The 67,254-nt window shown below is 52.1% G+C and overlaps 7 protein-coding genes and 1 pseudogene across 11 annotated transcripts in view; all 8 read left to right on the top strand.

Moving 5' to 3' along the window:
- LOC102184711 (sialic acid-binding Ig-like lectin 8) lies at positions 2,638-9,027 on the top strand. Of its 2 annotated transcripts, none has more exons than XM_018062959.1 (6): positions 2,638-3,266; positions 3,445-3,723; positions 3,947-3,994; positions 7,162-7,419; positions 7,993-8,074; positions 8,396-9,027. In XM_018062959.1, exons 1-5 carry the CDS (start codon positions 2,831-2,833, stop codon positions 7,995-7,997), a joined length of 1,026 nt encoding a protein of 341 aa, XP_017918448.1. In that variant the 5' UTR covers positions 2,638-2,830; the 3' UTR covers positions 7,998-8,074; positions 8,396-9,027. The 2 variants fall into 2 exon arrangements, with proteins under 2 accessions (XP_017918448.1, XP_017918449.1); XM_018062960.1 differs by having other exon boundaries at positions 8,391-9,027.
- On the top strand, positions 11,796-14,240 carry LOC108638076 (annotated as a pseudogene).
- SIGLEC10 (sialic acid binding Ig like lectin 10) lies at positions 26,002-33,536 on the top strand. Of its 4 annotated transcripts, none has more exons than XM_018062920.1 (11): positions 26,002-26,088; positions 26,200-26,331; positions 26,427-26,801; positions 26,961-27,245; positions 27,890-28,294; positions 29,566-29,613; positions 29,742-29,999; positions 30,085-30,369; positions 30,885-30,978; positions 31,080-31,221; positions 32,599-33,536. In XM_018062920.1, exons 2-11 carry the CDS (start codon positions 26,295-26,297, stop codon positions 32,857-32,859), a joined length of 2,190 nt encoding a protein of 729 aa, XP_017918409.1. In that variant the 5' UTR covers positions 26,002-26,088; positions 26,200-26,294; the 3' UTR covers positions 32,860-33,536. The 4 variants fall into 4 exon arrangements, with proteins under 4 accessions (XP_017918409.1, XP_017918412.1, XP_017918411.1 ...); XM_018062922.1 differs by having other exon boundaries at positions 26,012-26,088; positions 26,251-26,331; XM_013977021.2 differs by lacking the exon at positions 26,002-26,088 and having other exon boundaries at positions 26,099-26,331; positions 27,890-27,937; positions 28,031-28,294.
- On the top strand, positions 40,432-42,246 carry C18H19orf84 (chromosome 18 C19orf84 homolog). The gene is made up of 2 exons (XM_018063201.1): positions 40,432-40,466; positions 41,144-42,246. Exons 1-2 carry the CDS (start codon positions 40,432-40,434, stop codon positions 41,646-41,648), a joined length of 540 nt encoding a protein of 179 aa, XP_017918690.1. The 3' UTR covers positions 41,649-42,246.
- On the top strand, positions 42,608-49,528 carry LIM2 (lens intrinsic membrane protein 2). The gene is made up of 5 exons (XM_005701641.2): positions 42,608-42,644; positions 43,117-43,297; positions 47,321-47,470; positions 48,810-48,944; positions 49,182-49,528. The coding sequence occupies exons 2-5, from the start codon at positions 43,123-43,125 to the stop codon at positions 49,241-49,243; spliced, it is 522 nt and encodes a 173-aa protein (XP_005701698.1). The 5' UTR covers positions 42,608-42,644; positions 43,117-43,122; the 3' UTR covers positions 49,244-49,528.
- NKG7 (natural killer cell granule protein 7) lies at positions 54,838-56,510 on the top strand. Its single transcript, XM_005701640.3, has 4 exons — positions 54,838-55,220; positions 55,298-55,444; positions 55,546-55,680; positions 55,847-56,510. Exons 1-4 carry the CDS (start codon positions 55,064-55,066, stop codon positions 55,903-55,905), a joined length of 498 nt encoding a protein of 165 aa, XP_005701697.1. The 5' UTR covers positions 54,838-55,063; the 3' UTR covers positions 55,906-56,510.
- Positions 57,749-59,945, top strand: CLDND2 (claudin domain containing 2). The gene is made up of 4 exons (XM_018062967.1): positions 57,749-58,807; positions 59,144-59,281; positions 59,495-59,614; positions 59,827-59,945. Exons 1-4 carry the CDS (start codon positions 58,594-58,596, stop codon positions 59,898-59,900), a joined length of 546 nt encoding a protein of 181 aa, XP_017918456.1. The 5' UTR covers positions 57,749-58,593; the 3' UTR covers positions 59,901-59,945.
- The window catches only part of ETFB (electron transfer flavoprotein beta subunit), a 12,727-nt gene continuing 6,092 nt past the window's right edge, over positions 60,620-67,254 (top strand). Inside the window, exons 1-3 of the mRNA XM_018062964.1 lie at positions 60,620-60,764; positions 66,315-66,473; positions 66,636-66,794. Of these exons, the coding sequence (XP_017918453.1) occupies positions 60,708-60,764; positions 66,315-66,473; positions 66,636-66,794 (375 nt within the window). The 5' untranslated portion in view covers positions 60,620-60,707. The remainder of the gene's footprint in view (positions 60,765-66,314; positions 66,474-66,635; positions 66,795-67,254) is intronic.

The raw sequence follows: 67,254 nt of genomic DNA, 5'->3' as shown, positions 1-67,254 counted from the left end.
GAAATCAGGCAATGATGGCTGCTCTTACAACTTCTATTAAGCAATATATTGTAGGTTCTCTCCAGTGCAATAAATGCAAGAAGCAGAAATAAGAGCTGTCCGATTCATAAAAGAACTAAAACAGTCTTTATTCACAGATGATGTAATAATTGTGTGCCTAGAAATTCTAAAATTATCTGCCAAGAAACTGCTAACACCAAGCATAGAGTTTGTTTTTGTTTAGATGCTTAGTTGTGTCTGACTCGTTTGTGTCCTAATGGACTGTAGCCTGCCAGGCTCCTCTGTCCATGGGATTTCCCAGGCAAGAGTACTGGAGTGGGTTGCCATTTCCTTCTCCAGGGGATCTTACCAACCCAGGGATCAAACCTGCGTCTTCTGCATTGGCAAGCAGATTCTTTGCCACTGAGCCGCCTGGGAAGCCCGGATAGAGTTCAGCCAGGTGTTAAGGTACTTATTCAAATTGCAGAGTTCCTTTGTAATTCTGTGTATTGGCCAAAGGCAATTAGAAATTGAATATTTTTTTAAAGATGCAGTTTACAGTTATATGAAATGTGAAATGAATTGAAATGTATGTAAGTCCTGTATATTGAGCACATTAAAATATTGCTTAAAGAAATGAAAGAAGACCTAAATAAATGGAGCTATGTACCATGTTCATGGATTGGAAGACTCAATATTGTTAGGAGATCAGATGGATAAATTCAATGCAATCTCAAATTCTGAGTGAGAGCTCTGGTAGAACTCGATGAGCTGGATTCTAAAATGCACATGGAATACACTGCATCGTAGGTCATTAGAGCTGGGAAGGAGCTTAACACGATTTTACACAATCCTCTCATTCGTAGGTGTCCTCAGTATTACAAAGTCCCAGGCCCTAGAGAGGGGACCACAGATACTTCGAAGAGGAATGCTTTATGTGTTCTTCATACCAAGCATAGTTTCCTGAGGATTAAATTCTATTTTCACTCTTTGCATTGTATTTAAGAGGAGCAGTTCATGGAGAAAGGAGTACAGTTGGCTTGGGGAGAAGGGAATAGAGAAGGATCTTGGAAAATGGCAGAGGGGATAAAAAGACTCTGTATCTAAGGAAAGGATTGTGCATTATAAACTCAAGAGAAGACAAAGCAACGTGTTTCAGAAAAATAAAGAAAGCAAGCAATGGGACTGTCCTAAGACATTATGGAAACAGACAATAAACCCATTTAATGGGCCTCCTCTCCAGTGCCTGTCCTACTTTCCCACCGCTTCCTCCACACCCACCAGCTACACAAGAGGAACGTTCTTCCCCGTATTCAGGAGCAAGACTCTCGCCCAATAGATTCCGATGGTTCCCAGTGGTGGGTGGTTCCCAGCCTGGCAGTCCTAATTCTATGTGTCCTGAGCACCAAAGCCCCCCAGCAGAGGGGTTTGCATGAGCAAAGCCGGAGAGGCAGGGCAGAGCCTGTCATGTACTGAAACAGTGAGAGGAAGTAACTCTGGGGAAAGGCGGAAGGGCTGTGTGGCAACTAGTCACAGAGGCATGGGGGCAACTGTGGCAACCCGACAACCCCAACCCACAAAAACAATCACAGCCGCCTCCAAGGGCTCACCATATTCTAGACACTCTGCTGGGTTAAGCGCACTATCCCACTTACTTCTCATGACCTCCCTCCCACCCTGAGGCTCCTGGCCACACCCCTCCTGCCAACTCCTAGTTTTCCAGGTTCCTGATGCCCCGCCCAGCTCCCTGCTTGGAGGGTGAGGAGAAAGTCTTGGTGTGTCAAGTTCACCTTGCTCTCTCCTCTCAGGAGCAAGCAGAGTACATCCCTGTGCTTTGGAAGGAACGAAGGACAGGACAAATGAAGGAAATCTGTCTCCCCATATTTACAGGAAACATTACTAGAACTTAAGGATTCAGAAAGTTTGAAACGAGATGTCAGAAGATACATGGTGCAAGTACTAAGCATGAAAAGCTGACGTCGTTATCCTAACATAAGATGGAGAAGGTTTTTTGCTGTTGACATTCGTTCGTTTGTTTTGTTTTAGCCATGCTGTGCAGCTTGCAGGGATCTTAGTTTCCCAACCAGGGATTGAACCCTAGTCCTGGGCAATGATAGTCCTAACCACTGCACCACCAAGGAATTCCTTGGGTGAGTTTTTGATGCCAAAGGCATTAAGAAGAAGCACTTCATAAAGAGCAAAGGTTTAATTCACTCTCCCCCTCAAATATAAAATTTTAAACATGTATGCATCTACAAATGGAGCCTCAAAATCCATAAAACAAATATTCACAGAATTACAATTCCTCTTCACAGGGAGCTCCAAATGCTGGGACACTTACTGGCTCTCCACTGGACGGTGCCTCAAGGGTGTGTGACACTGAGGGAGGATATGCAGCTGACCTCCTCGCCCCCACCTCCCATGTCCTTAGGTCTCACCCTGGCTGGACCGATCATCACAAACACCTACAAGCTGTGACTCAAGGGGTCTGGCCAGAAGGGACTCTGTCGCTTTTCAGAAAATGATCCCCGAGGGGAAGGGCATTGACAGGGAGGCGGGAGGCGGGGCTCTGGCCCAACATGGGGTGTGAATCTGTGCAAGTCTCTCACTTTCCTTGGCCCAGCGTTCCCAGGAGTGGACATGAGGTGGTGGGTGGGTGGCAGATCCCTCAGGGCTCTTCCGCTGCCAGCGTTCTCTGGTGTGAAGTTCCTCCTCTGACAGAGGTTCCTTCTGACCTCACCCTCGTCTTCCTGCTGGTGCCTCCTCTAGATCTTGCAACTTCCATTTCCTGCAAAATGAACCTTAAGAAAGAGGCTTGCCCTGGGGGAATCTGCCACCGCCCACTACAGACATGCTGCTACTGCCGCTGCTAGTGGCCCTGCTCTGGCGGAGGGAGGGAGCCGAGGGCCAGATGGGGCCTGAGGAGAACTACAAGCTGCAGGTGCCGGAGCTGGTGACGGTGGAGGAGGGCCTGTGTGTCCTCGTGCCTTGCTCCTTCTCCTACCCCTGGGATGTCTGGGCCATTTTTACCTCAACTCTGGGCTACTGGTTTCGGGAAGGGGCGGCGACATCCAAGGATGCTCCTGTGGCCACAAACAACCCAGACAGAGAAGTGCAGGAGGAGACCCAGGGACGATTCCATCTCCTCGGGGACACCCGGGCCTACAACTGCTCCTTGGAGATCAAAGACGCCAAGAGGAGGGACAATGGTTCATACTTTTTTCGGATGGAACGAGGAAGTGTGAAAAACAATTTTATGTCTAACCAGCTCTCCTTGCATGTGACAGGTAAGGCGGGCTGTGGGGGGAGGTCCAGGAGAGGTCACAGGGAGGGTCCCAGGGCAGGGCTGGGATCTGGGGTAAAGTGGCAGCCCAGGGGGAGAGACTGGACCGAAGTCTGAGGCTTCTCTGGGGCCACACCCCAAACCCTCCTCCTGATCCCCTGTCTCCCCCCTCCTCTCATCAGCCCTCACCCACACACCTGACATCCTCATTTCGGGGACCTTGGTGTCTGGCCGCCCCGGGAACCTGACCTGCTCTGTGCCCTGGGCCTGTGAGCGGGGCACGCCCCCCATCTTCTCCTGGAAGGGGGCCACCGTCTCTTCCCAGGTTCTCATGACAAGTCTCTCATCGGTGCTCACCCTGACTCCACGACCCCAGGACCACGGCACCAAGCTCACCTGTCAGGTGACCTTGCCTGGAGCTGAAGTGACCACAGCGAGGGTCGTCCGCCTCAACGTGTCCTGTGAGAGCTGGGCCAGGACACCCGGGTCCCTGATGGGGTCGGAGGGCAGAGGGGAAGGGGGCACCAGGGCCTCAGACACCGGGTTCTGGAATCCAGGCTGGGAGGGGGTAGGAGGATGCCCGCCCCCCACCTTTTCCCCATTTCTGCAGCTCCTGGGGACACTGGGCCCAGGTCCACCAAGGCCTCACCAGTGACCTGGATCTGCCATGTCTCTCTGTCCCAGACCCTCCACAGAACCTGACTGTGACTGTCTTCCAAGGAAACAACACAGGTAGGAAGGAGGTCCCCTCCTGGGCTGTCGGGAGCGAGGCTGCTTCTGGCTCAGGGCTGGGCTGGTCTCTGCTGGTCCCTGCCTCACTCTGGACCCACCCCAGTGACCAGAGCCTCCTAGTGGGTGAACCCAGTGGTCCCTGCCCCTCCTCTGCCCCAGTGGCCACTATGCCCAGCTGTCCCCACCTCCCCTCACTCCCCTGGGACTTGTCCACTTCCTCCTCTGCTCCCCAAGAGCAGGGCAACATCCACAGGGCAGAGCCCACCCCTCAAAGCGTCTCACCACCCACGACCTGACTCCTCCAGCTTTGCTCTTTATTTTCTCCCAATAGTTTTACATTTAAACACATTTTCTATTTAAATAGTTTTACATTTAAAATTTTATTTTTGGCTGCACTGGGCTTCGTTGCTGCACAGGCTTTTCTCTAGTTGTGTCAAGCAGGGGCTACTCTCTGCTTTTGGTGCAGGGGTTCTCACTGCGGTGGCTTCTCTTGTTGCAGAGCACGGATTCTAGGTGTTCAGGCTGCAGTAGTTGCAGTGTGTGGGCTCAGTAGTTGCAGCTCCCGGGCTGTAGAACACAGGCTCAGTAGTTGTAGCACATGGGCTTAGTTGCCCTGCAGCATGTGGGATCCTCCTGGACCAGGTATCAAACTCATGTTTCCTGCATTGGCAGGTGGATTCTTTACTGCTGGACCACCAGGGAAGTGCTCTCCCAATAGTTTGTAATTTACATCTATTTTGACAGGTTATGTATTGTTGTTCAGTCACTCAGTCATGTCCAACTCTTTGCAACCCCATGAACTGCAGCACGCCAGGCTTCCCTGTCCTTCACTATCTCCTGGAGTTTTCGCAAACTCATGTCTATTGAGTCAATGATGCCATCCAACCATCTCATCCTGTCGCCCCCTTCTCCTCCTGCCTTCAGTCATTCCCAGGTCTTTTCCATTGAGTCAGCTCTTCGCATCAGGTGGCAAAAGTATTGGAACTTCAGCTTCAGCATCAGTCCTTCCAATGAATACTCAGTGTTGGTTTCCTTTAGGATTGACTGGTTTGATCTCCTTGCAGTCTAAAGGATTCTCAAGAGTCTTCTCTAGCACCACAGTTTGAAAGCATCAATTCTTCAGTGCTCAGCCTTCTTTATGGTCCAACTCTCACATCTGTACATGACTAGTGGAGACACCATAGCTTTGACTATATGGACCTTTGTCAGCAAAGTGATGTCTCTGCTTTTTAATATGCTGTCTAGGCTTGTCATATGTATTTCACAGGATCAAAAATTCAAAATGTTCAGCAGAGTCTGTCCTCAGACGCCCAGTCCCCTTGTGGGAAGTTACCTGTGTCCATGAGCTGCTCTGAGCCTTGGTTTGCTTGCCTAAAGCATCTTAGGCATCCTTTGATAGCAGTAGTTCAGACATCCCTATTCTTCTTCGGGACTGTGGAGTACTCCAGTGCATGGATGAATTCTGAGTCCCTGTGCATCTATCAGTGGGAAATTGTGGTGTTCGTTTTATTTTACTAACTGAAACACTGCACGAGTAATCTTGTAACTATTGTAATATTCTTTTATATTCTTTCCATTATGCTTTATCATGGGATGTTGAATATAGTGGGCTTCTCTGGTGGCTCAGATGGTAAAGAGTCCACCTGCAATGTGGAAGACCTGGGTTCGATCCCTGGGTTAGGAAGATGCCCTGGAGAAGGGAATGCCAATCCACTCCAGTGTTCTTGCCTAGAGAATCTCCATGGACAGAGGAACCTGGCGGACTACAGTCCATGGGGTCGCAAAGAGTCAAACATGGCTGAGCAACTGAGCATACATACACAGTGATTTTAACAGTGCTTAGACGGATAAGCTACCCATTCCAGTATTCTTGGGCTTCTCTGGTGGCTCAGATGGTAAGGAATCTGCCTGGCTCAGATGGTAAGGAATCTGCCTGTGGCTCAGTGGTAAGGAATCATTGACCTGGGTTCAATCCCTGGATTGGGAAGACCCCTGGAGGAAAGTATGGCAACCCACTCCGGTATTCTTGCCTGGAGAATCCCATGGACAGAGGAACCTGGTTGGCTAATCCATAGTCGCAGAGTTGGACACGACTGAAGTGACTTAGCATGTATGCATACCCACAGCTACATTTATCAATCACATTTGCTTCTCCCACTTTGAGTTATAAAAAACAAATGCCACTGTTTGTCCTGTGGCCCCATTTCTGAAGGCCCCCCACACCCACCCCAACCCCTTCCCTCCAGACTTGCAAGTCTGTGTGCTTTTTCCCGATATGCACAGGCCTTGGTCATCTCTGCAAGCTCTGTTCCTCCTTCCCTTAATGCCCTTCCAACCCTTCATCATCATCTTGCCATCCCTGCTTTCCTTTTTACACTTGACTGCAGATGTTGCCTTCTCCAGGATGCCCTCCTGGACCTGACAGTAGCATTCACATTACCATACACAGGGGCTCTTGCCGCCCAGAGTCACTGCCACCATAAGTAATATGTGGTGTTGTGAGCCCCTGTTCCTGGGCCCGAGTTCCTTACCAGACTGTTCCTAAGGGTGAGCATCCTTGTTTAGTTACTATCACTAAGTCATGTCTTAACTCTTTTGTGACCCCATGGACTTTAGCCCACCAGGCTCCACTGTTCATGGCATTCTCCAGGAAAGAATACTTGAGTGGGTTGCCATTTCCTCCTCCAGGAGATCTTCCCGACCCAAGGACTGAACCCGAATCTCCTGCACTGGCAGACGGGTTCTTTACCACTGAGCCACCAGGGAAGCCTGAGCCTCCTTGGAGACAGCTTGTTAAATCAGTAAATTGATGTCAAGTGAAACCGTGAATAAGGGACAAGAGTTTTCAGGGTCCATGTGGGTTCTAAACGAAGGGTATGTGGAATTAACAGCAGGGCTGAGAGCACTTAGGGGTGTCCTGTGTAGGCCAAGAGCCTCCCTGTTTGCTTCATGGGAGCTGGATCCACCAGGCAGAGCCCATCGGCTCGGACTGAGCACAGAGCAGTGCTGAGGGACCACGCTCACTCTCTCTCTGGATCCCTCTCGCAGAGTCTGTGATTCTCCCAGTCAGTGTCTGTGGGCTGCTCCCTCTCAGCCCTCTTCCAAGTATATCTTCCTCTTCCTCCCAGTCTCTGGGTCTCTCTGACCCTCGGTCTCCTTTTCTCTAGCATCCATAGCCCAGGAAAACGGATCCTCTCTTTCAGTCTCGGAGGGCCAGTCCCTGCGCCTCGTCTGCGTCGTCGACAGCAACCCCCCCGCCAGGATCAGCTGGGCCCGGGGGAGCCTGACCCTCCGCGCCTCACCGCCCAGCCACCCGGAGGTGCTGGAGCTGCCGCGGGTGCTCGTGGGAGACGAAGGGGAGTTCACCTGCCGCGCTCGGCACTTCCTGGGCTCCCAGCACGTCTCCCTGAGGCTCTCGCTGCAGAGTGAGTGTCCGGGGGCGGCCCGCCGAGGCCCAGCCCCGCCCGCAGGCCCTGAGTGCCCCCGACGACAACTGTTGGGCGGGCGGGTGGCGGGCACGTGGGGTCCTCCATCCGCTGAGTGAGGGGAGCCTGGAAGGCCAGGGACCGCAGTCCACCTGGGAGCGGGAGGACGAGGCTGAGGACCAGCGGGTCACGCGGCCTCGTCCGCTCTCCCGCAGGGCGGTCAGCGCGCCCGGCAGAGGCGGTCCTGGTAGCCATCTGGGAAGCGGCTGTCAAGACTCTGCTCCTCCTCCTCTGTCTCCTGGGCCTCCTGTGAGCACTGCCCCGGGAGAGGAGGCTGAGGGGAGGGCAGGAGGCTGAAGGGAAGGAGGGTGGGCAGGGGCACCTGAGGCACCTGGGGCACCCGCCCCAGCCCATTGTCAGGGATGGAGGTCCCTGCTGTGCTCCAGGAGGTCTGTGGGGCCAACCGCCCTGTCCCACCCGTCCTGTCCCTGAACCACGGCTGCGGGAGTGGGTGAGTCCAATCCCGGTTGAATCCCAATCTGAAAAGACTCAAGAGCCTGGTCTGCCCTGCAGAGTGAGGCGCTGCACGAGGAAGTCAGCCAGGCCGGCAGGGGGCGTGTCAGAGGCAAAGGAAACCCCGTCTTTAACCCCTCAGGTGAGTGATGGGGCGTCTCACCACCAACATCCCAGGGCACACCTCCGCTGGGATGGCTCCTGGGATTGCTACACTCGGGGCGGCCAAAACTCAGCTGCTATTTTCTTCCTCAAACCCGTTGCTCTACTGGGTTTATTGTCCCGTTGATGACAGCCCCCATCCGAAGGCCAGAAGGCGATGGGGCGCAAGGGGGTTGAGGGGGGCGGAGTGAGGGGCAAGGCGGGGGAGGGTGCTACGCGAAATTGCCCGCCTTTAATCCCTGCCCCCTTCTACGGATCCAACAAATCACTAAAGGCTCCCCGACCTTCCTTCTAAGCACAGCTCATCTTGAAGCCCGTATCCTCCCCGTCGTGACCCTGGTCCTTCCAGCAGCCTCATCTCTTTCCTGAGTCACTGAACCCATGCATCTCCTGCTTCCTCTCGCTGGGAAACACGGCCCTCGGGTCAGAGGACTTGCCAGAGACGGTTCCCGTCCACCTCCCGCACAGTCGGAGCAGCTCTGTTTCCTCCCCACGCAGGGGACGGAGGGGCCCACACCACAGGCTGGATTCAAAGTCCTGGCGGGCTCTCCCCTGCTGACTCTCCACCCAGAGTTTCTGTTTGGGATGATGAAAGCATTCTGGAAACAATGGTGATGGTTGCACTAACATAGTGATGTACTTACTGCCACTCAGGTGTAACATGTTGTTTAGTTGCTGAGTCATGTCCATTTTCTTCAATGCCGTGGACTGTAGCCCTCCAGGCTCCTCTGTCCATGCAGGCTCCTCTGTCCACTGCAGTGAGTTGCCATGCCCTCCTCCAAGGGATCTTCCTGACCCAGAGACCCAACCCAACTCTCCTGCTTGGCAGGCAGATTCTTTACCACTGAGCCACCTGGGATTCCCCAAAGTGTCCCCTATGCAGTCTTAAAAATAATTTTTATTCTATGAATATTTTACGGAAATAAAGGGAATGAGGAGCACTTCTGTCATTATGGTGCTGTCATTATGTGGACCTGAATTTTAAAAATATATTAAAAATAAAATTAGACCACATCAGCTGCTGACATGTTTAGAGGAACATCACACAAGGAAAGGAGCAGAATCCCAATGGCTGTTACAACAGAATCAGCCCTAAAGTGTTAGCCTCTCAGTCATGTCCAGCTCTTTGTGACCCCATGGACTGTAGCCCGCCACGCTCCTCTGTTCATAAGGAATCACCAGGCAAGAATACTGGAGGGGGTTGCCGCTCCCTTCTCCAGGGGATCTTCCCCAACCACGGAGTGAACCCAGGTCTCCTGCATTGCAGGTGGATTCTTTACTTTCAGAACCACCAGGAGACCCCAGAAAGATCCAGGGCAGCAAGATAGAGTTGTGGCAAGAGTGCTGGGCACCCCAGGCAGGAAGTGATGCTGCGATGGCCCAGGGAGGTCATGTAGACAGGGAGTGTATATTTGGATCTATTGTGAAGGTCAAGCTAGTGGAATTTCTTTTCTTTTTAAAAATCTTTACTTATTTATTTGCCCGGCCAGGTCTTAGTTGCAGCTTTTGGGATCTTCAGGGACGGTGTGTGACTCTTAGTTGTAGCCCATGGGATCTAGCTCCCTGACTGGGGTATCAAACCCAGGCTGCTAGTCTAAGGAGCAGGGGGTTTAGCCACTAGACCACCAGGGAAGTACCTGAAATTTTTTAGTGGAGGTGGTAAGTGAGAGAGAAAGAGGAGCTAAGATGATGTTGGAACAAAGATGTTGTTCAAATGTTTCTTCTGAACAATTGGGCAGATGGAGTTGTGTCACGTGGAGGGCTTCAGAGTAGGACTTTGAAATGCCAAGTTTTTCCTGTGAAGCCCTTAGATATGCAACTGTGATGCCAGGGAGAGAGCTGGACAGGAATGTCTGGAGATCAGGAGAGGGGTCCAAGATAAACACCTTCAAACGTATAGTTAGTGTAAGTTGATCACAGCCGTGGTTAAGTCAGGGGGCAGCAGGTCGGTGAGATGGGAAGATAATGGTACTTCCTCAGAAATTAAATATATTATTAGCATGATCAAGCCATTCTGCCTCTGATTATCTCCAAGGAGAATTGAGAGGATGGACTCTTGGAGACATTATTAGCACACTTGTGTTTCTCGTAGTGTGTTCATGACAGCCAGACAATGGAAGCAATCCAAGCACCCCTCAGCCGATGAACGGATCAACAACCATGGAAAATTATTCAGCCTGGAAAATGAAGGAGTTTCTATTCATTTCTGCCTGTGCTGAGTCTTTGTTGCTGCACGTGGGCTTTCTCTGGTTGCAGCCAGCTAGGGTTACAGTCTGGTTGTGGCATGTGGATTTGTCATTGTGGTGGCTTTTGTCCTTGTGCAGCCTGGTTTCCAGGGCAGGCAGGCAGGTAATTGTGTGGCATGGGCTTAGGTGCTCTCCAGCATGTAGGATGCTTCCTGACCGAGGCTCAAACCCGTGTCCCCTGCATCGTCAGGCAGATTCTAAACCACTGAGCCACCAGGGAAATCGAGGAGGGAATCTCTGACACATGCCACCACATGGATGAACTCTAGGGATATTATGGTACCTTCAATAACCCAGTCACAGAAAGCCAAATAGTATATGATTCCACATCTACGAGGTATCAAAGGTGTCAATTTCCTAAAGACTGAAAATTAGAACTGGGGTGACCAGGAGATGGGAAAAAGAGAAATAAGGATTTGTTGTTGAGAGTTTCAAGTTTCTCTATTGGAAAAGAGTTAGTTTTTTATTGGAGTGAGAGAAATCATATTCACTTAAAAAAGACCCAGAATGCTGCCAGGACACATGGCCGTCTCACCAGCGAAAGCTGGTAAGACCCAGCAGTGCTGTGTGGGGGGAAGAAGTGAGGGCCCCGGGGCGGGGGGCATCTGGCCGGCCGGGACCAGGTGAGTTGTATCCCTTCTGGTCTCTAGGTCACCACCCAGAGACATTCACTGCTGGGGGGATGTGTGAATGGGTGGCTGGCTGCTGCCTTCACTCCACCCAGGAGCCCCTTCTTGTCTTCTGCTCCAGATGCTCCCACAGACTGTAAAGAGCACACATCTCGCAGGAATGACCACCCGAGGGTCTCCGTGAGGCTGTGACTCTCCAGGTCAAGAGAGGAGTTGAGCAGCTCCCTGGTGTAGACAGTGGAGCTCGAATGGGAGAACCTTAGGAGGGCACCTGAGTCCCAGCCCTCGGTGTCTTTACAGGTCCAAGCTCTGGTGCTAGAGGGACAAGCCCCAGATGGGGGTCAGGACAGGGGTCCCCTGCTTGTCTGCTCCTCTCTGGGCAGGTCTCCGGGGTCTCTGGGCCCAGGGGTGTCCTGTCCACTGTGTGTGGAGGGGGAGGAGCTCTGGCTCCGAAGTTCCTCTTCTGTGAACAGTCTCTCGCTCCTCCCCAGCTCCCCTCGGGTCTCCCCGCAGCCCTACCTCCCTCTCCCTTCCCTTCTCTTTTCACACACAGGACGCCCAGACACCCTCCTGCTCAGACATGCTGCCGCTGCTGCTGTGGGCGGGTGAGTGGACGGCGGGGCGGGGGTCGGCGGGGCGGGGGCTCGGCTGATCCTCGATTCCTCGCAGGGTCCCTGGTTCAGGATCCAAATTACTGGCTGAAAGCACCGCGGTCTGTGTCGGTGCAGGAGGGCCTGTGTGTCCACGTGCCCTGCTCTGTCTCCTATCCCCAGAAAGGCTGGAACAACTCTGACCCAGAGTTCCAAAAACCGGCTACTGATTCCAAAAACCGGCCTGTGACTATGGAGATCTGGCAGTGGCCACAAACAACCCAGAGCATGCAGTGCTCAGTGAGACCCAGGGCCGATTCCTCCTCCTTGGAGACCCCCGGACCAAGGACTGCTCCCTGGACGCCCAGAGGAGGGACACAGGTGTATACTTCTTTAGGTTGGAGAGAGGGCCTACTGTGAGATATAAATTATAAATGGCATCCGCTCTCCATTCATGTGGCAGGTAAGGATGGAGTCAAGGGGAGGACACACATACAGGGGTCCTGAGGGTCCCCAGGACAGGTTGAGAGGGGAACCCTGTCTTCTCATCCTGGGAGGGACCCAGGGGTACAGGATTCTGGGGAACAGACTGCTCTGAGGGGCACACAGGGATCCCACCTCCAGTCCTGGGTCTGCGTCTCCCCCTCTCCAGCTCTGACAGACACACCTGACATCCACGTCCAGGGGACCCTAGTATCCGGCCGCCCCACCAACCTCACCTGTGTGGTGCGATGGGCCTGTGAGAGGGGGACGCCACCCACCTTCTCCTGGACTGAGGTCACCCTCACCTCCCCGCACCCCGAGAGTCCCCACTCCTCGGTGCTCACCCTCACCCCGAGGCCCCAGGACCACGGCATCAACCTCACGTGTCGTGTGACCTTCCCCGGAGCTGGTGTGAGCAGAGGCGACCATGAGGCTCAATGTGTCCTGTGGGTGGGGAGTCAAGAACCTGAGTCCTGGAGGATGCGGGGAAAGAGATGAAGGGTCCTGGGTGGGACACTCGGGGACTCTTCTTGCAGACAAGCTGGGGTGAAGACACGGAGACTTCTGCCTCACCCCTTACTCCTGACCCCTGCCCCCATCACAATGCAGCAGGATTTTTATTCCTTTCTCTTCCAGATGCCCTGCAGAACCTGGATATTCGGGTCTTCTGGGAAAACAGCACAGGTGTGAGATCCCTGGGCAGCAAGGAGGTCAGATGAGGGGATGCTGTGAAGACTGAACAGAATCAGGCCTCTCATCACTCGTCCCCTCTTAGCTCCTACGTCTCCCCTCCCCAGTCCCCCACTCTGTCCCCTGGCAGGCCTCTCTCTGAGGCCACTGTGGACTCCTAGGTGACTATTCACTGTCATCTCCCCTTGTTCCCTCTCTTCCCACCTCTCCTCACCGCTCTCTTTGCCATGCCATCCTTTCCCTGATTCTCTGTCAGTTTCCTGACTGTGCCATCTCCACCTCCCAGGAGGAGACTGAGTTCCCAAGCTGGTTACCGGGCCGCTGGTCTTCCCTCATGGCTCAGATGGTAAAGAATCCACCTGCAATGCAGGAGACCCAGGTTCGATCTGGAGAAGGAAGTGGCTACCCACTCCAGTATTCTCACCTGGAGACTTCCATGGACAGAGGAGCCTGGCAGGCTACAGTCCATGGAGTTTCAAAGAGTCAGAGATGACTGGGTGACTAACGCTAACTAACACCAGGTTCCTGCCCATTTGTGCAGGAGGGCAAGGTCAAGTTCATTCACCCTGGAGTTTTCTAGCCTCCACACTGAAGACCCTCACAAATCTCTGTCCTGAGTATCCTCCACTTCCCCTTGGTCAGGACCCTCCGACCTGAGTAATCAGAGTCTACGTCTCAGAAATTCGTTTAGACTATGTATCACCCAACCCTCCCCAAGGCTTAGTTTGCAAGCTTGTCTTCCTGAAAATGCCTCATGTCTTCCCCTTCTCCACCTCCATGACCACAGCCTCACAGCTCAGGCCTGCATTCTCTCTCATCTGGACTTGGAGCAGCCTCCCCTCTGGCCTGTCAGCCTCTAGTCATGCCTTGTCCAGCCTGCCATAAGTGGGGCCACAAAGTGCTGTCTGCAGGCCCAGAGCTGACCCTCCTCCTTCCCTCCGTGTCTCCCTTCTCCTTCATCACCTGTGTGCAAGCCTGCATGTGGCCAGACCCACACATGTCCATGTCCAGCACGTGGTCACACATCAGAGGCCACCTCCTTGGATATTATCTCTCAGGTTGAGATAACATCTTCTAACATCCATGCCCCTGTCCTGGGTTCACCGAGTTGCCTCTCCTCCCCTTGTCCCTGACCTCCGGGGCGGGGGCCTTCACCCCTACTTGCCCTTGCCTGTGATGAAATCTCAGGGCCACTGTCCTATATCTGGGAGGACAGAGAGGGGAGAAGGGCCTCTCAGCCCTGCACTTCCTGCTCTCTCTTCCCAGTCCCCAAGATCCTGGGCAATGCCACCTCCCTGAGAGTCTGGGAGGGCCAGTCCCTGCGCCTGGTCTGTGTTAGCGACAGCAACCCACCCACCAATGTAAGCTGGTCCCGGGGGAGCCTGACCCTGAGCCCCTCCCAGCCTTTGGATCCTGGGGTCCTAGAGCTGCCCCAGGTGGTCTTAGGGGATGGAGGAGAGGTCACCTGCAGAGCTCAGCACCCGAGCGGCTCCAGCCATGTGTGCTGAGTTGTACTGAGTGAGTAGAAGCAAGGATGCCCCAGTTCTCTATTTTTTGGCTGCACTGGGTTTTCACTGCTACGTAAGATCTTTCTCTGGTTGCTTTGCTTGGGCTTCTTATTGCGGTGGGTTCTCTAGTTGCGGAGCCCAGGCTCTCTGCGCGTGGGCTCAGTAGTTGTGGCACATGGGCTTAGTTGCTTTGCAGCAAGTGTGATCTTCCCGGACCAGGGATGGAATGGGTGTCCCCTGCATTGGCAGGTGGATTCTTAACCACTGAACCACTAGGGACATCCGGATGCTCTCTTTCAGAGCTGGGGCCGTAAGCGGGGCTAAGGTGTGAACTCACACCTCGCTTCTACCTTCTTCCTCTCTTCCTCCTGTAGGTGTCTCCTTTTTCTGCCCCCAAGACTTTGGGGGAGAATCAGGGCTCCTGGCCCCTGGTCCTCACCCTGCTTAGGGGTGCCCTGATGGGAGCTGGTTTCCTTCTTACCTGTGGCCTCAGCTGGATCTACTACACCAGGTGAGAAGCACTTTCAAGGTGTCCCTGGATTTGGGGGAGGGGGAAAGGGACACCTCCTGTGGCCTTCTGTCTTGTCCTTTCCAGAGCAAACCCTCCATGAAACTGACTCCAACATATCCGGTAAAGAAACCGACAAGCTGACCTCTTATTTCTGACCTGTGTTTCCCTTACAGGTTCAGAAGGTCACGGGGGAGTGGGGCTAGGAGGTGTGAGTAAGCCTGGTCCTTCCTGGGGGTGCTCGAGAGGCCTGTGGACAAGGAAGTGCTAGAGGACCTGGCCCCAAGCCCTACCCAGGAATAACACCTCATCACATCTGGTCTCCAGGTGTCTTGCTGATAGTTCTACAGGAATGGTTGGGAAGGCAAGGAAGAAATAGATGTTCTTATTACAAAATTGAACTATGCCTCATATAATAGGTTTTCTTCTGTGTGCTTACCTTGGAGTGGTTTTGATATGCCCATAACGCGACCCATAAAAACATAATGTGTGAAAGTGTTAGTTGCTCAGTCACGTCCGATTCTTTACAATCGAATGGGCTGTAGCCCGCCAGGCTCCTCTGTCCATGGGATTTCCCAGGCAAGAATACTGGAGTGGGTAGCCATTCCCTCCTCCAGAGGATCTTCCCAATCCAAAGATCGAACCTGGGTCTCCTGCATTGGCAGGCGGATTCTTTACCAGCTGAACCACCAGTGAAGCCCCCTTGTTCCTGTTTTCTGATTTTTGGCCATGAGGCAAGTGAGATCTCAGCTTACTGACCAGGGATCCAACCCACACCCCCTGCACTAGAAGGTGAACTCTTAACCACTAGCCCATGAAGGAAGTCCCAAAGGAGATTTTTTTTTTATTAGAAAAATTAACTATTTTATGTTTAGGTATATATGAATCATTTCAGTTGCTCTTCATTATTTTATTGTAAAAACAACCTCCCCTAAAGGGGCTTCCCAGGTGGCTCAGTGGTAAAGAATCCACCTGCCAATGCAGGAGACACAGGAGACATGGGTTCAATTCCTGGGTCAGGCAGGTCCCCTGGAGAAGGGAATAGCACCCCACTGCAGTATTTTTGCCTGGAGAATCCCATGGGTCGCAAAGAGTTGGACTTGATCGAGCCACTAACACTTTCACACAAGGAAGAGTAAACATAAGAGGCTTTTCCTGTGGAGAGAACATGGAACATGGGCCCACTGTGGCTAACAAGGACCCCAAATAAACTGGAGCCAGGCAGGCACGACAGACATAGGGTTCAGCCACGTACACTGTGTTCTTAGAAAAACCACAAACAAAAACGGTAAGAACTTCTGATTGTGCTAAGACTTTTACCAGAAAAACCACTCAGGACATGCTCTGATGACAGCCACCATCGGAAACTACAGGTCAGCCAGCAAGGACTTGTGGCCGGCCTGCCAGGGCCAGCCAGTCTCTTTTTGCAAGTCCTATTGCTTCTATGGTTTGTGCTTTTCAAAGTCCCTCACCCCTTCACCTCCAAGGAACATACTTTGGGTTACAGCCAAAGGCTTCTTATCCCTGGTTTGCAAACCTTGTGAACAATAAAGCTGCCCTTTCGCTTTAAGGTAACTCTGCTTCTTTTCTCAGAGTTACTTATAATTTAAGACGAGAGTATAGTTGCTCTGGGCTTCCCAGGTGGCTCAGTGGTAAAGAATCCGTCTACCGATGCAGGACATGCGGAGATGCGGGTTTGATTCCTGTGTCAGGAAGAGGCTCTGGAGAAGGAAATGGCAACCTGCTCCAGTATTCTCACCTGAAGAATCCCCATGGACAGAGGAGCCTGACAGGCTACAGTTCATGGGGTCACAAAAGAGTCGAACACGACTTAGCAACTAAACAAAAACCAAATATTTTCTCTATAGTATCATTTTCCTTTTACCTGAAGGTCTTTCCCTATATTTTTGTAGTGTAGGCATGTTGGTTATGAATTCTCTCAGCCATTGTTTGCCTATCAGTTTTTGCCTAAGATACTTTTATTGGATTAGGAATTCTAGGTTAAATTTTCCTCCTTTCTGTTGTTCAAATTATTTTGGCTCGCTTAGTTTCTTATGAGAATTCTGCTGTTACTTTCATCTTTCTTTGTAGTTTACATCTTTCTCTGGCTGGTTTTAACATTTTCTCTTTTTCACTGGGTTTAAAAAAACTTGATTAAGGGAATTCTCTGGCCATCCAGTGGTTAGGACTCCCCACTTTCATTGTCAAGGGCATGGGTTCAGTCCCTAGTTGGGGAACTAAGATCCCACAAGCCATGAGGCGTGGTTTAAAAATAAATTAAATAATTTAATTAATATGTGCCTTGGTGTGTAAATGTGTATGTATGTGTGTGTGAGCGAGAGGGAGACAGAGATTATGCTACTTGGAGTGTGTTAAGTATCTTGAATCTGAAATTTTATACTTGTGATCAAATGTGTGAAATTAAGTCAGTTTATATATATTTTTATTATATATATTTCTATTCTTTTATATATATGTATATATTTCTAGTCTTCCTGTCTCTAGTCTCCTATTCTCCTCTGTATCTCCAATTTTACATATGATCTCATTATTGGTCCTGAGCATCTGTTCACCATATTCTTCAGTTTGAATAGGATCTGTTCTATATCTTCAAAATTTACTGATTATTCTTCCACAATGTTGAATCAGTTCTTAGTCTCATTCAGTGAAATTCTCACCTCAGATCATTTGTTTTCCTCTCCAGAAGTTCATTTCCTTAGTTTTTAATCTCATATTTCTTCTTTTATCATGTTAATTTTTTCCTCTATGTCCTTGAGTATGTGGATCATATTTGTAAGAAATGCTCTAATGTATCTATCTGCTAGGTCTGTTTCCTCTGTCATGTCTCATTGAGCAATTTTTCTTTCACTAAGTGTCATATGCTCCTACTTCTTTATGTCTAGTAATTTTTCACTGATTGCTGGACATTGTCAGTTTTATGTGGCTGATGACGTGGTCTTGTATTTCTTTAAATAATGCTAGTCTTTTTCTTGATGGCAGTTCAGTTGTTTGTATGTTGGGTCAATATTCTAAGGGCTCTTTAATTTTTATTGAAATAGCATTGATGTACAATATTGTGTTAGTTTCAGGCGTGCTACATAGTGATTCGACATTTGCATACATTATGAACTGATCACCACGGCAAGTCTAGTCACCACGTGTCCCAACACAAAGTTATGAGAGTATCATTGACCATATTCCTTATGTTGTTTATTGCATCCTTATGGCTTATTGTTTTTATAGGTGGTGGTTTGCACTTAATCTCCTTTGCCTGTTTTGCCTCACCACCACCACTTCCTCCCCTCCAGCAACCACCCATTTGTTTTCTGAGCCTGTTTTCATTTTGTTTTGTCTGTATGCTTTATTTTTTAGATTCCATGTACAGGATCATATGGTATTCGTATTTCTGTACCTGACTTATTCCACTTAGCATAATATGCCCTGCGTGCATGTGTGCTAAGTCACTTCAGTCATGTCCAACTCTGCAGTCCTATGGATCATCACCCACCAGGCTCCTCTGTCCATGGGATTCTCCAGGCAAGAATTCTGCACTGAGTTGCCATACCCTTCTCCAGGGGTCTTCATGACTCAGGGATCAAACCTGAGTCTCCTGCATTGCAGACAGACTGTTTACCCTCTGAGCCACCAGGGAATCCCCCTTAATATGCTGTAGATTCATCCAAATTGTCAAAAATGGCAAGATTTCATTTTTTATGTCCGAGTATATTGTAATGTCATATGTAGTATATTATATACTCATTCATCTATCAATGGACCATTAAGCTGCTTTCATATCTAGACTATTGTAAATAATGCTGCAGTGAACATTGGTGTGCATATATATTGTCAACTTGTTGTTTTCGTTTTCTTTGAGTAAATAAATACTCCAAAGTGAAACTGCTGGATCGTATGGCAATTCTATTTTTAATTTTTTGAGGGATCTCTGTACTGTTCCCCGTAACAGCTACACCAATTTACAGTTCTAACAACAGTGCACAAAGGTTCCCTTTTATCCACGTCTTTGTTATTTGTTGTCTTTTTTATAACAGCTATTCTGACAGGTGTGAGGTGGTAGCTCATTCTGGTTTTGATGTGCATTCCTCGAAGATGAGTGGGGCTGAGCATCTTTTCTTGTGTCTCTCGGCCATGTGTTTGTCTTCTTTGGAAAAATGTCTACTCATGTCCTCTGCCTATGTTCAGTCAGAGTGCTTTTTTTTCTTTTTGATGTTGAGTCGCATGAGGCTTTTGTGTATTTTGAATATTAACTCCTTACCGGATATACTGTTTGCAAATATCTTCTCCCATATAGTAGGCTGTGTTTTTGTTTTGTCCTTCACTGTGGAAAAGCTTTTTAGTTTCTTATAGTTTCGTTGATTTATTTTTGCTTTTGTTTCTCTTGCTTGAGGAGACAAAATGATGTCTTTAAGACCAATGTCAAAGAGACTACTGCCTATATTTTCTTCTAAGAGTTTCATGATTTCAGATCTTGCTTTTGGTATGTCTAATACAGCAGCAGGAACAGACTGAAACACCACAGGAACATTTTCTGATGTAGACATCACAGGTTTGATGTGTCTCGGTGGAAGTCATTTGAGAATGACACTGTGAAAGTGTGTGTGGGGTAGATATTGAGGTTTTTTAAATTTCAGGAAGGGTGAGGGCAGTGGGGTGGTTGTGGTAACTAAGTGCTTGCTTTGATATGCTCCCTCCAGCAGAGACTCGGCTGTACTGAGGTTCAGTGAGAGGGGCAGACTCCTTGTTCCTAGGTTCAGTGAGTATGAATGCACCCTTGTTGGGCAAGCATCATTTGCAAATGTGTCCAGAACCTGGGAAACATTCCTGAGGGAGCTGCAGTTCTTCAGGACTCTGGACAGCACAGATCGTGGTAACTGGGGCACAGGGGTCAGTCTGCGCCGGGGGAAGTGGAGCGCCCTCTGGGGACAGCGTTATGAACTGCAGTACAAGCGCTGTGGGTGGGAACTGACATAGACAGGTGTATCCGAATGACAGCAAGATGCCAGCTAGAGGGTGTCTAGCTTCGCAGGTGGGCTTCTCTGGTGGCTCAGACTAAAGAATCCGCCCGCAGTGCGGGAGACCTCGGTTTGATCCCTGGGTTGGGAGGATCCCCTGGAGGAGGGCATGGCAACCCAGTCCAGTATTCTTGCCTGGAGAATCCCACATGAACAGAGAAGCCTGGCAGGCTACAGTCCACGGGGTCGCAAAGAGTCGAAAACAACTGCGTGACGAAGCGCAACAACAGCTTCCCAGGTGGCGCAGTAGGTAAACAATCTGCCTGTCAAAGCAGGAGATGCCAGAGACGCTAGTTCGATCCCTGGGTACGGAAGATCCCCTGGAGGAGGAAATGGCAACCCGCTTCAGTATTCTTGTCTGGAAGTTCCATGGGCAGAGGAGCCTGGTGGACTACAGTCCATGGAGCCACAGAGTCTGATGCAACTGATCATACAGCGGGTGTCTAAGATAGCCCCTTTCCCCCAACCAAGGGTCCTCAGCACCCCCAGGGACTCAAATATAGCCAGACTCGGATTCTCCATTCACCCCTGGAATGCTTCCCTACATCCGTTTCATTCATCCATCCTGAGTCCAGTCCTCAGACCCACACCCAGCATCCTTCCTAGGACAGAATCTTAAGCTGCCTACCCACCTACCTACACGGACACACACATATCTACCGACCTCTCTTCTTCCTCCTTAACCTCCCCAACCCCATACCTATCCACCCACCCCTCTCTCACTTCCCCTCAGTATCTGTCTTTGCCCTTGTGACCTCAGAGGCAGACAGCAGGTGCTCAACATCTGTTGAATTCCAGAAGGAAACCAGAAGCTTGCAGAATGTTTTTTGTTTGTTTGTTTGTTTTTAAGGAATAGGCTCAGAGACAATCTGAACATTCTTAGGCAGAGAAGACAGATACAAGGATGACTGAAAAAAGGTTCTTGCAGACTCGGGTAACCCCTCATCTGCTGTATGGCCAAAGGTGGGGGAAGGGTGGCTTGGATGAGAAGGCAATTGCAAAGTAGAGTGGGGAGGTGCTCTGGTCACACGGAGCAGAGGTGGAAAGCTTAGAGGAGGTCCAAGGAATCACCAGAAATATGCGAGTTGGGGGGAAAAAAGTGTACAGGTGGGGAAATGTTGGGGCACCTTCATTGTAACTTCAGGGAAAACATTTCAGAAGAGATGGCCTCTGAGTTGAAAATGGTGAAAAAGGGTGCCAGCCACAAGAAGAGCATTCCTGGAAGAGGGGATGGCTAGCATCATGTTCTTGAGGCAGAAACAAATTTGGTAAATGTGAGAAACAGAGGAGGTAGGTATCATTGGAGAGAATGCGGGAAGTAAAGTGAAGTGGATTCAAAATGAGTTTGCAGTGTTCATTGGAGGGTTACACCTGGTCAAGTTCGGTGGGTTGAGGTGATTCGTTTAGATTTTTCTCCTAAATAGAGTGAGATGCCATTGAAATGTTTGAGTAAGAGGGTGACTTGACCTTATCTCTATTTTAACAGTAACTCTGGCTGCTGTGTTGAAATGGCATTAGGGAAGGAGCAAAAAAATGGAAGCAGAGAACCACACTCAGTATCCAGTGATAAACCATAACGGAAAAAGAATGCACATATGCGTACAATGGACTCACTTTGCCGCACAGCAGAAATTAACACGTTGTAATTCAACTATATGTCCATCATTTTTTTAAAAAAAGGAAGCAAGGAGAATCATTGATAGATTTTTGTCATACAGATGAGTGGTAATGGTGACTAGGACCTAGATAGTCATTCTCAATCAAGGGTAATTTTGTCGACAGGTGACAATGCCTGGAGACGTTTTTATTGTTGAACCTGGGATGAAGGAGGGGAGTAAAGAGTAGTTGAGTAGAGAGGCCAGGAATGCTCCTCAATACTCTACACAACGTGTAGGGCAGCTTCTACTCACCAAGGACTATCTGACTCAAAATGTCAGTTGTGTTGTCCATTGTGTTCCCATCAGACTAGGGTAACGAGTAAAAGTGGGGATGGGGATAAGTGAGCACTTTTTTTTTTTTAATATTTAAAAAGTTGAGGGCTTCCCTGGTGGCTCAGTGGTAAAGAATTCACTTGGCATCACAGGAGACACAGGTTCGATCCCTGGTCTGGGAAGATCCCACATGCCTTGAAGCAACTAAGACTGAGCACCAAACTATTGAGGCCGTGCTCTAGAGCCGGGAGCCACAGCTGCTGAAGCCTGGGTGCCCGAGAGCCCGTGCTCTGCATCTAGAGAAGCCGCTGCACTGAGAAGCCCGCACATTGCAACTAGAGAGTAGCCCCCGCTCACCGCAGCTCGAGAAAAGCCCATGCAGCAACAAAGACCCAGTGCAGCCGAAAATAAACAAAATTATTGTTTTTTTAAAGTTGAACTGATGGGTCATGCAGATAGATTGTACATGGGGCTGAGGCAAAGACATCAGGGTGATGCTAGGATATGGGCAGATGTTGGTACCAGAAACCATGACCTTTGGACCCCTGTAAAGCAGAAGAGCTCAGAGAAGCAGGCTATTTCTGAGATTACTGGCTTATTTTAAAAGGACATGTAACTCAGAATAGTCAGATGGAAAAGGTGCACAGGGAAAAGTATGGGGAGAGGGCTCAGGGCTTCCACGCCTTCTGTTTGGGGACATGTACCACTCTTCCCAAGTCTTCACATATTCCCTGACCTGAAAACCTTCTGAACCCCATACTTCTGGTTTTGTTTGTTTGTTTGTTTGTTTGTTTGTTTACTGGAGGCTTTATTCCATAGGCACAGTTGATTAGATAAGTGGCCATGGGGATTGATTCAATTTCTAGCTCCTCTCCCCTCCTGGGAGGTCAGAGATTAAACGCAAAATTCTAACCTTCTAATCACAGGGTTCATTCCCCTGGACAACCAGCCCTCATCTGTTTGTGTTTTCCAAAAGTCACCCCATTAACAAAAACTCTGGTATGGTGGAAAGGGGTTTGTTAAGAATAACAAGACACCCATTTCTAGCTCCAAAGTGTTTTCAGAAATTGAGGACAAGAGATCACAAAAAAAATTTTTTTTAACAAAAGATGCTCCTATTGCTCTTCTCACTCAGGAAATTCCAAGGGTTTGGGGAACTGTGGGCCAGGAAACATGAACAAAGACAAAAATATGTATTTACTGCAAGTCACAATATCACACACAGCAAAGGTTTCTAAGGTCATGGAGGAAATGGGACATCTTGGGAGAGCGATCCTGATGCATTCTAAGATTTAGGAGTCAGGGGAAGAGGCAGAACTATGAAAGATGAGGAAGAGTGTCTAGAAAGGTTGGAGGAAAACCACGAAAGCATGGACCTGGGCTCGATCCCAGGGTCGGGAAGATCCCCCTGGAGAAGGGAATGGTGCCCCACTCCAGTATTCTTGCCAGGAGAATTCCGTGGACAGAGGGGCATACAGTCCACAGGGTCACAAAGAGTGAGACATGACTGAGCAACCAATACAACAACAACGGTGTCTTTTGCAGCCCAGCTCCGGCAGGTGCCTTCAGAGGCCAGACTGAACCAGCGCTTCAAGAAGCAGGCGGGCAGGGGCCGACCGAGCACATCAAATGCTGCTGGGTGGGCAGCATCCAAGTGAGATGAGAACATAATTTACCTAGGGCTTTTAAGCGTTTGAGGTCTTCCGCGATCTTGACAGGAAGAGTTTGAGTGACATGAGGATGGAGGCAAGATGGGACCAGGAAAAGGAGGATGGGCAGGAAAGAAAGGGCAGGTCCTGTGACTGGAAATACTTTTCCTGTGATGAGAAGAGTGGACCCTCAGCGTTTCCAGGAAAGTGGAGGAGGGGAGCTGATGGTCTCAGGACCGCCTCCAGGAACCTCTTGGCAGCTGCCTGCGGAAGGGGATGGATTGGTCCGCAAGCAGGGTCACCGAAGGGTCCTCTGGCCCCTCTCAGTTTCCACCTGCCTCTGCCCACCTGGCTATGGATGTAAAGCTGCCCAGATGACCTCACCTGGTACAGGAGGCCTCACCTCCACATCTCAGGGATCAGCGCTGAGGTTCGAAGGCATATCTAACCCCGCAGTGGCCCATGTTCATTGACAGGAGAATGAGAGACCTCTGGGTTGGTTCAGAGGAACAGGGTAGCCACAGGTTGGTATCTTTTTGGCCCCAGGGTAGCAGAGGGTCCTCTCTCTCTCCCTTTTTGGGCTGATGGAGCAGCATGGAAGAATGTGGAGAAAGCCACGGAGGGCCTGAGATGTTGCCACCCTCCCGGTTCCTGCTCCTGTTAGCCTCAGAGAGGCATGGAGATGCTCCAAGGCGGGGGCAAGACTGGATCTAAGCTTTGAAGGTGGGGAACTTCAGTTCTCGGCTCCTTCAGGGCAAGCCCCCAGCAGGATCCAGGCTTCCTCTCTCCTTTTCACTCCACCCTCTGGGAGGCCCTTCCCCCTTTGTCCCTGGACGCAAGGGCATCCCCGAGAGAAAGCTCAGGATGGGCAGTGGGGACCTGGAAGGAGATGAAGAGGAGGGTGGATGTTATGAGCTGAATTGCGCTCCCTCGGCCTCCAAGTTCATATGTTGACGCCTTAACCCCCAGCGTCTCAGAATATACAATTGGAGATAGAATCTTTAAAGAACTAATTCTGCTGAAATGAGGTCACAGGGTAGAGTCCCAGTCCAATATGACTGCTGTCCTTATGAAGGACACACACACACAAGCCAGACCAGCTGAAGACTCGGAGAGAAGACGGCCATCTCCAAGTCAAGGAAAGAGACCTTGGAAGAAATCAACCCTACTGACACCTTGACCTTGAACTTGCAGCCTCCAGAACAGTGAGGAAGTACATCTCTCTTGTTTAAGCCACTCATTCTGTGTGGTTTTATGACGGCAGATTAAGACAGCAGATCCAAAGACAGGGATAGCTACATGTCACTCCCTCCAGGAAGCCCCTCCTGACTCCGCCAGGAGGAAGTGAACACCCTTTCCCCAGGGCCAGGCAGGGACATCTGTCTCAGTGTGTGGGGCGGGGCATTTATGAACACTTCAGCGCTTTTCCGTTTCTAAGGCTCTTCGTTTACCAAGCTGGGATCCCCCGAGGTCAGACACTGTCTGATTTACCTATGTGTCTTCCCCCTCCCCCATTCACAGCAGGACACTTGCCACATACAAGGTCCCAGGGAGTGGAGGTCAAGAGGGCAAACATGGCATTTCTATGTGACCAAAACAGAGAATCAATTTCAAGGTGAAGGGAACAATAGTCAAGATCTGGGGCAGTTACACTGACTCACTGCACAGCTCCCATGCCTCTTATACTGCCAGAGATGCCACCATCGGCATCACCCTGGCTGGGGTGGTGGTTTAGTCTCTAAGTCAAATTTGACTTTTGTCGTCCCATGGGCTATAGCCCTCCAGGCTCCTCTGTCCAGGGAATTCTCCAGGCAAGAATACTGGAGTGGGTTGCCGTTTCCTTTTCCAGGGGATCTTCCCAACACAGGGATTGAACCTGAGTCTCCTGCCTTGCAGGCAGATTCTTTACCACTGAGCCGTCAGGGATCCTGAGTTTTTTTCACAGCAGGTGTTACAAATGTATGTCATCCAACTGTGGGACACAAGGGGAGATTGGGAAGCAGACAGAGATCTTGGGAGACAGGCTCCAGTGAGCCCATCAGGGAGGGTGAAGGGGTAGCGACAGAGACCAGCCTGGGATTGCCAGATGTAGCCAAGAAAAATGCAAAGTGCTCAGTTAAAGGTGAATTTCAGATCTAAACAGTGAATAATTTTAGTAGAAGCATATCTCATGCATGGGCTTCCCCGGTAGCTCAGCAATAAAGAATCTGCCTGCAATGCAGGAGACATAAGAGTCTCAGGGTTTGATCCCTGGGTGAGGAAGATCCTCTGGAGGAGGCATGGCAACCCACTCCAGTGTTCTTGCCTGGGAAATCTCACAGATGGAGGAGCCTGGTGGGCCACAGTCCATAGGGTCACAAAGAGTCAGGCGCGACTGAGCACGCACGCATGAATATCTCATGCTTATACTTCTAAGACATACTTATACTAAAAAAAATATATTATTAATCTGAAAGCCAATTTTAACTGGGCATTCTGCCTTTTATCTGGCAAGACCAGCCCTGCACCACCACCACCTTCTGCCCCAGAAATCCACTGCAGTCACCAGGGGCCCCTGGAAGGGCTTAGTGGGGACTTTCACTTCTGCTTCCCTAACGACTCAGGGTCCAGTGGGAGAGTCCCCAGCCTCCACCCACCCAAAGCCAGGCCCCAAGGTTAGACACATGCCCTCCAACCCCTCCCCCAGAGATGACTGGGAAAGGCGACCAGCTCAGGGAGCCCAGACACCAGGTGAGCTCCCCAGAGTGAATTCAAGTGGGTGCCAGGTGGTGGTGGGGAGAGTCCAGAAAAGGAAAAAGAGTCGTGTGGGTCTGTGCATCAGAAGCGCATTTCATGCATCAGTCCCCCAGGGCTCAGCTTCCGCCTTCTGCCCTTACCCACTGCCCGTCAAAGCGTCTGGGGAATGAGTGTGTCCCAGGAAGGTCCAAGTGCCTGAGATGTTCCTGCCACTGTTCTTGGCCATGCTGTGGGGCGGTGAGTGGATAGGGGTGGCCAGGAGGGGCCCGGGGGCTGGGGGAGGGTGGTGGTCTGGGCTGGGCTTGCAGCTTGAACCTCTGTCTCCCTCATAGGGTCGCAGGCTCTGGACTCATTCAAGCTGCAGGTGCAGGAGTTTGTGATGGTACAAGAAGGCCTGTGCGTGGTCGTGCCCTGCTCTGTCTTCTACCCCTCCAGAGGATGGAGTCCCACCACCCCAGCTTACGGCTTCTGGTTCAGAGACAATACCCCCAAGCCTAGTCTGCCAGTGGCCACCAACAAGCCAGGTCAGGATGTGGACACAGACACCCAGGGCCGATTCCAGCTCCTTGGCGATCCCAGTCAGAGCTGCTCCTTGCTCATCAGAGAGGCACACCTGGAGGACAGCGCACTGTACTTCTTCCGGTTCGAGAGAGGCGATTATGTGAAATATAATTTCATGGAATACAAGTTCTATCTGGAGGTGACAGGTATGGAACTGGCTCGAACTGGAATGGGGCGCGGTGGGGGGGACCCCTCCCCCACCTTCTCATACTGGGGAGGGGCTGTAGAGAACAGACCATACGTGACTTCCCAAGGGTACCCCCCAATCCGGGGCTGGCATCCCACCCTCTCTCGGTCCATCCCAGCCCTGACACTGAAGCCGGAGATCTACGTCCCTGAGGTCTTGCAGCCCGGGCACCAGGTGACGCTCTTCTGTGCGTTTAACTGGATCTTTGACGAATGTCCAGTCCCTACTCTCTCTTGGATCGGGAACACCGTCTCCCCCAACGAGGTCAGCCCGAGAACTTCCTACTTCTCAGAGCTCACCTTCACACCCAGACCCCAGGACCACAACACTGAGCTCACCTGCAGAGTGGACTTCTTCGGAGAGGGTGTGAGCGCGGAGAACACCGTCCGACTTAGCGTGGCCTGTGAGTCTGAGGGCGGGAAGGACGGTGCGCTCCAGGCTCGGGGGATGGGGAGGTGGAGAGAGGCGGCCGGGCGATGACCGATGACCGATAGCTCTCGGCAGCCCGCGGGGCAGGAAGGCGCGGAGTCTGGCGATGCTGGGCTCCGCCCTAGGAAGGGAACGCGGCTGCCATGTGGTCCTCTGTCCGCAAGCGCATCTTGGGCACTCATGCGTCGCCTGTCTTCCCGGGGGACTGTCACGCTTTCTTTTCCCTGAGGGGGTGTTCCCTGGCGGTGGGGAATGTATCATTCCTCCCCAAAGCCGGGCTTCCCTGATAGCTCGGCTGGTAAAGAACCCACCTGCAATGCAGGAGACCCCGGTTGGATTCCTGGGTCCGGAGGACCCGCTGGAGAAGGGATAGGCTACCCACGCCAATATTCTTGGGCTTCCCTTGTGGTTCAGCTGGGATAGAATCCGCCTGCGATGCGAGAGTCCTGGGTTTGATCCCTGGGTTGGGAAGATTCTCCAGAGAAGGGAAAGGCTACCCACTCCAGTATTGTGGCCTGGAGAATTCCGCGGACTATACAGTCCGTGGGATCGCAAAGAGTCGGACACGACTGAGCGACTTTCACTTTCCCCAAAGCCAACTCCCAATCCTGTTAACAGATGCCCCCAAAGACCTGGTTATCAGCGTCTCCCACACAGATGAGCCAGGTACTGAGGGCCACTTGGGGGTGCAGGAGGGCAGGGGGAGTGGCGTTTCCCCCTGCGGTCCTTCTCTTGCTGTCTCTCTTTCTCTCTCTGCAGCTCTGGAGCCCGGGGGAGAGAGCCCACACCTGGAAGTCCAGAAAGGCCAGTCCCTGCGGCTGCTCTGTACCGCGGACAGTTTGCCGCTGGCCACACTGAGCTGGACCCTGCAGGACAGAGTCCTCTCTTGGTCCCACCCCTTGGGCTCCACAGCTCTGGAGCTGGCACTGCCCAGGGTGAAAGCTGAGGATGCGGGTCGCTATACCTGCCGGGCTGAGAACAGGCTTGGCTTCCTGAGCCGCAGCCTGGACCTCTCAGTGCAGTGTGAGTGTGACCAGCAGGGGCCTGGGTTGAGGGGCCAGGGAGGAGGCAAGGGGGCTGGGGGTAGAGTCCCAGAGCTCCATGGGGACCTGGAACCCCAGGCCAACTTAAGATTCTGCTTCCAGCTCTGATCGGAGGAGCTGGGTTGGGGGCTAGTGGAGGGGGTGGGATTTTCCCCACACCACCAAGCAATTCTCCCACATCAGCAGCCTGTCTTACAGCTCAGCTCGGTTCTGATCCTGTCTACCCGGAGAGAGCATCAGTCAGATCCCCGAAGGTTAAGGGATGGGGCCCACCAAACTGGCCCCGCCCCCACCTCAGCTGCCAATGACAAGTCCAGAGTGTCATTTGTGCTTCTGACCCACCAGTAATTGGGGATTCCCATGATCTCCTCCTTGGGTTCCATGAATTTGCTTGAGCTGCTCAGGAGAAATAGTTTGCTCACTAGATTACTGGTTTATTATAACAGACTAACTCAGGAACAGCCAGATGGAAGCGATGCTTAGGGCAAGGTATGGGGAAGGGGCACCTACCCTCCATGCCCTCTTCCTGGGCACCACGTTCCCCAAATTTCCATCTGTTCACCCCATTTGGGGAGGTGGTTATGGAGGCTTCGTTACATTTGCGACCCCATGGACTGTAGCCCTCCAGGTTCCTCTGTCCCTCGGATTTCCCAGGCAAGAATACTAGGGTGAGTTGCCACTTCCTTCTCCAGGGGATCTTCCCCACCCAGGGATTGAACTTGGGTCTCCTGCATTAGCAGACAGATTCTGTACCACTGAGTCACCTGGGAGGCCCCTGGTACATAGTCACTTTTGATTAAATCAGCCATTAGTGATTAAACTCAATCTCCAGTCTCCTTTCTTTCCCCTCCTCAGAGGTCAGGGGGTGGGACTGGAAGTTTCAACCTTCAAATCACGTGGCCGGTCCCCCCCACCCCCACCCCGCAACAAGCCCTCAGCCTTGGGCACTTCCAAAAGTCACTTCAATAATGGTATACTCAGGGATGGTGGAAAGGGGTTTGTTATTTAACAAGGCACCTTTATCATGCTTACCATTCAGGAAATCCAGGAGTTTCAGAAGCTCTGTTTGTGGAGTAGGGACGAAGACCAAAGACCTATTTCTATTACATAGCATGGGTTCCTCTTCAGAGAATCACTCAGAGGGTGATTTAACCCTCCTCCCCCTCTGAGCCCTTCATCCCTGGGGACATTCACTTGGCCCAGAAGGAAACCCCTGCCTTTTTACAGCCAAGCCCCCCGTTGCTGTTTCAGATGCCCCGGAGAACCTGAAAGTGATGGTCTCGAAAGCAAACCGCACAGGTAAGGAAGGGCATCAGAGGAGCCAGGCTTCTGGGTGCCACACTGCTGCATGGACGTCCGGCATATCAACAGGTAGAAGGGTTCCTGTGCCCTCCTCTCTTCATCCATCCTGCCTCTTCTCTCCCTAGCCCTGGAAAACTTGGAGAGTGGCGCATCTCTTCAGGTCCTGGAGGGCCAAAGCCTGCGTCTCCTCTGTGTCGCTCACAGCAACCCCCCCGCCCGGTTGAGCTGGGCCCGACAGGGACGGACTGTGAGCCCCTCCCAGCCCTCAGATCCCGGGGTCCTGGAGCTGCCTCAGATACAAACAGAGCAGGAAGGGGAGTTCACCTGCCGGGCTCAGAACCTGCTAGGCTCCCAAAATATCTCCCTGAGCCTCTCCGTGGTCTGTGAGTGTGGGGTCCCCTGGGGACAGGAGGCCGGGGTTCCAGAGAGGGGAGGGGCGCCCCTGATCCCTCCCATCTCTCCCCACAGCCCCCCCGCAGCTGCTAGGCCCCTCCTGCTCCCAGGAGGACGAGGGTCTGCGCTGCAGCTGCTCCTCCCGAGCCCGGCCGGCCCCCTCCCTGCGCTGGCGGCTCGGGGAGGGCCTGCTGGAGGGGGAGCTCAGCAACGCCTCCTTTGAGGTCGCCTCCAGCTCTTCGGGGCCCTGGGCCAACAGTTCGCTGAGCCTCCGCGAGGGGCTCAGCTCCAGCCTCAGACTCAGCTGCGAGGCCCTGAACGGCCACGGGGCCCAGAGCGGGTCTGTCCTGCTGCTGCCAGGTCAGGGGTCAACTGGACGCCCCCGTGGAGGCGGGGGTTGAGAGGGACCGGGGCTGGGCCTTGCGGTTGGATCAGGAGCTGGGGGAGGGCAGGGACACACCGGCGCGTTAGCCCCTCAGTCCTGTCCGACTCTTTGCAGCCCCATGGAATGTATAGCCCACCAGGCTCCTCTGTCCATGGGATTCTCCAGGCATGAATACTGGAGTAGGTTGCCATTTCCTTCTCCAGGGGATCTTCCCCACCCAGAGATCGAACCCAGGTCTCCCGCATTGCAGACGGATTCTTTACCGTCTGAGCCACCAAGGAAGCCCCTTGGGATGCAGAGGGGAAGTTTAAATCGGAAAGTGTGATATCTGGGCTTGAGGTGTAGTGGAATTTCCAAGAAGTCGATGGGAAGGGGCTGCAGGGGAAAACCTCTGGCATGGGAGCCGGAAGACTGAGCGCCTAGTGGCGGGCGGACGTGAGGACCCACGTGAATGGGACGGGCTCAGAGACGGCTGACCGTTTCCGTGCAGATGAGAAGGGACTCGCCTCCGGGGCCTTCTCCAGCGGAATCTCTCTAGGGATTGGCGTCACCACTCTCCTCTTCCTCTGCTTCATCCTGATCTTGTGAGTTAGGAGCGAGGCGGGCAGCGAGGGATGGGGCGTGAAATCTGGGGCACCCTGGCAAAGGGGGCGCACACCAAGGAGGCAGTGGGGTGTTTCCTCAGAGTGAGGACTCTGAGGAAGAAATGGACCCAGGGAGAGGTCCCGGCCCCAGCCCCGGCCCCCGGAGAGGCTCCGCGGTCCAGGTTCTCACGCAGGAGCACGATCCTGGATTACATCAACGTGATCCCTAAGGCGGGCCCCCTGGTGAGTGCTCCCAAGCCGCTGCCTCTTGTTCCCCTTCTCTGACTCCCATATGCAATCCTCTCCAGCCCCGTCCCCGATTTTCCTCACAGTGGAAAAGGCCCGGGTGTTGGATTCAAACCCTGATTCTGACACATAACTTCTAGGAGACCTTGACCATATCCTTCCTTCCTGCTGAGCCTCTGTTGCTTCCTCCTTGAGAGCTGGTTTGAGGATTACAACACATGTTATTGCTTGATAGATGGCAATAACTATTTCACTATCACCACTACCAACGACATGACTAAGTATAATTAATGATGCCACAATGATTAATATCACTGAGGGTCCGTATGTCCTAGTGATGATTAAGGGCAGGGCTTTGAAGTCAGGCTGCTGGGGTTCCTTTCTGCTTTCCACGCTGTGTGTTCTGGGATGAGTCACTTAACTTCTCTGTGCCTTGATTTAACTGTAAAAAGGGGATAATAGTAGTACAGACCATGTAGGCTCATTCTGGGTATTTGATAGTCTCATTTTCTACCCATAAAACATTGAGTACCAGGCACCTAATAATAAGCGTTGGTGTAAATGCTGGATATTTTCAGGAGTGAACATGTAGATGCTGATGACTCCAAAATTTACATTTCCCAGACTCATTCCTCAACTCTAGACTCACAGCCAACTCTCTAAGCTGCGTCTCTATTCGGATGTCCAACAGTCATCTCAGACTTTGCCTATCCAGAATCAAACCTGTGACTAAGTACCACTTAAATCCCTTCTCCTCCACCCTCTGCATCTCAGCAAAGAGCCCACACTGGCCCAACTGCTCAAGCCTCCAGCCTTAAAGTCACTTCTTACTCTTCTCTTTTTTATCCTCCCACAATCACTCCATCAGCACATCTCTTCCCAAATCCATCCAAACCACTTCCCACCTCGGTTGGATAGAGCTTAGGGACCAAGAAAAAAAAAAAGGCCAATTTCAAATGGTCACCTACACGGGGTGTTACGACTGTAGAGATAGAGGACAGGTTAGTAGTTGTGAGGGGTCCAGGATGGGAGGAGATGAGAAGGGAGGTTATGGATATGGGAGGGAGATGGATGTGATGATGGAGCGCTTCAGTGTTTTGTGGTGGTCCTCAGACCAACCTACCTGCATTAGTCAGTTCACTAGGGCAGCCATAGCAAAGAGCACAGGCTGGAGGCTTAAACAACAGACTTCTGTTTATAGTTTGTTCCTGTCCCGAGACAAGAGGTGAGCTCAGGGAGGGCAGAGTCTTTGTTTCACTGCCTGATGTAACCCCAGTTCCTTAATTAGTACCTGGCACTGGGCAGGTGCTCAAGTATTTGTTGAATGAAGGAAGGCAGGATGGTTGGTTTTTTCTTTACCCCCCTTATGCTCAGAAACAGAAAGCCAAACCAAGCAGTCCTTCCCAGCCTCCTCCTCCAGATGGTCACTCCCCGGAAGCCAGAAAGAACCAAAAGGAGCTCCATCTCGTCTCCCACAACTGTCCAGGACCCAAGTCATCCCCACAAGCCTCAGAAGCAGAGAACAACCAAGAGGAGCTCCATTACGCTGTCCTCAACTTCCCAGGCCTCAGACCATGGGAGACCCAGAGACCCGAGGGCACACACCCAGAGTACGCTGAAATCCAGTTCCACTGAGGGTCGGCTGGGCCGGAGGACTCGGATGCAGGCCAGGGAGAGAGGCAGAGCAATTGGGACGAGAACAGAGTGTGGTCTGTCTCTCTCTCTCTTTTTAATCCTCTGAGGATGGGTCATCCCATCCCAGACCCTGGAGCAGCTTGATGAATGTCTCCAGAGTTGTTCAGTAGCTCAGTCGTATCGGACTCTTTGTGACCCCATGGACTGTAGCCCTCCAGGCTTCCTTGTCCTTCACCATCTCCTGGAGTTTTCTCGGACTCATGTCCATTGAGTCGGTGATGCCATCCAATCATCTCATCCTCTGTTGCCCCCTTCTCCTCCTGCCCTCACTTCTCCAAATACACTCTTCTGAGCAAGGAAAAGATTTTTCTCGGAGAAGCCCAGGCCCTGCCCCAGCTGATTACTCACAGTCTCAGTTTCTCAACGGTTTGGGGGCGGGGGGGGGGCGCTTTAGACAGGATGAAACACGCCTGTTTGTGAGGTCGCCGAGACAACCTCACGGGTCAAGTCTGGGCCGCTGTCGGCTTTGATGGCACCTGTGAGCTGAGAGTGTTTTTTACATTTTAAATGGTTCAGGGGTTAAAAAAAAAAAATCAAAAGAAGGATGTTTTATGATGCATGGAAATAACTTGAGATTCAAATTTCAGTGTCCCTAAATAAAGCTTTATTGAAGCGCAGTCATGCCCTTTTTTTTTCTGTATTGCCTATGACTGATTTCAGGAAGAATGGAGTTGTTGCCTTGCTAAGCCTAAGAAAGCTAGTCTTCAATTAGGAAAAGTTTGTTGTTGTTTAGTTGCTTTCCTGGTTCTTCTGCTTCTTCTTTTGGAATGGTAGGCACCTTTAAACAAATTTTTTTTTTTAATTACAGTATAGTTGGTTTACAATGTTGTGTTAGTTTCAAGTGTAGATCACAGTGATTCAGTTATATATATATATGGAAAAGAATATGAAAAAGAATACATATACGTATGAGTCACTGTTGTACAGCAGAAATTAAACACAACATTGTAAATGAACTATATTTGAATAAAATAAAAAAAGACTTTCTAAAGACGATAAGAGGACTTGGAGTAACTATTATATGACATCTATAAGGTCAAGTTCATATAGCCCTTCAAGTAAGCATGATTATAACCTATATAAAATAAACTCCTCCAACATATAGTATGATTCTAGTGTTAAGTTTTTAGTGAGTTTTCAATAGATAACTGATGAAAACTTTTTTAAAAAAGATTATTATGACAAAGAGGCAGCACAAGAGAATGTGGAGGAATGATAAAAACACACTGGATCTTGTTAGCAGTGACAGTTACACAGCTCTATACATCTGTCAAAACTCGGAACTGCACACCAAAAAGAGTGAATTTTACTGTACTTGAAAGAAGGTAAATAATACAAATGCAAAATATTTTGAGTACTTTTTAAAAGATTGTGAGAATTTAAATGATTTAATGCAAGTATCTCAGTGATCTCCCTTTCTGGGGCCCTTCACCTCCAGACTCCCACTGCCACTTTAGCGGACTTTTCTAGCAAACCCTGACTACCAAGCAATCTAAAAAGCAATCATGGAGATTTATCTGGTGGTCCAGTGGCTAAGCCTCCACCCTCCCAATGCAAGGGGCCTAGGTTCCATCCCTGGTCAGAGAACTAGAACCCACATGCTGCACCAAAGATCCCAAACACCACAGCTAGGACTCAGCATAGCCAAATAATTTTTCAAAAGAACAATATTTAAAAATCTTAAGGGGGAAAAAAAGCAATCATGAGAGCCATGTAAACCCAGGGGCACTCATTCCAGCACAGACTTCAGCCCACAAATCTGACCCCTTAAACTCCGTCTCACTCCAGTAACCCCTTGCCAAAGCATCCGACCATTTCTGAGGATAGTGGAAAACCCCAAGACCGGAAGGGCTCCTAAGTTGGAGGCGTTGAACGAGTGGGTAAGGCTCAAGGGAGAGAAGAAGGTGCCCTGTAGGGAGGGAAACGGAAGGAATTTAAGGGACTCCTTGAGTCCTATGGACTAGGAAGGCTCTGAAGATGGAATCTTGGGACTTTGACAGTCGGAGGCCTGTAGGTGGCAGTGAAAGGAAGAGATTCGTCCTAAGACTGGTTGCGTGCTTAGTTGCTCAGTCCTGTCAGTTGCTCAATCCTGTCCGACTCTTTGCGACCCCAAGCACTAGCCCGCCAGGCTCCACTGTCCACGGAATTTTTCAGGCAAGAATATTGGAGTGGGTTGCCATTTCCTTCTCCAGGGGATCTTCTGGAGTCAGGGATTGAATCCATGGCTCCTGTGTTGGCAAGTGGATTCCTAACCCACTTAAGCCATCAGGAGAGTCCAATGAGCTTCCCTAGAGGACCAAGACTTCCCTCAGCCTGGGGACCCCTCTCCCTTTCTAGCTTCGCTCAGCATCTTCTGGTCTAGGCTGCCACCGCGCCGAGAAGCAGACAAGGGACACCGCTAAAGACCAGGGCAAAACCTTCAGTTACAGCCCAGGCGCTGAAAGGAAACAGTCAGTCAGAGGGCGAGAGAGAGACTTGTGCTCAGAAACGTAGCCAATCAAAGAATGAGGGTGCTTTGCCGACTAAGGTCCCTAGTCAAGGCTATGGTTTTTCCAGTAGTCATGTATGGATGTGACAGTTGGACTGTGAAGAAGGCTGAGCGCCGAAGAATTGATGCTTTTGAACTGTGGTGTTGGAGAAAATTCTTGAGAGTCCATTGGACTGTAAGGAGATCCAACCAGTCCATTCTGAAGGAGATCAGCCCTGGGATTTCTTTGGAGGGAATGATGCTAAAGCTGAAACTCCAGTACTTTGGCCACCTCATGCGAAGAGTTGACTCATTGGAAAAGACTCTGATGCTGGGAGGGATTGGGGGCAGGAGGAGAAGGGGATGACAGAGGATGAGATGGCTGGATGGCATCACGGACTCGATGGACGTGAGTCTGAGTGAACTCCGGGAGTTGGTGATGGACAGGGAGGCCTGGCGTGCTGCGATTCATGGGGTCGCAAAGAGTCGAACACGACTGAGCGACTGAACTGAACTGAACTGAACCTTTCTGGGATGCTAGCCTCGCACTGCTTCCGAGCCCCACCTGGATCTGACAGCAGGACGGAGGGGGCCCGGAAGCAATGCGAGTTCACCCGCCAATCAGAGCTGAGGATGGCGCCTTGCGCTGTCGTGCTAACAAGGAGTGGGCGGAGCTCAGGCCTATGACTGCCCTTTCCCCCAACAAATCGGAAACGTCCTTCCCACCCGATGCAGGAGTTGATTGGTCACTTTTCAGAACTTGCCTGTCAATTTTGGAAGCTGGGCGAAGCGTATTGCCTTAAGGACTCAAAAGCCAGCCTCCGCCCTCCTAGCTCTGGGGGGAGGGCATTAAAGGGCCAGATACTTGGTAAGATTGTCGGGAGAACTATCAGTAACCTCAGATATGCAGATAACACCACCCTTATGGCAGAAAGTGAAGAACTAAAGAGCCTCTTGATGAAAGTGAAAGAGGAGAGTGAAAAAGTTGGCTTAAAGCTCAACATTCAGAAAACGAAGATCATGGCATCTGGTCCCATCACTTCATGGCAAATAGATGGAGAAACAGTGGAAACAGTGGTAGACTTTATTTTCTTGGGCTCCAAAATCATTGCAGATGGTGATTGCAGCCATAAAATTAAAAGACGCTTACTCCTTGGGAGAAAAGTTATGACCAACATGCTGCTGCTGCTAAGTTGCTTCAGTCGTGTCCAACTCTGTGCGACCCAAGACGGCAGCCCCCCAGGCTCCCCCGTCCCTGGGATTCTCCAGGCAAGAATACTGAAGTGGGTTGCCATTTCCTCCTCCAGTGCATAAAAGTAAAAAGTGAAAGTGAAGTCGCTCAGTGGTGTCTGACTCCCAGCGACCCCATGGACTTGCAGCCTACCAGGCTCTTCTGTCCATGGGATTTTCCAGGCAAGAGTACTGGAGTGGGTTGCCATTGCCTTCTCCATATGACTAACATAGACAGCATATTAAAAAGCAGAGACAGTACTTTGCCAACAAAGGTCCGTCTAGCCAAGGCTATGGTTTTTCCAGTAGTCCTGTATGGATGTGAAAGTTGGACTATAAAGAAAGCTCATCGCTGAAGAATTGACGCTTTTGAACTATGGTGTTGGAAAAGACTCTTGAGAGTCCCTTGGACCGCAAGGAGATCCAACCGGTCAATCCTAAAGGAAATTAGCCCTGAATACTCATTGGAAGGACTGATGTTGAAGCTCCAATACTTTGGCCACCTGATGTGAGGAGTTGACTCATTTGAAAAGACCCTGTTGCTGGAAAAGATTGAAGGTGGGAGGAGAAGTGGATGACAGAGGATGAGGTGGTTGGATGGCATCACGGACTCAATGGACATGAGTTTGAGTAAACTCCAGGAGTTGGTGATGGACAGGGAGGCCTGGCATGATGGGGTTGAGAAGAGTTGGAAACGACTGAGGGAATGAACTGACTGACTTGGTAAGTGACAAGGTCAGACCCTGATCACAGAAATAGGAGGACCCGTTACGGAACAAAACCAGAAGTAGTGCTGTTACGCTGGGACTGAGTTTTATGTTTTGGAAAAACAGACTTAGCCTGTTCTAGGGCAAGAGCTAGTAAGAAGCAGAGTGAGGATTCAAACTGTCATTTCGAAGCCCTGTTCAACAAAAGCTTCTTCTTTGGGATAGACTGTAACCGGATTAATGAGACCTGAATGCTAATCATAGCTGCCAGAAAAGCCAGCTTTCTTGATAAAATCTTTTCGATTTCAGCCACCTGGCCTTTGCTCGCACCATTTTTCCTATGTCCATTTATCCTAGACCTAGCCCAAAGGCCCCTCCTGTAAAAACAAGCAAACAAAAAACCCTCCCCTACCTTCTTCTCCAGCCTCTAGCAGGCGAGCAACTGTTCTCCTGGCCCCGGACTTGACCCTCCACCTCTTGGCCTCCAGGCTACATTTAACCCACTTCCAGCTCTCATTGTCCTGTCCCTCCCAGTGTCCCAATCACCCCAGAATGCTACCATGGATTTCCCCCTTTAACCTCGAGAGCCCTTGAAGAGCAGCTATTGGTTCTGCATCTACTCTGAGTCCCCAGCATGGTGCAGAGTTAGCTCAAGAGAACTTGGAAAGTGAGTTACTCTCCGATTTCTCATCCTCCTTAAAGCGGGATGTTCTGAGCTTTTATAAGAAAATTCATATTGAAAGGCGTCACTCAGGTTGAAAACTTTGCATCATCCTTGATTCCCCATTCCTCATCTCCAGCAGCCCTACAGCAAATCCTGATGGTTCTCCTTCCAAAATACATTGTAAATACACTCACATCTTCCCATTCCCATTAACCGCACCTTCCTTGGGGTGGTCACCACGTTGCCTATAGGATGACAACATTCTCCCTAGGCTTCCTGCTTCCAGTCTTATGCCCCACCACAATCCATTCCCCAACTGCAGGCAAAGAGCTCTTCTTAAAACATAAATTATGTCACACCTCTGCCTGCAAACGTTCAAGGTCATCTCAATGTTCCAGAATTAAAATTTTAAAAATTCCATAGTCTTCAATGCAGCCTATAAGGTACTATACAATCTAGCTTCTACTTGTGTCTCCATTGAAAGCAGACTCTGGAGGTAGGGTTCAAGTCCCAGTTGTGCTATTTACCTGATCTGTGACCTTAAATAACTTACTTAGCCTCTCTGAGGCCCAGTTTGAACCTCTGTGAAATGAGGACTAATAAGTTGGAATTATTAATTAAAATAGACCTCTGTGTTATTACTTCCCTGGTAGCAGCTCAGACAGTAAAGTGTCTACCTACAATGCAGGAGACCCAGGTTCAATCCCTGGATTGGGAAGATCCTCTGGAGAAGGAAATCGCAACCCACTCCAGTACTGTTGCCTGGAAAATCCCATGGACAGAGGAGTGTGGTAGGCTACAGTCCATGGGGTCGCAAAGAGCTGGACACAACTAAGCGACTTCACTTTCACTTCCTGTTTTATTAAAAGGAAAAAACTGACTAGTAGTCCTCCAAGCTGTCAAAGTTGGGAAAAACATGGCTGCAAATCAGAGGCGACTGAGATATGATGATTCAGTGAGACCTTGCACTGGATTCTGGAACAGAAAAAAAGAGATATTCGTGTGAAAACTGGGGAAATCCAAATCAAGTCTGGAGTTTTAGTTAAGAGTCATATAAGGGAACTTCCCTTGTGGTCCTGTGGCTAGGACTCAATTCCCAATGTAGGGGACCCTGGTTCCATCCCTGGTCAGGGAACTAGATCCCTAAGACCCAGCACAGTCTAATAAATAACTAAAATAAATATTTTTTAAAAGAGCTATGCTGATTTCTTAGCTGTAACAAATGTTCCACGACCAGGTAATGGAAGCAGGGTGAGTTACAAAGTTATCTTTGTAACTTTTCTGTAAATGTGAAGGTATTCCAAAATTTAAAAAAATATTTTTTAAAAAATAGACCTGTTCATCTCCTAGCTTATTGCTTCCCAGTCCCTCAAACACTATGTTTGTTTCACCCTGAAGGACCTTTGCACCTGCTGGTCTCTCTACCAGGAATACTCAGCTCCCGGGTTGGCTGGTTCCATCCCACAAGTAGTCTTCTCTAACTATCCTAACTAAAATAATCCCCTGTGCCTTTGTATCCCTTGTCCTGTCTTTACACTTTCAAAGCCGTCTTTCATGTAGGAAATGTACTATCTGTGCCTTGCGTGTTGCTCACCTTGCCTGTAAGTTTCATAAGTGTGCATCTATTTTGTCGGGCGCCCAACGTGGTGCCTAGAGTATTGCAGGCACTGGATAATATTTCTTAGATAAATAGATACAAGCATCCCATTGCTTCTCAATAAAATACTACCATGGTCATCAGCAATAACAATAAGAAACCCTCATTGGTTGAGATGAATTTTAGTCCAGATCACATGTTGACTACTTTATACATGCGATATAGCCTTTAAACCTCACGAGATCCTAGAACGTAATATTAACCCTCTTTCTCAAAAAACAGCGACTAGAAAGGTTTACGCTCGCAAAATAAGTCAGAGACAGAGCTTAGAATGAAATCCAGCCTCGAAGATTCGCAGCCCAGCTACTAACCCCTCCGCCCCGGGAGCATCCAATGTTCAGATTCCCTTTAATGCCCCTTTAGTCCTAGAGAACACCACTGGCCCCACCCCGACTCTCTCCAGGAATACAGATGAAGATAGAGGAGGCTAGAGTCTTCTAGACCTGAGGAAGGAAGTGGCTGGGGGCCTGCACTTCTAGGTCTGAGGGAGGAGTGGGCTCGGGGCCGCGGACTTTGATCTCGGGGAGGTGGGAGCTGCGACCTGAGACACGTGTAGAACCCAACCCTCGCACGCTTCCGCGCCGCTCAGCACGACCCACGTGACCCGCTCCTACGCACCTCGCAAGCCGCGCCCCTCAAGTCACGCCCCCGTCCCCCGCACGCCCCGCAAGCCACGCCCCTTCCCAACAAAGTCCCGCCCACCTTCTCCCAGACCCTTCCCCTCTCTCTGAGCGATGGAGAAGTCGAGGCGAAGGTGCTAGAAAAGACTTGAAACACCCCCTTAAAGATGGAACAGCAAAAGGAAGAGACTGAGCCTGAGGGGTGAGAGACACGAGACTCCCCGCGGGAAGGACAGTGACCCAGAATGAGGAGGGACAGAGAAAATCGGAGAGAGAGTTGAGCAGATCCAGAGAGGGTAGCGGGGGTGGGGCGGGGAAAGCCTCTAGTATCATCACATAGAAACAGAATCTTTGAGGATCTCAGCGACAGAGCTGAGCGAGATACTGAGAAATAGGGAGAGAGCTAGAAGCAGACATTAATGGAAGAGAAGTTTCTAGCGGGAACCAGGAGAATTGAAGATACTAATAATTGTCTGGGGAAATAATAATAGTAATTGACGCCAGGCACTGAACACTTCCCAAACCCAGCCCGTTCAGAGACACCTTTGATACCACCAGAAGCTCTCTCTTAGTGTGAAAACTTAAGGTTCGGAAGGGGGAAATGATTCGCCCAGACACAGGGGCGAGGAGGGCAGCCTCGGATGGGAACCAGGCTCGGTGGGACGCTGAAGCTCCAGCTGAGCTGTCTGCCTGTCTGTAAAGAGAGACAGGAAGGAACAGAAAAAGAGAGAAAGTAAGGGGCCAGAAATCAGAGGCAAACGGTCCTGAGGATGAGAAATGAAAGCCTGGGAGAAGGCAGGAAGCAGCGAGGCTGCGGAAAGGAAAAACATGTGTAGACTGGGGACATCTCCTGCCTGACCTGTCCTCTTGTCGTTCTAGGAACAATCTGCCGTCCCCCGGGACTGGGTCGTGGCCGCCTCCATCTTTCCCAGCTCTGCCCACTTCTTTCCTGGGTACCCCAGATCCAGCCCACCTGGGGCTCCCCAAGAGCCTGGCCTCTGTGACTGTCCCCGTCCGCCTGGATGCCCTCTCCTACCTCCTGCACAGTGCCCTGATGGGGGCCTACTCACTTCAGCAGTCCTTGCCCTCCTGCCCCTGTGTCCCCCAGGCGTGCTGCACCCAGCCAGGCATTGCCAAGAGGCCACCCAAGGGACGTGGGGGCTGGGACGTCCTGCGCAGGCCAGACCGGGGCCACCGGAGATGGGGACTTGGGAGGGCTCAACAGGCAGAGAGGGGCTGGGCCAGGGGCCGTGGGGCTGGCCCCAAGACCCCGCCGATGATGCCGTCATCACCAGCACCGCCTGCCCAGGATGGGAAGGACACCCAGGGTCCGGAGCCACCCGTGGAGCCGCCACCTGCTGAGGACTGGGAGGCCGAGTACTAAGACCCTGAGGATCCCGCACCCCAGATTCTGGAGGGAGCCGTGGAGGTCACCAGGAGAGTTTTCTTGGAGCCCGGGGTGACCCCAGCCCTGCCAGAGATACCCAGAGAACATTGCACTCCCATCCCTCTTCCCTGAAAACCACAGCCTCAGGAGGGGCTCCTGACTTCGGATCCCAAGCCAGGGAAACAACCCTGAACCTCATGCCCAACTCCAAGCTCCTTCCCATCTCTGACAGCATCCCTAACTACAGTGCCAACCTGCGCTTCTCTCCCAACGCCCAGGGACATCTCCAGTCCCCTTCCTAACCCCAAAGCCATTCCCGCCAGCCCCACCCCATGGCCCCAGCCATTCATCCCCTTTTCTGCTCCCATCTCTGCCCTGACCCACCCTCGTAGGCTTGTTCCCAGCTCCCTCATCCCCTTCTTTCTAAAGGCCAGCCTGGCCGTCATCCTTCATTTCACTGAAGCTCCAGTCCCCAGTGCAGCCGTGTCCTCCACCCCAGCCAGCCCCGCTTCATCCTCAACCCCCTTCCTGTCCCAAGCCCCCAGGTGACATGCCCTGTGACCCCACTTGCAGAAAACCCTGTTGTCCCAACATATCCAGGCAACTGCAGCTAGGGGTAGGGGGACTGGCTTACACAATAAATGGCTGAGTGTCCCTATGTCTTGTGTCTGTGTGTGCTTACGCAGCTCGGGCTAACCCCGTGGGTGCTGGGAGCCAGGCCGGTGAAAGGCTGCCAGGGTGGCTGGGAGGGTCACGGAGACAGGCCAGTGGGGCCAGGGGCTGCAGAGAGGCAGGGCCTGGATTCCTGCCTCAGCGAATTCCATCTGGAGGCCTCTGCCCGCTGGAAGCTGCTGGGCTGCGGGGCCATTGTATGGGGAGGCTTAAGGGATTTGACGGGACCCAGGGAGCCGAGAGGCCAGTGACCTGGCCGGGCTCAGTCTGCTCAGAGTGGCCGAGGCAGACGGAGGGCTCAGGGCAAAATCTGCTGCTCAGGTAGGGACCATGCGTGGCCCCCTCCTCCCCCCAAACGTGGGCGGCCGGGACTGCTTTCTCTCCCCGGGACTTGGTGGGGTCCTAGCCTAGCCCCCTGCTACCTCGGATCTGGGGGTCCAGGCCCCAGCCCTCTCCTTACCCCCAGAGAGTTGGTGCCCCAAGGGGCAGGGAGTGTCCAGCCCCTTCCCAGTTTAGGACCGGGATGTCTAGGCCCCCAGTCTTGGTCTCCCCCAGGACACAAAGGTCTAGGTCCTCAAGCTCTCCTACCCCAGAGCCAGGGGTCCAGGTGCCCAGTTCTTTGCTCCCACTGGGACCTGATGTCCCAGCCCCCACCCCCTCTCCCCACCCTAGGATTTGGAAGTCTAGGTCCCCAGGACGTCCTCCTTCAAACCAGGACTCAGATCCCCCAGCCCTCACCTCCCCCAGGACCCGGGAGTCCAGCTTGTGACCCCATTTCTCCCCTCGCCCACAGGTCACCATGTACAGCTTCATGGGAGGCGGCCTCTTCTGTGCCTGGGTGGGGACCATCCTCCTGGTGGTGGCCACGGCGACAGACCACTGGATGCAGTACCGGCTGTCGGGGGCCTTTGCCCACCAGGGCCTGTGGCGATACTGCCTGGGCACCAAGTGCTACCTGCAGACGGAGAGCATCGGTGAGGCTCCAGAACGGGGTCTGGGCTCTGCCTGGGACCAGAGCCTCCCGCAGGGCAGAACCTTATAGCAGAAGGGCTCCCTCCCCCCCGTTTTGCAGATGGAGAACCTTGTGGTTCAGTGAGGGAAAGTGTCCAGCCCAAGGTCACACAGCAGGGAAGGGACAGAGTTGGGAGTCCAGTATTTTTTTTCTGGTACAGTTACAGGATGTACTGATTAACAAGTTAAGGAGAGAGGTGACATTTTCTGGCATGAAATAGAGGTCAGGTAACAGCAGCTGGGGCTGGGGCTGACAAAAGAGCAATTTCTAAATATCTATTACGTGTCAAAAACTCTTTTCAGTACTAAGAGGTTGCAGAAGCAATATAGACCCTAAATTTGCTGTGCTAGATGAGGTATTTTTAAATATTTGTTGTGAGCCAAGCCATGTAATACATATGTGTATATATATATATGTGTGTGTGTATATGTGTATATAGATGTATAGCGTATATGTTGCTGCTAAGTCGCTTCAGCCCTGTCTGACTCTTTGTGACCCTATTGTCTGCAGCCCACCAGGCTCCTCGTCCATGGGATTTCCCAGGCAAGAATACTGGTGTGGGTTGCCATGCCCTCCTCCAGGGAATCTTCCCAAGCCAGAGATAGAACCTGCGTTTCTTATGTCTCCTGCATTGGCAGCAGGTTCTTTACCACTAGCGGCACCTGGGAAGCCCAGAGAGTGTATGCGTTACACTCTATATTGTAAAAATGGGATAAAAACAGTTCTTACAGTAGATTAACTAATGTGCATGCGTGCTCAGTCGCTCAGTCGGGTCCAACTCTTTGCTACCCCATGGACCATAGCCCACCAGGATCCTCTGTCCATGAGATTTCCCCGGCAAGAATACTGGGGTGGGTAGCCATTCCTTTCTCCAGGGGATCTTCCTGGCTCACGGACTGAACCCAGTCTCAAGCACTGCAGGCAGATTTTTTACTATCTGAGCCACTTACAATCTATGTTATATAATATAAATTATTATAATGAGCTATGTATCTCTGTGTACCTCTTTCCCTATCTATATATTTATATGTATGTACAGTCATCCCTCAGTCCCTCAGCATACTCAGAGAATTGTTTCCAGAAACCCATAGTGGATACCCAAACCCCTGGATGCTCAGGTCACATAGTCAGCTCTCTGTATCTGCTGTTCCGCAGCCATGGGTCCATAGCCACAATTCTGCATCCACGGATTCAACCCCAGATCGTATAGTACTGTGTGTATTTATTGGAAAAAAAAATCTGTGTGTAAGTGGACCTGCACAGTTCAAACCTGTGCTCTTCAAGGGTCAAGTGTATATATACGCATATATATGGAAGTTGTGAGTGCTCAGTCAGGTTCAGCTCTTTAGAACCCCGTGGACTGCAGCCCACCAGGTTCCTCTGTCCATGGGATTCTCCAGGCAAGAATACTGCAGTGGGTTGCCATTGCCTTCTCCAGGGGGATGTTCCCAACCCAGGGATTGAACCTGCATCTCTTGCATCTCCTGCCTTGGCAGGCTGGCTCTACCACTGGGCCACCTGGGAATCTCATACCTGGAGAGAGAGAGACATGGAGACACATACTATATTACCTCACATGTATTATGTAATATGTTATGTAATATATTAATGATATACAGTGTATCACGTGTTCTATATGTATCCAGTGATAACGGTAATAATAATTATAATAATAACTGGCACGTATTGTTCCTGTGCCTTACATGCTATACTAAGCACTTTGCCTGGATTAACTCCCTTAGTTGTCCCAACAACACTAAGAAGGCAGTTCCTTTGTGTCTGCGAGTAAGACAGAATACATGACCTTGAAAAAGCAATTCTTTTGCAAGGGGAGGGGGTTGGGAGGAGGAGCCCACCTTGCCTGAGCCCTGTAATGTGACAGGCTTGTGACAGGAGATTTCGTCTACCCCATCTCACCAAACCTGAGCAGTAAACCGAGGCAGGGGGGAGCGGAAAAGCTTGCCCTGGGCTACGGGTTTCAGAACCCCATCTGCCAATCATGCATCTTTTCAGGATCCCATGTATCTCATGGGAGGTGGCTCATGGGAAATGTATCTCATGGGGAAAGGCTCATGTATCTTTTTCGTGTCCGGCTGCACCCACTGTCACGCTTCTGCCACTCCTCCTGACTCAGACTGGGAACCACCCCACCTGACCCCCCGCCCTGGGACGGTCCGAGCTTCTTCTCTGTCTTATCTTTGCTGGGAATGGGAAAGAGGGAGGCTGGATGGAGGTCTTCAAGTTCATTTGACATCTTCACGACCCCGAGACTGAGGGCCTCAGGAACGACCTCACCCTGATAGAGTTTGGAGTATTTGTCCAAACAACTGGTTTAACTTGTTCATTCATTGTACGACTGATGGAATCCAATCACCAAAATTAGAGCAGAAGTCCTGAGCTTGCTTCCCCAGGGCCAAACCCAACCTTAGATGTGTATTCATAACAGTTTTAAAGTTTCCGAAGTCGTCGTCATTGTTCAGTCGCTAAGTCGTGTCCGACTCTTTGTGACCCCATGGACTGCAGCACACCAGGCTTCCTTGTCCTTCACTGTCTCCTGGAGTTTGCTCAGATTCATGTCCACTGAGTCAGTGCAGGGACGCTATATAACCATCTCATCCTCTGCCACCCCCTTCTTTTGCCTTCAGTCTTTCCCAGCCTCAGGGTCTTTTCCAGTGAGTTGGCTTTTCGCATCAGGTGGCCAAAGTATTGGAGTTTCAGCTTTGGCATCAGTCCTTCCAGTGAATATTCAGGGTTGATTTCCTTTAGGACTGACTGGTTTAATCTCCTTGCAGTCCAAGGGACTCTCAAGAGTCTTCTCTAACACCACAATTCAGAGGCATCAATTCTTCAGCGCTCAACCTTCTTTATGGTCCAGTTCTCATATCCATATACGGCTATCCATATCCATAGCTTTGACTATACAGACCTTTGTCGGCAAAAAGATGTCTTTGTTTTATAATACACCAGTGTTAAAAAATCTGGGGATTTTACATTAAAATCTGGACTTCTAGCTCTTGTTGAAAATTCCAGTTTTTCAAGCCTTCTGTGGGTTCATGGTCAGCTGGGTATGACCAGCAGGTGACCCCAAGTAGTTAAGACTGAGAGTTTTGAGCTTGACTTTCAACTCTAGTCTCTCTGCTAATGGTGGGACCTTGGGCAAAACACTGAATCTCTCTGAGCCTCTATTCCTTCCTTTACTTGAAAAAAAGGGGAGGAAAACACAGCATAGGACTCTTGGAAGGAATAAATAGGGTCATACAGGAAAAGAGAACCTGGTCCATACTTGATAGTTACCAAGTGGAAGTTGAGATCATGAAGACTGTTCTCAGGGATCTTCATTCATTCAACATGTTTATTGAACACCTACTACATGCCAGGCACTAGATGCTGGGGATACAGCAGTGAAAGCCAGACCCTGGTCCCTACAGAACCGAAAACTCAGTGCAGAGAGTTAGACATCATAAACAAGTTAGAAATAAACAAGTGGGACGTTTTTAGATATGGGCAAGTGGTATGAAGGGAGGGAAAGGGAGCATGAGGCAAAGGGTAGACAGTGAGTAGCAGGGGGATATGGGAAATTGGTATTCATTCATTTACTCATTCATTCATCCAACAAACATTTCTCCAGACTCCTGTTCAAACAAGCCTCTGCTGGGCATGTTTGTGATGGAGAATCAACCAGGTACTCGCCCTCAGGGAGCAGTCAGGCTGGAGAGGGAGACAGACAAAGAGTCTCAAACCAGGGGAGGGAGTGTTGATGGTGCCTGAGGGGTGAGGGAGTGCTTCCTAGAGGAGGGGATCTGGGAGGTAGGCTTTGGAGGATGCATAGGAGTTTGCCAAGTGAAGAGGGGGGTGTTTGAAGAGCCGTGAAGAAAGAGCTGGGTCAGGGATATGGAGAGGGGGAAGGCATTCCTGCCCCCAGAGGCAGCAGCCTCTCCTCTGAGGGCAGGGGCAGCACAGCAGTGACCGTGGGGTGCTCCCACAGCGTACTGGAATGCCACCCGGGCCTGCATGATCCTGTCCTCCCTCTGTGCCACCTCCGGCATCATCGTGGGCATCGTGGCCTTTGCTCAGCAGCCCACCTTCACCCGCCTCTCCCGGCCCTTCTCCGCAGGCATCATGTTTTTCGCCTCCAGTGAGTGAACCGCACCCTACACCTATCCCTCTCCCCGACTCCCTGCCCAGCTCCAACCGCACCCATGCCACCCCCATACTGCGTCCATTCCCCACTGCTCCTCGCTCTCAACTCCACCTGCACCAGAATCCCACCTCCACTCCCAACAACAGCTTCCTGACTAGATCTAACGCTCGTTGATTCCTGTACCACCTAAACGTACTGCCATTCCATTCTGGCACTCATCACCCGGAACAGGCATCAGACCCCACAGGCTTAAAGACACAGTTCCGAATAAGACTGCCCCTACTTCAGCTGCAAGTGGGCTCCCCAGCCTACTTGCACTTTGATCTATCAGCTACAGATTCAGGGGTTCCCAGGATCCACTCAGGCTCAAAAATTTGCTGGAACAACTCACAGAACCCAGGAAAGCATAATACTTAAACATTTCAGTTTTACTACCAAGAATACAGCTCAAGACCAGCCAAATAAAGAAATGCATAGGGTGAGGCTGGAGAGAGTCCTGAACACACAGTTCCCATGCCCTCTCTCTAGAGTTGGGGCTCATCACCCTACCCTCCAACCCCAGCACATCCATATGTTCACCAACCAGGAAGCCCCAGTGAGCAGCAGTGGCCTGCGTTTCTTTTGGTTTCATTACAAGAACGTGAATGATTGCATCATGGGCCACCTGACTGAGCTCAATCTCCAGCTCCTTTCTCCTCCCCAGAGGTTGCAGTGATCCCAGGTGGCTCCGTCTCAACCCTCCATCCTACGGTTGGTCTTTCTGGTGACCAGCTCTCACCCTGAGTCATCTATGCTCGTCAATATAAACTCAGGTGTGATTCGAGAGGCTCAAGAGAAACAAAGACACTCCTATTACTCAGAAACTTCCAAGGATTTAAGAGTTTCCCTCCCAGGAACCAGAGACGAAGACCAGTCAGACTCTTTATGACACAACATGACCCCACCCAATCTCTGCCCTTAACCCTACTCCCCATTCAGTTTTACTCCTACTTTCAACTCAGCCACCATCCTCACCCTTATCCCTCTCTGCATCCATACTCCCTTCTCAATCCCATTCCAACTCCCATCTCTAAAAGCAAAAAGTTATGTCCAACTCTTTGCGACTCCATGGAACTGTAGCCCACCAGGCTCGTCTGTCCATGGGATTCTCCTGGCAAGAATACTGGAGTGGGTAGCCATTCGCTCCTCCAGGGGATCTTCCTGACCCAGGAATCGAACCTGGGTGTCCTGCATGGCAGGCAGATTCTTTATCTTCTGAGTCACCAGGGAAGCCCCATCTCTAAACCCAACTCCATTCCCACGCACATCCCCATCCCCCGCCCTCTCTCTCCAGCCTTTTTCGTCCTGCTGGCCTTGGCCATTTACACTGGAGTCACCGTCAGCTTTCTGGGTCGCCGCTTTGGGGACTGGCGCTTTTCCTGGTCCTACATCCTGGGCTGGGTAGCCCTGCTCATGACCTTCTTTGCAGGTACCGGGTTTGGGGGTGGGAAGGTCAGTGTCTGTGTCCCAGCTGGCAGCACCCAGGAGGCTGAAATGATGGGGAGTCCCAGATGAGGCGCCCAGCTTTGAGCCAGAAGGCAGACTCCAATCCCTGCAGACAATCAGGGAAAAAGGGAATACTGTGTTGGGATCTTGGGCTGGCTGAGGGGGATGGAGGGATGGGAGGGCTTGAGGGCGGGGTCCACTGGGGTCTCTTCTCGTACAGGAATTTTCTACATGTGTGCCTACCGGATGCATGAATGTCGGCGCCTGTCCACTCCCCGCTGAGCCCAAATGTGTGCCCCGACTGCATCTGGAAGTAGAAGTCTGGTCACTGAAGAGGAGGGGAAGGGCCTAGAGGCCTGAAATCCTGGTTCCTAGGGGGCGTGAGGGGGCTTGGTCCCGGACCCTGGGTGGGGGCCCTTGACTCCTGTCCCAAGGGGAAGGGAGCAAGACTGGGGCCTGGGGGAGGCAGTTGAGAAGACCTACGACCCCACCCACCAAGGGGTTGTTAGAGAAATGGGATATCCATTAGAGCGGCTTTCTGGAGTCTAATAAAACTGGTTGAAACTACTGAAGTGTGGTCCCTGAGGGCTTGGGGTAGAGAGAAAGAGGCGTGATTGTGGTGAATGGGGCAGGGGTGATTGCATTATAGTAGCCCAAGCTGTTCAATTCCTGTAGGGGTGGGCACCAGAATAAACCACACAGGCCCTTGCTACTGGGTTCCACTTCTTTAATTTTTTGGCCACACCAGGCAGCTTGTAGGAGTTTCCCAGGTGGCATTAGTGCGAAAGAACCCACCTGCCAATGCAGGAGACCGAGGAGACGCAGGTTTGATCCCTGGGTTGGGAAGATCCCCTGGAGGAGGGCATGGCAATCCATGCCAGTATTCTTGTCCGGAAGATCCCACAGAGAGAGGAGTCTGGTGGGCTACAGTCCATAGGGTCAAAAAGAGTGGGGCATGACTGAAATGACTTAGGACACAGGCATGAGGGCAGCTTGTGGGTCTTAGTTCCCCAACCAGGCATGGAACCCAGGTCCCCTGCAGTGAAGCGTAGAGTTCTAACCACAGGGTGACTGCCAGGGAATTTCCCAGGCTCACAACTGCTAGGAAGCTGATGTGTGTAAATCCGATTCTTTTTTTTTTTGGCTGCACCAGGTCTTAGTTGCAGCATTCTGGGTCTAGTTCCCTCCTCAGGGATGGAACCTGGGCTCCCTGCCTTGGGAGCATGGAATCTTCGCCGCTGGACCACTAGAGAGGTCCCTGTATGTTCCGATGTGTGTGTGTGTGTTTTCCCCACATCACCAAGCAATTAATTCAATTCAGATACAATCTACCTGAAGAAACTGACAGATCACACAGGTTAAAGACAGCCCTGTAAGACCACCCCCAACTGCAGACGGCAGTCACACGTCCAGGTTGCCACCTGTGCTTCTGAAAGACTAGCAATAGATGAGAGGTCCCCACGGCCCCCTGATAGGGTTTGACTCATTTGCAGCTCACAGAACTCAGAGAAACATTGTACTTACTAGGGCACCAGTGTGTTATAAAAGAATCTAACTCAGAACATCCGGATGGAAGGGATGCCCAGGGCAATGTAAGCAGGAAGGGGCCCGAAATGTCCATGCTCTCTCCAAATAGGTCACTCTTCCCACCAAAATCACAAGTTCACCAACCTCAGAAGCTCTCTGAACCCTCTCCTTTTGGGTTGTTATGGAGGCTTCATTACACAATTATGACTGAGAACATCATTGGCCATTGGTGACTGAGTTCAATCTCCAACTTCTCTTTCCTCCCAGGAGGTCAGGTGTTGGGACTGCAATTTCTGACCCTCTAACGGAGTGCTTGGTCCCCCTGGCAACCAGCCCCCTCCCTTTGGTTAAGGAGGGGTGGTCCCAAAGTCAGCACATTAATATAACATGAGACACCTTGATTGCCCTCATAATTTAGGAAATTTTAGACTTTAAACATCTAGATGCCAGAAAATTGAAAGTGAAGGTGTTAGTCGCTCAGTGGTATTCGACTCTTTGTCACCCCATGGACTGTAGCTCGCCAGACTCCTCTGTCCATGGGATTTCCCAGGCAAGAATACTGGAGTGGGTAGCCATTTGCTTCTCCAGGGAATCTTCCCAACCCAGAGGCTGAACCCAGGTCTCCCGCATTGCAGGCAGATTCTTTACCATCTGAGCCACCAGAACTTACCTCTTTTTTCTGGATGCCAGAAGTGGGGACAAAGACCCCACTTATATATACTTTATATACTTATAAATCACAATATCACAAAGAGGATAATAGGATAAATGACAACAGCTGTGGGACTTTCCTGGTGGTGCAGTGGTTAAGACTCTGAGCTTCCAATGCAGGGGGCCTGAGTTCAATCCCTGGTGGGGGAACTAAGATCCCACATGCTGCATAGCATAGCCAAAAAAAAAAAAAAAAATCTGTGAAAAAAACAATTTCCTTGCCTACTCATGCCATCTCCAGTTGGTTCTCCCAACTTCCTGTCTCTCCCTGGATGAGCCCCTCCAAGAATAAACACTAGAAGTCTGACCTGCACCTCCTCCTGCAGCTGCCTCTTCATCCATCTTTCATGACATTGACCTTAATCTTCTCTTCATTCACTCATTCGTTAGTTCACTCAACAAACTCATGCCTACTGCCATGAGATTTACTAATGCTTATCATAAAACAATAAGACTGTTTAGAAAGCTAGTTCCAATAACAAGAATATTTATTGCAGCCTATGTTAGGAACTGTTATATTAATAGAGGCTTACTCTCTAGACATATTTATTAGGCCCTCCTCAAATAACAATAATACTGTATTTATAGAGGCTTCCTCTAGTAATTACAGCAATTGAAGTCTTCCTCTTTTCCTCTTTAGAATATATGCTGCCAAAGCAAGCACAAAGTCTTCTTTAGTTATAATTTATTGAAGCCTATTTAAGTAGAAATATTTACTGAGACTTACTCCAGGAATTTATAGGGGCTGAAAGCTATGGTTTTTCCAATAGTTGTGTACGGATGTGAGAGCTGGACCAGAAAGAAAACTAAGCGCTGAAGAATTGATGCTTTCCAACTGTGGTGCTGGAGAAGGCTCTTGAGAGTCCCTTGGACTGCAAGATCAAACCAGTCCATCCTAAAGGAAATCAACCCTGAATATTCATTCAAAAGACTGATGATGAAGCTGAAGCTCCAATACTCTGGCCACCTAATTCTAAGAGCTGACTTATTGGAAAAGATCCTGATGCTGGGAAAGATTGAGAGCAAAAGGAGAAGGGGGGCAACAGTGGATGAGATGGTTAGATGGCATCACTGACTCAATGGACACGAGTTTGAATAAACTCTGGGAGTTGGCGATGGACAGGGAAGCCTGGTGTGCAGCAGTTCATGGGGTCGCAAAGAGTTGGACATGAGTTAGCAACTGAACAACAACGACTCTAGTAATAACAATAATGTTAGAACTTCAGACTTACAGCTCCAACTACTACTTGCTCAACATTCCCACTTGAAGAAGCATCTCAATTTTCACATGTTGGTCTAAAGCTGAGCTCCTGATCTCTCTCACACCCCACATCTGCTCCTACCAACATCTCCCCAAACGAGTGCAGGCTCAGTACACATGGACTTAGTTGCTCCGTGACACGTGGGATCTTCCCAGACCAGGGATTGAACTCACATCCCCCACACTGGCAGGTGGATTCCCATTCACTGTGCCACCGGGGAAGTCCTATTTTTAGTCTTTTGAGGAACCTCCATACTGTTCTCCATAGTGGGTGTACCAATTTACATTCCCACCAACAGCGTAAGAGGGTTCCTTTTTCTCTGCACCTTCTGCAGCTTTGTTTTTAGACTTTTAAAGGAATTTTTATTAAAACATGATTCACATCTTGTCCCCGTTGTGCTCTAAGTCCTCCAGTGGCTTGGACCTGGAGGTAGGATGAAGGTAAAAATGGAGGAGTGTGTGGACTGAGGTAGGAATTACTGGGGTTTGGGAGAGGAATGAAGAAGGAAGTAGGGGTGGAACCGGTGTAGGTATATAAATGAGAAGAGGGTTAAATGTGAGGGTGGATTTGGGTTTGGGGATGGGGTTGAGACTGGGGTTGGGTTTGAGATTAAGAAAGTGGTTAGATGCAGGGAGAGGGTTGGGGTTAAACTCAGGGGTTTAATATGGGTTGTGTTTGGGCATCAGGTTGAATGTAGAGTTGGGTATGGGAACAGGAATGGGGTTATGTTTGGGGTTTGAGATGGGGTTGAATTTGGGGTTGGAGTGGAAATTTGGGATTGAAACTGGGGTTAAGGATGGGATTGAGGGAATTTCCTGGTGGTCCAGTGGTTAGGATTCAGGGACCTGGGTTCAGTCCCTGGTCAGGGAACTAAGATCCTGCAACCCTCAGGGTGAAGCCAAAAAGAAAAGATGAGTTTGGGGTTGGGTTTGGGAATGAGAATGGTGTTGGAGGATAGGAATGGGGCTCAAAATGGGATTGGAGCTGTGGTCAGGATGAGGTTGGGCTTGGGATGGGGTCGAGATCACAGAGGAGGACATTTCCCTGGTGGCCCAATGGTTAGGACTCTACTCTCACTGCCAGGGGCCCGGGTTCAGTCCCTGATTGGGGAACTAAGATCCCACAAACCATTTAGAGAGGCCAAAAGAGAAAATAGGAGAGAGGTGGTGGGGAGAAAAAGGAAAAACAGAAGATCACAGATGGGTTCCGAGCATGTGATCATCACATGCCCTCAGCCCAGACTTCCTGAAGCCTGTCCAGCTGCTCCTCACAGGAGTCGGGTCTATCACTGCTTTCGAGATGGTGCCCCAGCTGTCCATGACCAGGATCTCCTTCCAGGAGCCTGTCCTCCCAAGCGTGTTCTCAGGAGTGATCAGTTGCCCAGGTGGTGAGGATCTAGATGCGGGCCAAACTCTGCAAACTGGAGTCTCCAGCCAAGGAAGAGGACCGGCCTCCTGCAGCCACTCTCGTTCTCCCCTTCGCCGGCTGTCCTGGGACTGTCGGCTCAGTTCCTCTTCGGGACAGCAGTCCTGTTCCAGGTCACTCCTGCTTCACAGAGATAGGGTTAGGGTCTGCGCCTCCCCGCTGGGCCGTGACACCTTCCGCTTGTGCCTGAGGTGGGGCCCAGAGCCTGACACAGGTTGAGGTGAGGAGAGCCGTAAAGTCTTGCCCTGACATCCTTTACCCATCCCCCATCTCCCCCTGACCACAGAAACCCCGATCCCGGCGATGAAGCCCACCAGGCTGAACGCCTTACCCTTGGCCGAGCTGTTTGTGAACTCATTTGTGCCAGGATGTGGGCACATCTTCCCCTCTGCAAACTTTCAGAACTGTGGTCACTGTCTATCTTCCCCACGGCATAAGCTCCAAGCAAGGAGCCGGGAGTCTGAGTTCAGCACCTGGAGTCTAGGCTTCCAGCACCCTCCTCATGCAACGCCCAGCATCCTTGCCAACTGCCCCCTCTCTTTTTTCAGAGACCCTAGAATTAGGGGCCCCCACCTCCCAGAACGGAAAATTGCAGAATTACAGGAAAGCGTGATGCATTCCCCCAACTGTCTCCCTCTAGTCACACCTCCCCTCCCATCTAACTCACACCCCAGCCTCACTCACCGCATGCCCCCTCTGCTCACTCCTCTACCCACCCCCCATCTCTTTCTCTCACCTTTTCCAGGAAGCCCCTCTGGTGCGGAGGCCCCCAAGGGCAGCATGTAGAGAGGCTTCTGTGGAGACAGACAAGTCCCAAACCAGTGACAATGCGACATCTTCAGGGCCAACCCCCGCCGCCACCGTCCAGGGCGGGCGAGGGAAACCTCAGAGAGGGGCGGGGTTGGGGGGACGGGTGTCGGTGCAAGCCAGGAAGGCAGGGTGTGTCACACAGAGCAGCTGCCCGGGACAGGCTGAGACCAAACGGGCCTGACGTTGAGGAGCAAAGACCACCCCCCCGCCGCCCCTAGCTCTTGCTGGTTTCTCTTTCTTGAGACCAGAGGACCCAGGAATCTGGGGCGGAGGGGGAACAGACTTCCTCCTCTCTCAGAGACCCAGGAGGCTAGATCACCAGCCTTGTCATTGCCACCCGGGACCCAGGAACCCAGACTTCACCCCCATGGAGCCCTGCCGGTCCCTAGCCCTCCTCACCAGCTCCCTGGGCCTGGTGTCCCTCTTAGTGGCTCTGAGCACGGATTTCTGGTTTGCAGCTCAGGGGCCCAAGTCTTCATCTCACTCAGGCCTCTGGCCCAGCAAGGATCAAGTCTCAGTAGCAGGTAAGGCCTGGGGGTGTGGTCTTGGTGCGGGGAAAAGCCTGCGGGGACGGGCAGTCAGAGGTCCCATTTCCGAGCAGGCTACATCCATGTGACGCAGAGCTTCTGCATCCTGGCCGTCCTGTGGGGCCTGATCTCCACGGCCTTTCTGGTCATGTCTTGCATCCCTTCGCTGTCTGCCCCCGGACGCGGTCCCATTGTCTCCACCTTCATGGCCTTTGCTGGAGGTGAGGACTCCGTGCTGGGCTTGGGGGGCGGGGAGGAGGGGTGCTGAGGAAGGGGAGCTGCTGCAGGGGGGCTGACCCAACCCTCATGTCTCCATCCCCAGCCCTGTCCCTGATAGTGGCCATGACGGTCTACACCATTGAGCGGTGGAACCAGCCTGGAAACCCCCAGGTCCAGAGCTTCTTCGCATGGTCCTTCTACCTGGGCTGGGTTTCAACACTCCTCTTTCTCTGTACAGGTGATTGTGATTGCTGCCTGGGGAGTTCTGGGGCTGGCTTGAGGGGCTGGCTGGGGCTGGGGTGGGGGCTGGCTGGGGGAGGGGCTGGCTGGGAGGGTGGGGGCTGGCTGGGGGCTCTGAGGGAGCAGAAGAGGAGCAAGTATCTAACTTTTCTCTGCTACCCCAGGTGGCCTGAGTCTGGGCGCTCACTGCACGACCCACCGGCCTGGCTACGAGGCCATGTGAACCGCAGGATGGCCTTAGAGCTCTGTTCTCTGAAGGCATCATCAGGAATCCTGAAAGCAACAGCTGGCTCTCCTTCCAGCCAGCCTGCCCTGACTCCCAGCCTCCACAAGCTTCTTCCTTTGTAGCTTCATTCATTCAACAAAAATTTGCCGGGATCTGGTTATTCAAAGGGTCATGCAGCTACGACATAAACTGATGACATGCCAGCTCCATGGTGGGTGACGCTGGGCACCCAGAGGGGAGTCAGTCCTGCCACCCGCCCTGCCCTTCAGGAGCTCCTACCCAGTGTGGGGACCAGTCTAGGCTCAGACATGGCCCTAGGGCCCCTGTTGTCTCTCTTCTTTGTCCTTCCATCTCTTTTCTTCCCTGTGTCTTTTTTTTTTTTTTTGGCTGCATGGCATGCAAACTTCCTGGACCAGGGATTGAACCTGCTCCCCCTGGAGTGGAAGCACAGAGTCTTAACCCCTGGGCCAACAGGGAAGTCTTCCTTGTACCTTCCTCCTTTTAGTTCTTGTCTTTTGGCTCCCTCTCTCATTTAGTCACCCTGGCGTTCATCCTTAGTCCTTGTTCATTTCATTAATAAATTCACTCCTTCGGCTGGCTTTTCCTGAGTGCGTCCTTTCTGCTGGGCCTTCCACCGCAGATGCCGAGGTGACTCAGACTGGGCCCTGCCTGCCAGGGGCTCCAAGTCCCACGGGGGCAGGCAGAGCCCAGGGCTGGTATTGCAGGAGGACTGGCTGTGTCTGGGGGAGAGGTGGGATGTGGGGGTGAGCTTTCTGGGGAGAATGTGTTTAGGAACTTCTCCAGGGCTGAGGAAAGGTAATGCAGGCAGAGGGACCCCAAAGTGGAGGCATGGGGAGGCTGGGAGTTCTCACAAGATGGGGAACAGCACTTTGTGGTCCACTGTCGAATGTGAGGGGGTGACAGGAAATGAGGATGGGTGAGAAGTAGCACCTCTAACCCCACAATTGACTCTCTTGAGGGTGATGGGGAGCTAAGGGTGGAGGAGGGGAGGGACAGCATCTGGTTCGGGTGCCAGAAAGCCCCCCACTCTGCACCCTCTGGAGGCCAGAAGGGGAGAGAAAAAAGACTGCAATCCAACAGGAGGGACATGAGACATTACAAGGTTGCACTGGGGCCAGGGCATGAGAAGGAAAGGAGGAGCCAGAAAGATTCGGGGCGGGGGGAGGGACTTCCCTGGTGGAGAAGTGGACAGGAATCCCCCTGCCAGTATAGGGGACACAGGTTCGATCCCTGGTCCAGGAAGATTCTACGTGCCTTGGAGCAACTGGGCCCATGAGCCACAAGTACTGAGCCTGCACGCTGTAACTACTGAAGCCCTTGTGCTTAGAATCTGTGCTCTGCTACAAGATAAGTCACCACAATGAGAAGCCAGGACACCGCATCAAAGAGTAGCCTCTGCTCATGGCAACTAGAGAAAGACTGAGTACAGCAACAAAGATCCAGTGCAACAGAGAAGTAAATAAAGAAATAAAATTATTTAAAAAAAAATTAGATTCGGAGGCAGGGCAGGAGGAACTGGACTCAGGGATCCAAGGAGGGCAAGGAGCAGGAAGGGAACAAGGATAGTGCCCAAGGGTGTGGTCCAACTAACTGGGTGGGATGCCAGGGGCCTCCCTGGTTTGGTGGAAGATGCTGAGCTCAAATGGGCTTCCCAGGTTGCTCAGTGGTTAAAAAAAAAAAAAAAAATCTGCCTGCCAGTGCAGGACATGCAGGAAACTCTGGTTCTTTCCCTGGGTGGGGAAGATCCCACTGGAGGAGGAAATGGCAACCCACTCCAGTATTCTTGCCTGGAAAGTCCCACGGACAGAGGAGCCTGTGGGCTACAGTCCACGCGCTCAGAGAGAGTCAGATATGACTGAGCCACAGCATGGTCACACGCCAAGCTCAGTGGGGATGTGGTTGAGGGTCAGGGTCTGAGAGATGGTCAGAAGCAGATGAGGACCCAGACTGGAGATAGGGTTTGGGATGCTCTCAGAGCATCAGACATCCCTGGAGCTCACCTGGTAAGAAGATGCAGAATTGAGTTCTCCAGGAGAACTGGCCCTGAGAAGCAGACGGAGGAGGAGGGGCAGGAGGCTGCCTGGGGGCTTGGGAGGGCACAAAGAACTGAGGACCAGGAGAGCTTATGGGGGTCAAGAGAAGGGAAGTTTCTAGAAGGACATGGGTTACCGTGTCAAGGCCCTCAGACTCCCTCGGACTTGCCACCTAACACTGACTCTGTCACTTTGCCAGAAGAGCTGCTTCTGTGTGTGTGTGTGTGTACAGCTGGGTGAGTGGTTATCTCTTTAAATGGCTGCTAGGAGAGGGGGGATTCTGGAATTCTGCCGCATAGAGACATAGTCTCCCTTCTCTCCCACCTCTGGGCCCTGTCCAAGGGCCCCGGGAGAGCTGGGGGTGAGTCATTTAGGTGAGTGTGCACAGAGGTGGGGTGTTAGGAAGGCACACCCACTAGAGAACAGAGGTTTCTGGACAGAAGGGAGGTTCCTAAGCTGTGGTGCCTGAGGGGAAGGTGGTCAGTCTTAGGTCTGGGTGGGGCCTGCGAGGGGTCCCCAGAATGAGAAGCCCCAGGCAGGGGTGGAGGAGTAGCCATCTGATGGCTGTTCCGTAGCATGATACGGAGGGACATGCAGGAGGGGGTCCCAGGGACCTGGCAGTGAGCAGGGCATGGGTCAGTCTTGCAGGCGTGATCCTTGGCAGCAGTCCCCTGGCATGGGGGTGAAGCGGAGCCTTCAGAGCGGGGGCACCATGCTGGGCTTCTTGGCCAACTCCTTCATCGTTCTGTCCACTGCCTCCAACTACTGGATCCGCTACTCCGGGGGCCACAGTGGCCTTTGGCAGGAGTGTAACAAGGGCGTCTGCTCCAACATCCCTTGCGATAGTGAGGCCCGGAGGCCCAGCTGTCAGACCCCCGCCCCCCCACCCCCGTGAAGAGACAGCCCCCAGCACTGACCACAGCTGTCCCCTCACCTGACACCACATCCTGCAGCACCCCCACCCCCCTGCTCTTTCCACTTCGGCTCCTCCGTGACCGAGGCCACCACGAACTCCCACTTTGGGACCTGCTTCTCTGTTGCAACATTAACCTCCCCTCATGATGTAACTTCCGAGTCCCCATCCAAACCCCTGACTCGGCTCCCAGCCCGGAACCGGCGGTTGGGGGTGATGGGCAGGAGCGGCGCCAGCGGAGGTTGTTGACACGGTCCTTTCTCCCCAGACACGCTGGCGGTGACCGGGGCGTGCATCGTGCTGGCGGCGGGCTGCGGCATCATGGGCTTGGTGATGGGGCTGCGGCTTCTGTGCAGTGAGGGCTACTCCCGGGGTCAGACCACGTGTGCCGTCTTCCTTATCTCGGGTGAGATGGCATAGGGTGGGCCTGGAAGAGAAAGCCCAGGAGCGGGGCAGGGCTCCGGAGGACAGGCTTCGAGAGGGAGGGGCCAAGGGCGGGGGCGGGATGAAGGGGGCCGGAGGGTGGGAGAGAAGGGCGTGGCCAGGGCGGTGGGCGCGGTCAGGGTGGGGCCTGGGTGCCCCCCCGGCCACGCTCACCTAGCGGCGGGGTGGGGCCCAGGCCTGCTTCTGCTGATCGCCCTGACAGTCTACACAGTGAAGAATGCATGGAAAGACGACGTCTTCTATTCCTGGTCCTATTTTTTGGGGTGGCTGGCTTTACCCTTCTGTATTATCGCGGGTAACCTGGACAGCGGAAGAGGGTGGAGAGGAGACTTCCCCGAGGGCCCCGCCTCGCTTCTTGCAGAGTCTTCCCAACTGCCCTCCCAGGGACTTCCTAACACCCTCCACTCTGGGCCCTTGGAGTCCCAAACCCCAGTCCCCGGGGTCCTCCTGGTCATCTGCGCCAGGACCCACCCTGCTCCACCCGCCCTCCGTTCCCCTTTCTGCCAGGCTTCTGCTTTCTGCTGGCGGACATGATCATGCAGAGCACCGATGCCATCAGTGGATTCCCCGTGTGCTTATGACCGCAGCTGCCTGGGGACAGAATAAAGGATCGGCTCCCACTGCCAGCCGGCCTCACATGACTTTCTGGGGGACCCGAGGATGCGCACACGGGGGTACTTGGAGGCTCGGGGAGGAAGTAAGGACGCGAACCTACAGGGAAAGTGGAGACTTGGGGGACTCAGAGAGATTCCGACGTGGGTAGGACCAAGGACATGGGTTTTGATGGGAACAGGGACACGGGGGTTGTGGAATCAGGAGGGGACAAGGGGGCGCGTGGAGAGGAGGTAGGGACGCAGACTTGCGGGGAAAGTGGAGGCGGGGGCGGGGGAGGACGGAACGGAGGGAACGCAGAAGTGCGATCGTGGAGGGGATGAGGAATACGAGCGTGGAGAGATCGGAGGAGCCTGCAGACTCAGAGGCTCGGGGACACGAGCACTTCCGCTCTCACCACTCTAGAGAGGGAGAATAAGAGGTGGGGACCTCAGGGAGGGGCCGACCCCCGAGGTCTTCGGGGGAAAAAAAGTTTGGGGCAGCTCCCTCCCCCACAAGACCTTTACCCCAGTTCCCGGCCACGCCCCCTTCCTGAAGCTCCTGTCCCTTCCCCTCCGGGTTCCGCCTCCCTCCTCAGGGGCCGCTCCCCATTGGCCCACGTCTGCTGGAGACTCTGCCTCCTGGCCTTCCGATTGGTCCTCTGTCGGGGCGAGGAGGCGGGCGCCGCAGCGGGTGGTGGCGCGTGGCGCAGGCGCAGAGGAGGGCAGAGGGGGCGGGGCGAGCGGTCAGGGAGGCAGAAGGTGAGTTCGGACCCGGCGGGTCGCCGTGGCGGGAAGATGGCGGAGCTGCGCGCGCTCGTGGCTGTCAAGAGGGTCATCGACTTCGCGGTGAAGGTGACCGCCCCCCCCCTTTCCCTCGTCCCTGAACCCTGCGGTCGTGTACTTCCGGGGTCACGAGCGCCCACCGTATGAGGGTCTTCTGGTACCTCCCGTGTCTGCCGCTCTCCCAAACGTCCGAGTCACATCTGAGGGCGGAGATCACCGAACGGAGAGGTTCTTAGGTTCCCGTCCTGGTTCATTTAAACCCAGCCCTTCTGGGGTCATGACTCCGTCCCCCTTCCGCCACTTCTATACTCAGTGTCTTGAGAACTGCGTGTGGGCCGAGCTACCGTCTCTGTTTCTTACCTGCTGGAAGAGCCGTGGCCCCTAACGCACGAAGAAACTGAGTCACAGAGAGGCCACTCGGCTGAGAAGGGGCTGAGCCGGGATTCCTAGCCAGGTCCCGCTGACTCCTCACCCCAATTAGTGCCTTTGAACACGAGCCAGGATTTCACTCACTCGGCTGCGTTGCACACTCAAAGGGGTTGGGCACAGGCAGTGTGCTATAATGGAAGTCCTCTGGGAACCCAGAAGCTATCCAGCCCCAGGGCGAGCGAGGAGGCTGTAGCTCGGAAGGAGAAAGGTTTGCTAAAGATGAAAGCCAGTCTGACAAGCTGATGGAAATAGCTTACAGCCTCCACGAGATGGGGTAGAGGGCAGGGTCCCTGAGGACCGGGCTTGTCCCCAGGGAAGCTGGTCTGGACAGAGGTAGATCAGACAGACTCCCTCAGACAAAAGCCACTTTGTCTCAATAGTTGGCTTGAACCAGACTGAAGGCAGTGACTGTCCATCCATGTTTGTCCCCACCTCCCCACTCCCGTCAGTACACCTGAGTACACCTCTGTGTCCCCAGCATTGCCCAACACAGGGCCTGGAAGCCTGTCTGCGCATGAAAACTTCTGTGATTGTTGACAGCTCACATTAAGTGGGTCCTTGCTGTGCATTAGGCAGGGAGATGAATTGATTCAGTCCTTTCAATACCGTCTAGATATGAATCCCGTTGGACAGGTGAGGACACTGAGGCCCATGGAGGTTCTGTTGATTGTCTGATCACCCGGCAGGTCAGCAGCAGTCAGGATCTAAAGGTAGCCAGGGCCTCCTCTCATTTCTACCTGACAACCATTTGGCCTAATGACAGCTCTGGCACCATGTGACAGGGGAGTTGCCTCCAACATTTGGGGGGCAAGCTTATTTTGGGGTCCTGCGACCCAATTCAACCCCCTCTGACTGTCCCTTTGGCCTCCCATAGCCTCCCTCAGCGCTAGTCCTAGTCGCTGGCCTGAGATACCTGTCTCATCCATCAGACAGGCTCACATTTGACTCAGCTCTAGGTCTCAGCTTGGGCTTCCCTGGTGGCTCAGAAGGTGAAGAATCTGTCTGCAGTGCTAGAGACCCGGGTTCAATCGCTGAGTTGGGAAGATCCCCTGGAGAAGGGAATGGCTACCCACTCCAGTATTCTTGCCTGGAGAACTCCATGGACAGAGGAGCCTGGCAGGCTACAGTCCATGGGGTTGCAAAGAGTCGGAGACGACTGAGTGACTAATGTTTTCTTTGGTCCCAGCACAGGACCTGACACCAGGACATGGGGGCCTCTGGTGTTTGTGCCGAATGCCGAAGTGTAAATTCCTCATATGAATTTCTGTCCTTCCCACCCTGTCCTCCCCACCAAGTGTTGGCGCTGCCTGCCCCTCCCACAGTGCCCCAGGGTGTCTCCCTGGATGTGTTTGTTAATGTTCCTTGTTCAGAAAAAAAGTGATTTAAACAGTGCCAACTCGCTAATCACCCAGCCAAACCTGGAGCACCACCCCAGCTTCCTTCCTTCACCTCCGCAGTCTGTCAGTTCTCAGCCCGGTGCCTTCTGCTCTCTCCATCTCTCTGCCCTGCTCCCTCTTCTCTGGCGGTTCAGGCCTCCTCTTCTACCTGAACCCTCAGTGTCGTCTCCTCCCCAGTTCCCCAGTCTCTCCCCTCCAGTTCATCCCTTCCCAGCCTCGGAGTTGGAGGGGGCTTCCTACACCCAGGGCTGACCCTGTGCCCCCACCATCATCCCAGTTTTCCCAAGCTCCCGGAGGACAAAGTCCCAGTCCCTTAGCCTGGGGCTCAGGCCTCTCAGTGGTCCAGCCCTGGCTCCCTGGCCTTCCATCACCCCTCCTTGGTGCCTCCGCGGCTCCAAGCTGCTCAGACTTTCCCAACAGACCAGACTGCTGGTTGCCTTGCGCCTTTGCCCCTGCTGTGCCTTCTGCCTGGGTACCTTTCCAGCTCCACCCTCCCACCTCTGCTTCTTATCCCTCCCTTGTCCTGCCTAATTCCCATCTCATCTATTGCAATAGGGCTAAGGGATTCTATGATGTCACCACCTCCCGGAAATCCCCCCTCCCCCACCGCCTCATCCCTTTAGGCTACTCTGATGTGTCCTTGGGCCCTCCCGCAGCCCCTTGGGCTTGGTCTCAGCCCTTCCCACACTGGATTAATTAAGATCCTCTGTTTGCCCAGATGTCCACACCCCGCCCCCAGATTGGCAGCTTTTTTTTGGGGGGGGGGCGGGGCGTGTGCAAGGCCTGACACAACTCTGTTTCCAGCATCGCCCTAGCCTCTGAGGCCTTCCGTGGTCACCGGCTCGGCCTCTCTGTGCCTCCGTTGCCCCATCTAGCAAGTGGGGATGGCAGTGGCAGTAACCAGCCTCCTGGGCTCTTTGGATGGTTAAACGAGTTAAGGCTTATAAAGCCCTTGGAAGCTTTGCCTGCCTGTTTCTGTTGAGGGTTAATTTGTTGCACCTTAAAGAGAAAGCCTGGATGCTTCACTGAATCATCTCCCTCAATTTATAAAAACATCTTTATTCAAAAAAAGAAAAAAAGACCATACTGAGTTTGCAGGCCAACCATTGTTTCCCGACTTAAGTAATTTACGTAAGCAGTGTTTCTGAAGCCTGGAAACAACTCAAGCTTCAAAGGTCTTCCCTGGAGATGAGCTGGCACAGGTCCCCGCTACCAGAGAACTCACATCTATTTCTCCCTGGGAGTTGGGAGTCCGGGGCTGGGCGTCCTGCCAGGGCTGGAACAGGCTGGGGCGCTCCCTTGGCCCCCGCTGACTCCCCCCAGTGAGGCCTTGTACTGATTTGGGGGGCCACTTTCCTATTTATAAAGGGGAGGCTCCTATGTTGAATTTTTTTTTTTTTTAATGAAAGAAAGGGCTTTGGTGTTTTAGTTTCCATACTGTTTAGTAAGTGACTGATCAGCGGACAGGTGCCCTTGTGAGCAGGCTGTCATTTAGTCATCCGACAAATACTTACAATGCATTCACCATGTGCCAGGCACCGTGCTAGGCCCAGGGGATATGGTCATGACCAAAATGCACATAAATTCCTGTCTTCGTGGAGTTGACATTTTGCTGGAGAGAAGACAGGTCTGACATATGTCATGTGGCTGGGGGTTGGCCATTGTGACAGAAAGAGAAAGATGAGACGGAGAGTTGAGAGGGTTGCAGTTTGAGGAAGATGGCCAGGGAAGCCAGAAGGAGGTGAGGGATGGAGCCAACGGCATGTCTGGGGAAATCTTGTGTGATCCACCCAGTAGATGTTCTAGTAGGAAAAGAAGAACAAAATATGGACTCAGTGCATGGTGTTTGCTCCATGGCTTTTTCTGTAAAGTTAATTGATTAAGTTGTAGAGTCTGTGCCCTATTGTTGGTGCCAAGATGACTTTTCCAAAACTGGGATAGGGTTGTTCTTTTTCTCTTTCTCCCCCTCCTCCTTTTATTTTATTTTTTTTTCCCCTCCTCCTTTTAATGTTACCAGTCCCTGAGGCACAGGCAGACTGGGAGACACCTCCCCAAATCCCACACTCCCATCTCAGTTCTGTCCTGTGAATGGGAGGAACAGCCACACCTCCGCCAGGCCCAGAGAAACCGGTGCAGGAAAATAGTAAGAGAGAGAATCCCAGTGCCCCCCGTTGGGCCATGCTGTCACCCTGGATCTGCTCTGTTCAAGGAAAAGAGAGAGGGAGGTCCTGAGGGAGGTTATATAGGCTCCCAAGCCAAGCTCCCCTGGGCATCTCTCTCAGGCTGGAGCCCAATTCAGTGTCCCCCTCTCTGCTAATGTACCCACTGGAAACCCGAGAGTCCACTCGACTCTTCCCTCTCACCGCTCCCCTCCTCCACCCCGGCACTCTGTCAGTTTCACCTCCAAAGACCTCCAGTGCATCCAGTTCCCCATCACCACTGTCACGGCTGTCCAAAGCAGTCATTTCTGATTTCAGTGACCGACAGCCACCCAGTCCCCACTTCCGCTCTTGCCATTTTTCCAGTTTTCTCCACCAAGGATCCAGAATGACCTGGTGCAGACTTAAGTTGGATGCACTCACCTCTTTATGCTGTTCTTTGGATCAAGGCCCAGCTCCCTGGCGGGGCCTGCTGGGCCCTGGACAGTCATATTCCTTTCCTGTTGCTCCTGAAACTAGTTACCATAAACTTGTGTGACTCCCAACAACCCAGATTCCTTCTCTTCCAGGTCTGGAGGTCAGATGTCTGCAGTGAGTGTACTGGATTAAGTTCAAGGTGTCAGCAGGGCTGTGTGCCTTCCAGAGGCTCCAGGAGAGAATCTGTCTCTTGCCTTTGCCAGCTCCTAGAGGCCCCCTGCATCCCTTGGCTTGTGGCCCCTTCCTCTGTCTTCAGTCGGTAGCATAGCATTTTCAGTCTCTCTTGGACCCTGACACTCTCTCCCCTCCCTCTTTCACTTATAAGGAATGCTGTGACTCATTTGAGCCCACCTGGTTCATACCAAGTAACCTCTCTCAGAATCCTGAATGTAAGCACTTTTGCATAAGTCCCTTCTACCACGTAGGCTACAGTCACCATGCAGGCGACAGTCACAGGGTTAGGATGTGGGCATCTTGAGGATCATGCCGGTTCAGCCCTTGCCAGCCTCTGCAACAGCACACTGCATTCCTCTGGCCACACCAGCTCCCTGGGACTCCTCAAACCCCAGGGCCTTTGCACGTGCTCCTCTCACCCCTGACACTTTCCCACACATTTTACCCCCTCAATGCCAGTTCCCCTTCAGGTTCAGCTCAACTGCCACTGCCTCAGGGAATCCTACCCTGATAGCCTCCAACATCAGCCTGGGCAGGGCCCCCCTCGTCCTGTCTTACAGCTCCCTGACTCCTCCTCTAGGATTGTCAGGTGGTACAGAAGGAGACTAGAGTGCTTGGGGCCCAGGGCACTGCCAACTGACCACATGACTGTGGGACAGTTACTTCCATATGGGGCCTTCCCTGGTGGCTCAGGGTAAAGAATCCGCCTGCCAAGCAGGAGACACAGGTTCAATCCCTGGATCGGGAAGATTCCCTGGAGAAGGAAACAGCAACCTCCTCCAGTATTCTTGCCTGGAGAATCCCACGGACAAAGGAGCCTGGCGGGCTACAGGCCATAGGGTCACAAAGAGTCGGACAAGACCGAAGCGATTTAGCAGGCATGCACGTGGTCCCCATCCAGCCTGGGTGGAGCTTGGTGTCTCAGCCCCTGCCTCCTCACCTGCTTCCCTCTGACCTTGCCCCTTCCCCTCCTGGCTGAGCAGATCCGGGTGAAGCCCGACAAGACGGGTGTGGTCACGGATGGCGTGAAGCATTCCATGAACCCCTTCTGTGAAATCGCAGTGGAGGAGGCCGTGCGGCTCAAGGAGAAGAAGCTAGTGAAGGAAATCATTGCCGTCAGCTGCGGGCCTGCCCAGTGCCAGGTGCTCTGGGCCTAGGGAGGGGCTGGGGCCCCACGTCCTGCGTCAGAGGGAGGAGGGGCCGGGGGCTGGACCCCTGGGTCTGAGGGAGGAGGGGCTGGGGGCCTGTGCTCCTGGGTCCCCTTCGGGCTAGAAGCCAAGTCAAGCCCCTTCTTTGCCTGGCAGGAGACAATCCGCACCGCTCTGGCCATGGGTGCAGACCGGGGCATCCATGTGGAGGTGCCTGCTGCAGAAGCGAATCACCTGGGTCCCCTGCAGGTGGCTCGGGTCCTGGCCAAGCTGGCAGAGAAGGAGAAGGTGGACCTGGTGCTGCTGGGAAAGCAGGTAGGTGGCAGAATCATGATTCAAACTGGCTGAAGCCAAAAAGCAAACTTATTAGTTCATGTGAGGAAGCTTCAGGCACAGCTTGTTCTAGGTCCCACATGCTATAATTTGTAACTCTGTGTTAGCTTTACTCTCTGTAGCTCCAGGCTCACATCCCAGCAGCCTGAGAACCCCAGCAGAAAGGCAGGAACCTCTATTACAAGGAGTCCAGCAAAACTTTCAGAGCTGACTCTTCATTGGTCTAGCTGGAGTCACGTGCCCATCCTTGAACTAATCACTGGGGTTGGAGATAAAGCGTTCCCGCTGGCCCAGATGCCATCCATGTGGTTGCTCTGTGTGACCAGAACAGGTGTGCCTAGAGTGACACCACTGGAATATTTAGAGACGGGGCAAAGACATACCAGGGCCCCTCATGTGCTCTTCAAAAACTAACTGCCTCTCTCGGGGCCTGAGTGAGGGG

The sequence above is a fragment of the Capra hircus genome, chromosome 18 (assembly GCF_001704415.2).
Source record: "Capra hircus breed San Clemente chromosome 18, ASM170441v1, whole genome shotgun sequence".
Taxonomy (NCBI): domain Eukaryota; kingdom Metazoa; phylum Chordata; class Mammalia; order Artiodactyla; family Bovidae; genus Capra; species Capra hircus.
The sequence above is the reverse complement of the archived record's forward strand: the minus strand, read 5'-3'. Positions and strand labels throughout refer to the sequence as shown.

Bases quoted from the DNA above. Each gene is read 5' to 3' on its own strand.
- LOC102184711 (XM_018062959.1), top strand. From the start codon at position 2,831: ATGCTGCTACTGCCGCTGCTAGTGGCCCTGCTCTGGCGGAGGGAGGGA. The intron at 3,267-3,444 runs GTAAGGCGGGCT...TCCTCTCATCAG, and splicing joins GCTCTCCTTGCATGTGACAG to CCCTCACCCACACACCTGAC. The intron at 3,995-7,161 runs GTAGGAAGGAGG...CCTTTTCTCTAG, and splicing joins CTTCCAAGGAAACAACACAG to CATCCATAGCCCAGGAAAAC.
- SIGLEC10 (XM_018062920.1), top strand. From the start codon at position 26,295: ATGTTCCTGCCACTGTTCTTGGCCATGCTGTGGGGCG. The intron at 26,802-26,960 runs GTATGGAACTGG...GGTCCATCCCAG, and splicing joins GTTCTATCTGGAGGTGACAG to CCCTGACACTGAAGCCGGAG. The intron at 30,979-31,079 runs GTGAGTTAGGAG...GTGTTTCCTCAG, and splicing joins CTCTGCTTCATCCTGATCTT to AGTGAGGACTCTGAGGAAGA.
- CLDND2 (XM_018062967.1), top strand. From the start codon at position 58,594: ATGGGTCAGTCTTGCAGGCGTGATCCTTGGCAGCAGTCCCCTGGCATG. The intron at 58,808-59,143 runs GTGAGGCCCGGA...CTTTCTCCCCAG, and splicing joins CTCCAACATCCCTTGCGATA to ACACGCTGGCGGTGACCGGG. The intron at 59,615-59,826 runs GTAACCTGGACA...CCTTTCTGCCAG, and splicing joins ACCCTTCTGTATTATCGCGG to GCTTCTGCTTTCTGCTGGCG.
- NKG7 (XM_005701640.3), top strand. From the start codon at position 55,064: ATGGAGCCCTGCCGGTCCCTAGCCCTCCTCACCAGCTCCCTGGGCCTG. The intron at 55,445-55,545 runs GTGAGGACTCCG...CTCCATCCCCAG, and splicing joins CTTCATGGCCTTTGCTGGAG to CCCTGTCCCTGATAGTGGCC. The intron at 55,681-55,846 runs GTGATTGTGATT...CTGCTACCCCAG, and splicing joins ACTCCTCTTTCTCTGTACAG to GTGGCCTGAGTCTGGGCGCT.
- LIM2 (XM_005701641.2), top strand. From the start codon at position 43,123: ATGTACAGCTTCATGGGAGGCGGCCTCTTCTGTGCCTGGGTGGGGACC. The intron at 43,298-47,320 runs GTGAGGCTCCAG...GTGCTCCCACAG, and splicing joins CCTGCAGACGGAGAGCATCG to CGTACTGGAATGCCACCCGG. The intron at 48,945-49,181 runs GTACCGGGTTTG...CTTCTCGTACAG, and splicing joins GCTCATGACCTTCTTTGCAG to GAATTTTCTACATGTGTGCC.
- C18H19orf84 (XM_018063201.1), top strand. From the start codon at position 40,432: ATGGAACAGCAAAAGGAAGAGACTGAGCCTGAGGG. The intron at 40,467-41,143 runs GTGAGAGACACG...TTGTCGTTCTAG, and splicing joins GAAGAGACTGAGCCTGAGGG to GAACAATCTGCCGTCCCCCG.